Genomic DNA, 72,089 nt, shown 5'->3' on the forward strand with positions numbered 1-72,089 from the left:
GTACAAGAGATTAAAGTTGCTGTGAAAGCCTTAATGATGATGTTTAAAACCTCAGTCCTCAGATCCTATTGAAAGGATGCATTTAACTCCCCTCGTTCAACAAGCTACTTCAAAGCTATTCTTCTAGAATAGGAGTTGAAGACATTGTTTGTGAACAATCAGTGATAGGGGCATCCAGCTGACATATATTTGTCAGCTGAACCAACATCACCGAGCTTTGAGTGCTGATGAGGATTACGTAAGGCATTAATTTTATAAATACAGTCTTGACAGGCAGGCAGAATAAAGGAGTGGGTCTGTTGTACCACACCATTGCTGGAACATCAAAAGGTTGTGGCAATGTAGCTGTTCCACATAATTAATGCAAGCAAGCCCTTATAGCCAAGACATTTTACACCCTCAAGGACATGTTAAAGTCACTTAAGTAATTAATTTCTTATTTAGGTTCAGCCTCAGCAATGTAAAACTGTGGTTAATGCAAAATTGTTACAGGTGAGAAGTAATCTGACGGATAGCTTTTGTAGCTATGCTTACATTTTACATTTCACATACAAGTTTACATGCATTTGAACTTCAGTTTTTAAAGGGATTTTAAGTCATTACCTATGAATTTTTTGTCTATCAACTTATCATTCATTATTTTCTAGTCAGAAGACATGGTAACTGCAAAAATGTGAAAGGCAATGCAGTCTAGTATTAACCACAGAAGTCAGTCAGGATCAAAACAGCCACTCCACAGGCACACTCAATGGCCATCACCTGCTTGTTTGATGTTAAGAATGGCAAATCATGTATGCAGTGTTGGTTATTAACACATATTTTTGTCAACTTAAAAAAGATTTAAGATTCCAAAGAAGTCAAAAAATGATGTTTATGCCAGAGAGGTGTAAGCAGTTTGCTGGCTTGAAAAACAACTGTGGGAGTTAGTGGGAAACAAATACGCCTTCTGCAGGTTTTAGAAAAGGGAAACTCTGCTGTCAACATTCAGTCTGAGAAAGATGCTGCTATTTAGCCAGGAAAAAAAAAAAAAAGTTGTAGAAGAACTGGTGCCCAAGGGGAAATGTAAAACATGTATTAACAAGCCATATAGGCATAGTAGCTTACAGATCAACAACAACAAAAAACAAAAACAAAACAACAACAAAAAGAATTAGCTGCTTTTGCCCTATAAAACATGGTTAAATTACTTGCACTGAGAAATCAACTAGTTTTTCCACAGAATATGAGTTTTCACTGTTATGTCATGACTTCTGGTTCTCTACCCTGTTATTCTTTAGAATTGAGAACACGGTTAACAGGCAGTGAAACTCAGGAGCCACAGCTCAAGATTTTGCAAGTATGGATTTACTCCAAGATAATCAAATGCAGCGTTCCTCACGCAGCCAGAAAAGTATCAATACTGGGTCTGTCTGCCAGCAGAGACTTACTTAGAGCAGCTTATTTTGAGCATAATACCATATATCAAAACACCACACAATCATTAATATCCCATGAAGATGGTATTTCAGATAAAAACACTTTGGCTAACAATCCACCGCATATGTATAGAAGGTACCCAGGAGAACCATGAAATTCATTTAGTGATGCCACACAACTTTGAAAGTCCAGTATATTGAATAAAATAATTTTATTTTTATTTACTTGATTTTATTTTTTTAACAAAGTTTATGGAATCTGAAAGTAGACGATAAAAGGTAACTTTTAACTGAGATTTAATATGGGAATATTCTCTACCCAAAAATATGTCAGACATCAAGATCATAAAGAACTCCAAGGTTCTGTGCTATACTGTATGATATGTAAACAGATTTTGAAAATACTTTCCCATTATATATTTTGACACAGTATGCACAAATTTAAAAAAATAAAATAAAAATGAAGTTTAATTGCCTCAAGGGATTTCTTAGACATAAAGCCATTTGAAGAGCCATTTACAGTCTGTGGTTACAAGCATCTACATAATCAAAATATCCCCTTTTTCATAATGCAGAGTAACCTGCTGAAGATAATCCCCTATCAAAGTGATGCCAGCAACACAGATCTGATTGCATGACTCCAGCACTTAAAAGAGCACGTTGGTTATACATGGCTTTTAACCTTGGGCTACAATTATGCTACCAGAACTAAATTCAAGTGTAAATCAGTCATGTAGAGATGTCTGTGTCGTCTGAACACTGTTTAGAGTCCTTGTTTTCCAGATCTGGTGAAGATGGTGAAGGCGCTCTGAGGTTCTTGTGCTTACATTCAGGGCAGGATGAACTTTGCAGATGCCAGATTCTCCGATTAACGACAAACCACAGATCCCAAAGTAGGCATGTAAAGCATCTGAAAGGAGGACAGAATATGAAAAATAGAATTGTGTGTCTTTCAGTTGTAGCAGTCAAGTATTCTGGGTTTCAGCCCCCCTGAATAATCACAGCCAAGGAAAACACACAGCTGTTACATTTTAAATTTGATATTTTCCACAATAAAACAATTTCTGCTCAAACCTGCCAGCATGAACTGACGGTCTACAATCTCTAAGACTAGAATAATTTTTATTTTACAACAATTCTTGCCCATTACTATACTTCCGAGTGCTCAGGCCAAACAGCAAAGAGTTTCAGGAGCTGGAAATAATTTCCTTCAAGACAGCAAATGTTTTTTCCCCAAATATGAAGGATTTTTTTGGCTATGTGGTGGACTGATGACTAAAGAAATACTAATAGCTGACAGACAGCAAGACTTAGAAGTATAGACTTACCTATCTTCCCCGCTTCCTGAGCAAATACCCTAAGAACAGGAATTCATTAAGTGGCTTGATCAACTGTAACAGATGACTAACAGCTCTTATTTCCCCTGCCCCACTCTGCTCCTGATGCCTACCTTACACAGGGACTAAAGCTTGCTGAACCTCCATGACATACAGCAACTCAGGAAACATATAAGCAAGTGTAAACGGACAGTTTTCTGACATTTTAGTGAATGAAACTGCTTTGCAGAAGGTTTCAATATACACCAGTGTTAGTGCAAAAACAGGAAAGGAGAATGCACCTGTACTTGGGCCAGCTGGGAAGAAGAGAAGTGAACCTCCTCACCCTGTGCAACAGCAAGTCATTAGATTGGAATATCTGACCAAGAAATCACAGACTAAATTTGGAGAGTATTAACAAATTAATGTGTACATTACAAGTTCTCAACATGCAGTAATCTTTTACTAATGTGTAAGTGAAGTCGTATCTGACTAAAATGATAGGGGGACCTCTGAGAGAACAGATTTACGAAAAGGGGGAAAAAAACCTGAGCTGCCGCCCACCCGTGGGGCACCCGTGCTGGAGCAGTTTGCTCCTGGGGGATGGATGGATGGATGGATGGATGGACCCCATGGGATGGAGCCGTGTGGGAGCAGCGCTTGAAGAGCTTTGGGAAAAGCAGTTCAGGAAGGACAGCATCCCATGGGAGGGACCCAACGTAGAGCAGGGGCAGAGAGGGACTGTGAGGGAGCAGCAGAGATGAAGCGTCAGGGACTGACTGCAGGCCCCATTCCCTTGAGCTGCTCGGGGGAAGGTGATGGGAGAGGGTGGAAGGGGAGGGTGGTTTTAGTTTCTTTCCCTTTTTTCTCACTTCTCTAGATTGTTATCTATACGTAATAAATGTTATTAATCTCCCTATGCTGAATCTGTTTTGCCTGTGATGATCATTGTTGAGTGATCTTCCTGTCCTATTCTCAACCCCTAAGACCTTTGCATCGTATTTTCTTCCCCTCCCCCTTTGTGGAGGGGTAGTCAGATAGCAGTTGTGGTGGAGCTCAGCTGCCCAGCTGACTAAAAACACTGCAGTTAGGCAAGGTGAACTCAGCTTCAGGAGGTAATAAATGCACTAAAAATCATATACAAACCTAGTTACCTGTACATGGTGAGTTTAGCTATGAAGTTCAACTGTTCTGCAAACCCATACCAACTTAACACTCGCATTCTGGAAAAAACACATTTATGGAGTCTATGTACTACTCTGTTACAAGCTATAAAAGAACACATTTTTTCACTGCTGAAATACATTTGTCCAAATGTTTCATGAGCATCTCACAAGCACAGAAAACAACAAAGTGTATGCACTATAACAGCAAAAACTCACTTTAGTGTTTTACATTTAGTAATTGCACACATTTTCAACTTCTTGCTCTCTTTTTTTATTCATGTTAGATCTTTTCATCCTTCTCTTGCAGCATGTGTAATTCACACATGCTTCCATTCCTTTTCTACTGCCTATCATTTACAGGTAACAAACAAGATGCATAACAGTTGCTGCATGACTTCCTGGGGCATACAGCTGTGCATCTAGCAACTTAAAAAAAAGTTTATAAGTTTATTAAATCCAGTAGTGATTTATGCTCAAGTTAAAAAAATATATGTTTATGTATATGTTCTAGCAAAATGTTGCAGTTTAACCTGGGTAGGCAGCTAAGCATCGCATGGCTTCTCCCTCTCTTTCCCTCCTCCACCTCCAGCAGAATGGGGGAAGAGGAAAAGAAGAGCAAAAGTAAGAAAACTCCGTGGCTGATATAAAAATTTCAACTGGTAACGCAAAGGTGCGTGTGCCTGTAAAGCAAAACAAGGCACTCACTTAGTACTTCCCATCAGCAGGCAGGTGTTCAGCCACTTCAGGAAAACAAGGCTCATCACACGTAAGGGTTGCTTGGGAAAACGAACACCTTAAATGCCACAGTCTTCCCTTCCTCATTCCCCCAGCTTTTATTGCTGACTATGATGCCATATGGTACGGGATAGTGTGAGAAACAGAGAAGACCTTGTTGCTGCTGTGTAAACACAGTCTGGCAATATCTAAAACACTGACGTCTTATCAGCACTGTGTTGGTCACAAATCCAAAGCACAGCATCATATGGGCTACTGCTGAGAAAATTAACTTTATCACAGCCACCAGACCCAGTACAAAAAAGGAAAAGTTCTGTAGGACTGTAGGATTTGGGGGTTTAATGTTTGTTTCAAGTGGCATTAACCTCAGATAGCAAATCTAATTACTAAGAATGAAACTTTGAAAAAAGAAAATATCGCTTTCATCTGCCTCATACGGACATGTTCAAATAAGTTTATCAGACAGTTGTAAATAAAGAACTGAACAAATACAGTAGGTATGCAATTCTGTTTTGAAGTATGAATCTCTCTAGAAAGCTAGTGTCCATATCCCCTTTATACAACAGTAATAACGCTATTACAGTGATATCCAGAAGATTCATCAGATAAAAACCTTTCCTTGGCACATTCTTACATTCTTACTACTTACTTACTGAATGTTATATCACATCTGAGTTTTGTAACAAAAACAAATTGAAGCCACTATTATCAAATATTTAAAAACTCTAAATACTTCAAGGTGAGTGAATTATTTCATATTGACCCTCACCAGATGTGTTAACGTGTTTGCAAGATTACTCATACCATTCTCATTACCTTCTCATTTTGAATTTACATTAACTCAACATGAGTGTGTACACTTAACCACCAGCATGCTTTTGACAACAACAGAGCTGCACAGATGCTTCACGTTAGCAAAGTGTGAAATCTTAATTGTGGCAGACATACAACATTCAAAAAGACAGCTTCCCTTCCAGTTTCTAGACTGAACTTGTAGGAAACTTAACTGTGCACATATGACATTGAAATTACAGATCCATAGAAAAAAAATTTGCAATGCTGCATTTATAGTCATTCTTCAGATTAAAGATGCAGTTAACTTTTTTTTTTCTTTCCTTCAAAACTTGAACACAGACTTACAGTCACTAGTTGCCTGAGGAAAGAATCCTGTAATAAACCCACCTATCACAAAAGTACAAATCTTCCCCTGCCCCTGAAAAATTCCTACAGCACTTAAATTCAGTGGTACCAAACATAATACCACCCAAAAACAATCCAGGAAGATAGACAATTTTATAAGACATGTGTTGTATGAATTGTCAGAGCAAACTAGAAAAAAAATCTGGAATAGCAGCAAAGTTTCTGTATGTTCATAGAACAACCTAGTTAATCACTACTCTACTTTAACCCTTGTGTTGCATTTCTGTGACCAGCCAGGACATTCAAGTAGTAGCTTATTCAAAAGGACATTCAAAAGTAGCTTACTCTCATGAGAAAATGTAAAAGACAGCAAAAGCTTGCTATATAGGAAACAGCAGTGTTCAGGCAGGAACATCACACAAATCAAAGCAAAACAGCTTTGTAAGAAGTCTTGCCTTTTTCAGGTATCTCAATCACAGCTATGTTAAAAGCTGGGTTAAGGAACTTTGCACATGACTGGCATTTTAAGCAGGTACGTTCTTCTTAGCCTGCTAAGTACATGGTTCATCAACATAAACAGAAATATTTTCTCCAAGTGATACTGACTGGTTACCTACTGTAGGAAAAAAGATATTTAGTCCTCAGGAAACCTAAGCAGGTTTTCAGGGATACAGGGGGAACGTATCTATCACATACATTGTCTTGGTCTACCACAACAAATTCTCAACTGTTGCTCAGAGTGAAGTGAAGTGACGAAAGGATGAAATATCTGCACAGATTCAAAACGGTCTCATCCTTCATTACGTCTGCATTTTTCTCTTGTTTATTGAGTTTACAGGCTGTTTATCTTCCCTGTACAAAATGCCACTCAGCAACATTACTGGCCTGACTTTTACAACTTTGCAATACCTTTGTTGCACTCTAGCATCTTGCGAAATTATTTCAAATGAAAAGATTTTTTTATCTTTTCAAGCTTTTTGTTATTTCAAATTACACAATTGCAAGATGATAACAATAATTGACTTTCAGATATACTACTTCTTTCTGAGTCACTATAATATATAAATCATAACAATCTATGCTTCAAGTTGATTAAACACATCAATGACTTCTGCATAAGCTTAAAGGATTCCCTTATTAAGAAAGCGAATGGTCTGAAATATTTTAATCAAAACATTTATGAAGATACCCATTGTACAATGCATTCCTTAATTGGAACAGTTAAACACATTCAGAAAGGCTTGTCCAGCTCTGAACAGATAGTGATACTCTTTCAGTGTTAGTCTAAACAATAGCTCACTTGCTCAGTGGTTCAACAAGAAAAAAATACACCCCCTGTCTTTCTTTCAAATCATGAAAATTCCACTGTATATTTTTTTAATTTACTTTTTGAAAGAGACTGGGGAAGAAACTTCCCTTACACCTCTCAAATATCTGACTGCTGGAAACATACTTCTAGCTTTTAACACAATTGCATGATTTTGAAAAGTAAATGTACCTGGATGGCTATCTGGCCACTTGGCAAATCCACCAACAAGGCGATCTTGAGTTGACAGGATGTAATTTCGGTTTTTCTCAAAATTTGTGTATTGGAATACGTTCAACAGCTGAAAAGAAGAAGGTAGACTGTTACAGTAATATACTAAACCTTAGTGTATTTTTAATACTAAAATACAGTGCCTACCTATGTAGATAAGCAGTGCAATAGAGCACTAAGGCGGTAAACCTCCAAATCCTGCATTCTTGCATGATATAAAACCTTTACAGTTTTCTGTGCATATTTACATACTGATGCCAAAGATGTAACTCTTTGAAATGATATGATGTTTAAGGAAACCAAGACAAAACAGTAACTATCCTGTGGCTGTTTTGTACACTACCTTCAATGTGGCGCCCACCCAAAAGGAGTAGCAAGTATCTACGGGTTTGTTGGGTCGTCCATGGTAGCCATTCTGTTGTCTCATTATACACCACCTTCTTACTCTGTTCAGTTCTTTTTCTGAAAAAACTTCTTCCAATTTACCCATCAAACACAGAGATGCAATACCACAAAATGTAGAGCCACCTGTGAAGAAATGGTTGTTAATGGTTGTTGCACTTTTTCAGGGAAGCCTGTTCAGTCAGAACTTCAATTAGAGTAGTGACAATTTCATCAATAGATTTCTGCAAGTATGAAAGCATCTTTTACATCTAAAATCCAAATAAAAATACTTCAGTACATATATCAAGGAAACAAACAAACGAATAAACAATTCTTGCACAAATAAATCTGAATTCATTTTACTAAATTTGGAGGGCCTTTCAGTGCTGCATAATTTACATTACACAGCAGCCTGGGGATGAGTAAATGCAGCAGAAAACATTTCTTCATATTAAACTTACACAAGAAAACTATTGAGAAGCTAGCAACTGAACTGAAGCAGAGATGCCAAATGCAATTTCAGATACAATGCCCAAGAGAAGAAAACCAGAAGTGTCTGATGATCAGAAAGCCCCAGAAGTATTAGGAAAAAATTAAGACATGGTTAATGTGATGAAAAGACTGCTGGATTCTCATGGTTGTCACCAACACAAATTATGTTTCTACAAAATTTTTTGTTGTCAAGGAATCTGTAAGCAATTGGAAGAAAAATTCACGTTGTTTGTGCATCATTGCTATTACTTTTTAAAACCCACTAAAACTCATTCTGAGCCTATTATCTGCAATGATAAAGTTACAGCCCGGGGAAAGAACGTAGGAGAGATGTTGATATATGACTCAGGGCTCAAAGTTCTTTATACTACTCCGGTGCTAGAAGACCACAGGCAACTATAAGGTTATCTTCTTTCTGATGCTGAAATGCAGGAAGGGTAACTGAAATAATGCTGTGTGTTATCAGCATTCTACAGTAATTTAGTTAAGTATGTTGGGGTATAATTTAAGTTTTTCAACGTTTTCCTTCCTGCAGGAAGCAGACAGTTGGAATACTTCAGAATTTCGACTCCAAGGATAAAACTAACAAACATCTGAGAGATTTAGTATCAGTCACATAAAAGTAAGAACTTTCTTTGTCAGGAAGAGACCAACTACTTCATAGCATAGAAAAATACTTTGCTTAAAAATATTAGTCTCTTGGAAATTCCTATCTTCGAAGTTACTGTTTTTTTTTACAAAAGTATGTGTCTTCAAGATTTGAGCCTCCAACGGGTGGTGCAATCTGTCAGAGGAAATGCTTCTAGGTTTAACTAAAAGGTGCTGAAACTGGAGATTATCAGGTGCATTGCATAAAATCTCATGCAGATAAATCCACAGAGTAGCAATGGTACACGATGAAAAGGTTTGCCCTGTCATCAGGACATGAGAGCTAACACCTTTCAACAAAACATTCATGAGGTAAAAATATCGGAGCTGGTATATCAAGTGTCTATCTGGTCTGATATTAAGCAGAAACTAAGAGAAGTAGGAAGATAGTATGGTGAGGCATGTTTTAGATTTGTTCCTCCTCATCCCACTTCCTTAAAATTAGAAAAAGAAGGAAAGGCATGACATACCCTGAACTTGTTACAGCATTTCACAATTCCAGTCTTAAAAAGAGAGTATTTTAACATTCTTACCATGAGATTCCAGTCCAGCTCCCTGTGCCAAGCCATTATCATAGGACTGAATAAAAAAAATGTACAAACCAGTTACTTCAGAGCCAAATCACTTTTACAGACATTGCAATTTCTCAGTTTACTAGCAAAATTATCAGACTATAATGACCATTTAAAAATAGTTAAATTCTGAACCTATGCCTCAAGAAAATTCTTGGCACAATATTGTTAACTGATCAGCTTTGTTTCAGTACAATTAAAGTCAGCTTTTATGACTTTTTACCTCATTTTAGTTAAGTGTCTAGAAATAGGTAAATATTTCTTTGCCAAAAAGGGAAAGCATATGATGCAGATAGATATCCATTTTCCTTTTTTGTAATGAAAAAGCTTCATTTTTTCTTTAATGCTCATGTAATTCCAAACAAAATTAAACACATAAATGAAATCTGTCTCAAAACCTCATTAACATACTAAAAAACAAAATGCAGGTTAATACTGTATACACAACACTGAAGTATAAGAAATGTTTTAGTTAGGAGCAAGAACACCAGGCTTTAAATAAACTGAAGACTGAAGTGAGGGGAGACCAGAAGCAGCAACATAATAAGGCATGCTATTTTACCAAACTTAATCTATCCTGTAAAATATGATTGTTAAAAAATAATTCACAATGCTCTAAAATCACTTTGTTAAGTGAAAGAAGAATCAGGAGCTTCACTCTGACAAACAAAGCAGCAGAAATATTATAGTACAGATCTGTTATGAGCAAGAATCTAAGAATGGGTAATATTGTAAATGTAAGAATAACAATCTCTCTTCACTACAAATTCACTAAAGCATTCTGCATGATAAGGAACAAGAGAACACAGTAAGTTATTCATAAAATGGAACATGCTTATTTTACAAGTGTTTACTGAATACTTAATAACCAATACATTATCACTGGACAAATACCAAAGTGTTTAGTGGGAAGAAAAATAATTCAACCTTTTATGTTTAACTTTCAAAGTTAAATTACACAGATCCTACTCCTTCCGTATCAGCAGTTCAATTAATGATTGCTTCATGTTCTGATTAGATAGAGAACAATTATTTTTTTTTCTGGACTATGAATTTTTCATGTTTTCTTCAAAACATTTAATAGTGGCTAGAAGATACAGGACATCTTGAAACACCACCAATGACTCTCATAGTCCTAACCAAACAATGGCTAGGCTACAGCAGCTGTCACGTCCTTAGTTATTACCTAAGAATTATATTACTTTGTAGGTCTGTTTTTAAGGTTCACATTGGGGAGAAAGAAAAAGGAAACAAAAGCAGATGTGGAAGCAACACAAAAACTGTATTTTTCAGTTTTTGAGTTGTTGCTGCAAGTTGAAGCAACTAGAAGCAACAAAGTTCAAACTGCAGCTTGAACTTCCAAAGTACAAACCCACTTTAAGTAATGACCATCAACATCTGAATGTTAAAACACAGTGCAAATTTACTTTAAACTCTGCAGTACCTTTCGCAAAGGCAATCCAAATGTGCTACCTCACTCCATGGGCCCATTAATTGCTAAGCAAAGGCAAACTGATTAGCAAACCTAAACTGAGTAAGCTAATTTACTCTACAAACAGTAATTGTAAAAGGAGGTGGTTTACTTCATGTATGACAAAGTAATTAGCTCTGCAGAAAAGCTGTTAAGTAAGCATCCCAGACAGCTGTTGGGATGCACACTTACTGGGCTGTAGAATTAACTGGAAATTTTAATAGGTAATAGTGGACTTTTGGCTGATTGGTACCTATGTATTTACAGATGGCAGCTACTCTCTGGGGACTTGTGTGTGTTAAAGCACTACAGAAATACTTTTAGTTCTTTGTCCTTTTGAACAGGACTAGGAAAATAAATGCAAAAAAAGCCGAGGTTTCTACTACTTGAATGCTACATAATAAAATACTGTCCTCAGGAAATATGTAGATCCAGTTAGGACAATCTTTACTTCACACTCTAAACCTTCACTCCAGAAGTTTCACAACCAGCTACTATATCACAATTAATCAACAGACATATATACCTGCATTTAGAGAGTACTCCACTGTATTAGGAAAAACAGATGCTACACTTAAATTCTTGCAGTATATCTACTTAAGGCCACATTTGCGGTAAATCAAGAAACGGTGAAAACTGTAGCATTTAAGAATGCATGTTTGCTGAAGTCATTCAGAATTTCAGCATCTGAGTGTCTGCTCTTTTTAAATTAGTAATACATCTGACCTTTGAATATGTAAGCCGAAATCGACTCATACTGATAAAAACTGTGAGACTAGAACCTGACAATTCTGATAACAATAAAAATGATCTTTTTTATTTTTGTGATCTGTATAAAAACTGTATAAACAGTTTTTAGTCAATTGATAATAATCTTCTGTACAGAGGTTTCGTTCTTTTTGACAGTTACTTTCCAGAGTAAAGCAACACCATCATTTCATGTTACAGTTTGCTGCTCTACTTGATGCACCTATCTGTATGGATTCCCTGTCCTTTAGCTGTGTTATGTATGTCAGAATTCTGATACTGCACCACTAAAGAGGAATCCAGAAGGTTTTTTTTACAGTTCACTGTCTAAGCAGTGATGTTACTCTCCATACAAATTAGCAATAATTCACTTACATGCAAATTTGAATTACTGAAAAAAGTTTGTTAACTACACTTGTTTCATCTATTTGCCAATGACACAGGGTAGTCAAACAAAATCATACCTTTAGCAGCTTACTGGCAAGCAATGCACTCTCATTTTATGCACTTCTATTAATAATAGAAGCATCAAGACGAGGTAACATTGTAGGAAAACAGGAGTAAGTATTTTCAAGAAAGTCTGCAGTAATATAATAACTATACTATAGTAATATAGTAATAAGGAATAATAAATCTATCTGTTTTACACATTGTGATACTTGGCTCATATGATTGAATTGAATTTGAGCACATCTCAAGGCAGGTCATGGAAAGAGATGAGTGAGAGGAAGGAGGCACAACCACTGTAAAATGATTTTCACAAAGGGTTCCCTCTCAATACACCTGAGCGTTCTTTGGACACATCTTCAGCTCTGCCATGTGACCAAGCACGAAGCCAAGATTTTGTGTGTTTGCCTAGAAGCGCCTTGTCACCCAGTTAGTGCACTGAGATACATACTGGTATGGCCACTCAGCAGCACAGCCAGAAAACCCAAACAAAACTACTGTGCATGTGTATACCAACTCTACTGTACATTCACAATAAACCAACACTTTTAAAAAGTGTAAGTCCTACTGAACACAGAACACGGTCAATTTACCAGTTTACAGTAAACGTGGACAGAAATGCTTTATCTCCTGCTACACATTAGTATGCCCTGAGGAGACTGCTGCCTGACAAAATCTCCTGGGCTAAATCTCTCTTAGCTAGCCTTGAAAAGATCTAGTGTTTTCCACAGCATCTTCTGGAGTTTGACCATTTTTACTTTTTACCATTTTACCGTCCAGTTTTACTTCACTGGTTGACTGAAGTATTAATACGTGTGTTTCCAAGAGGAAAAGGTTTCTTGCTCTGTTCTGTTCAGGCTTCAATTTCTATATACATATACATATATATATATATACGTTAGTGGGTCGTTTTTCCCAGCAGAATCACAGAAGTTGGAATTCACAGGTTAAAGAATTAATGCCAAGAGTCTAGAAGCAGTCTGTCAACTCATTTCAAGATCATTGTAGACAGCAACCCTCCAGGTTTTTCCACGTGCCTGCTTTATCAGTAGCCCTATATGATACCCCCCAGTTCTCGTTTTAAAAACAAACAGTTGTTCTGTACTTACTTTGTTTTTCAGTGCCATTTTTTACTTTACATATTTCTGCCCAATTCTATGTAATCATCTCATTTCTGATGTGATGTACGGAGCAACATGGTAAAGATTTGCTCTGAAGTGTACTAGTTATATATACTAACATACTAACTCATGTAATAGTATATTAAATTCTCCCCACACTTCTCCCCACACAAAAGCCACTTCATACCTCTGACAATTCAACGAAGCTTTCTTTTCAAGAAACTAGAACTAGTTCTTCCTAGAACTGCCATATCCTTTGGGACCAAAATCACACTCAGGTGTAAAAGATAGATAGTAACTTACAACTGATGTGATGTACGGAGCAACATGGTGAAGATTTTGCTCTGAAGTGAGCACCCTGACTCGGCTGATCCCTCACGCTATCAAAGGAGATCAGGAAAACTGTTGTCCCTGGTGGGAAACCCACTGAGTGGAGTCTGCAGGGATATCCTCAACCTGGAAACCAGCGCTAAGCAGGGATTACATGGCTTCACATGGGATGCAGGGGAGGAGAACTCTGTGTCTGTATAAAACTTATTATGGGATGCTTTAATGAGCACACAGGGGTATGCAAACACGTTATGGGATGGTTAGGGAAAGGAACACAGCTGAGAAAAATCAAAGTGGATGAGAGAGGCAGTTTTCCACTTCTTTGAAAATCATTTATTCTCATCTTGGAAAATAAAATTAAACCAACAAAAACATTATTTAAAAATTATCTTTGCTCATTAACGGATATACCAAAAGTCTGCTGGATATATGTATTTAGAGGTATCATGTAATTTTAATATTTAAACTAAGTTACACAGTAATTTAGATGAACTAGCCATATATAGAGAATTAATGAATTTAAGCATTAGTTTACTGCCAAGTACCTTCAAAAGTTCCACCCTGTGTTCAAGGTTTTTTTCTTTCTCTTTACAATTCACACAGATCATGTCTCACATCATTTGTATGCTAAGAAAACACTAGTTCTTCAGCTTTTCTGCATGTGCAGCCTCTCATTATAATAGTCAACTCAGGCTACATGGTCTTTTAATACCTACTACCCAAACTGACAAGAAACGTAACTAAAAACTCTCTCACTCCAAACAAAAACAGCTTGCACAGACACAGAAAAAAAAGTCATATACTAGTATTTTCCTTCATTCCAAATGTCTAATAAATAATTAAAGAAAGTGCATGACTGGCAGCTTGAAGGGATGGCAATAATTAGTTTTTGCTTTGATTCTGTGTATCATTTAAAAAGCAGGACTACAGCTCATTTATATTTGAGGATTTTACTGATCTTTTATGCATTTTTTTGTCAGCTGTAGGAGCTTCAGACCCCCATTTTTAAAATCTTGCTTTCAACTTCAGAACAAGTTTTAAAGAGAAAAGGGGTCAGAGTTAATTTAATTTGAGGTGCTCATAAACAACAAATTATTTTTTTAAGTATACATATTACAATGAAAATAAAAATGCACAAAGGAAAGTACTTTTCCATTTTCATCTCACTGAAGTAGGAACAGAAAAGAAACACTAGCTTAATATTTCAATTTGGATGGACAGATTTTTAGTCATAACGAAATAGAACCAATAACTTTAAAGTGTAATAAGAAGTAACGCTTTTTGAATACTCACCATACTTCTTCTAATGTAGTCTATCGCTTTCTTCATATCCATGCCTGACCAGTTATCAAGCATGTAGCAGATGCAGGAAGCACAGTACACAAACCTCATATCATTCTCGCTTCCTTCCAGCACTGCACAGAAACTGAAAGAAAGGTTTCTCTCATTACATATCTTGTATAGCTTTTCATATTAGAAGTTGTGAGTTGACTTTTAAGGAATTGCATTTAAGGCCTTTCCTTTCAAAACAAGTTACCTACTTCTATTTACAGTATTCATACAACTATAATCCAAAGGTACACTAGATTTTCTTTTCAGAGGATGTTTCTAAGTCAAACAGAACGAACAGAACTATTAACAACTAGGGGCTTGCATAACTGTTTCCAGCAACATGCAGTGACTTTATTTATCAAAATGTCTTTATTTATCCAAAGATGTTAATGAATGCTTACATTCTTTCACCTATCACACGATATACTGACATATGAGTTACTATTGTAGCACTTGCTGTTCTTGGCAGATTTTTTTGCATTCCTAGAAATCTTCATAGCCTACATAGCTTTTCTGACTCTAACTTCAGGATCAGATTCCCACATATGTATAAATAGTACTCCCATCACTATTTCTAATACAAATATTGAAAATTACCTGCAATACAGGCCTTGATTTCTCATGGCTACATTCTTTCCAAAGAACATTTTGTTGCACCTATGCTATCCTGTGCTGTCCTGTATGATCCTGTGCTGAGATCCCTAAAAGGATGGATGCTGTGATTTGCTGTGTGACAAGTCTCTGTTTCACTCAAAGGGTTGGTTGGAATATTTTTTTTTAAGAATTAAACAGGTGCAAGAAGCCAGAACAATAAAAATAATATTTTGATCAGTCCTCCTGTCATTTCTCTTCTCAAAAACAAACAAACAAACAAAAACAACCAACCAAACAAAAACCACTTCTGACTTTAAAGACAGAAAGGTGAATTTCAAGTACCACCATTGCCACTATGACACTCCCACTTTGCCCCTGGGATTCCAGCATGTACCCTATTATCCTTTTGCATACAATAGCCTCCAATATCTACTGGGAGATATTTTCACGTCTCTTAACCCCAGTGATGCCAGGCCCTACTCTCTGCAGCTCAGATGGGGGATGAAAACCATCACTCTCTGGATATGGTGAAGGACATTCTGGAGACCAGGACACTTCTTGAGATGCGCCAGCATTGTGGTTTACAGCTTTTCTCCACCCCTAGGTGACAGCGCATCCAGATACTTAAATCACATTCAGCCAAGGTAAGGTAGAAACGCAAACACACACCTTTATTTAAATATTTACTCTAACACTTAAAACCCCGTTTTTTTAGTTAATAAAATACAAGAAACAAATCCAAAGACTAGAATACTTATACTAGGATAACACCAGGAAAATTTGTTTCCCTCATTTGGGTTATTTGATATTTCTACCTGGACAAGATGTAGCAAGTGCCTTCACACATCCTTTCATTTTGGTGCAGTAAAAGTGGTTTTTGTAGGTAGGAAAGTATGTCATACTAGAAGTTGACTCCTGCCCAACAATTCTACACCTGAGACAAGCAAAGCACTCTCCTACACCTCTAGGGTCTAGCTGGCTATCTTCAGCAGCAAATACAAAACACCGCATCAAATGTGAGTGCAAGTCTGCATATTAAAACCATTTGTGACACAAACACGTAAAAGAGGTTAACTGCATACTGCTCATTGCTGTGATCAGGCAAGACAGCAAGCAACTGCTTGAAGATGACAGCGTGTTGGGAGCACCTCATCCCCTTGTCAAGCTTTTGGATACTCCTTAACAACAAAAATAGTCCAGTATCTAATATGAATGCTTAGAGGAATTGAACAGGCACCTCCATGTGCTTGAAGAAACTGTAAACTAAGGCAGACTAACAAATATTTGCATGTACACATACATATATGCGTATCTGTATGTGTGTATATATATATATATATGTGTGTGTGTGTATCTCTACACATATACCTGCGGCCCATTAAAGTCAGTCTGCGGTTGCAAATAACAGGTTGTGGTGCATCATACAGCTCATATTCACCACTTACATTCCGAATATTTTGGAGACTTGTGCACACATTACACTACATTTTAATAGTTCCATTCCATTAAAGAAAAACTTTTAATTACAGAAAACATCTATACAATACAAAGTCTTTTGACCAGAACAACAGCTCCATAACGAGTAAATGACAGCAATTTCCTAGTGAAGTGAATTACTTCTTGAATTACTTCAAGACCAACAATTTCTGTAATTCTAAATTTCTTAGAGTATTTTTTCAAAAATTATTCAGTAAAATTTCAAAGCAGACAGATCATGGGCCCTAGCAGAAGCTTTCATTAGCTACCTGCTTCGGTTTGCATTAATGCCCACCACCACTCATGAAAAAGAACATGAAGTAGATCAAGTGGTATATACCTTCTATTAAACAATGTATGTAAATGAATCTCACAAGGAAGTTTAGTAATACCTTTATAATGTTCCTATTATAAGTAATATAGGTTAATTCATCCTGTATATAGATATCTTGAATCTGTGAAATCTGTGAAATCTTCATATCTGAATGGAGGTCTTTGTCCCACAAAACAGAGCAAACACTATCTTAAGAGTACTCCGGGGAATTACAAAAAAAAACAAAACAGAGAATATAAACACCTCACTTACCTGAATGACACAGCACAAAAAAAAATAAGATCAATCCATTAACTTTCCAATCATACGTGCCCACAGCTGTAAGCAAACATCATCATTATACATATGAAAAAAAAATAGACACAAAGTACTGTTTGGTCTTGTACACTAGCATGTGTTCTCTTACTAACACTTGCCAAAATATTTACTGACAGAAAGATGATATTGTAAGATTGTTTTCACAAGAACCATGTTTACTATGTTTCGTTCCACATCTGCGTTTTATATTAATCTTCCAAAGTGTTGTAAAATATAAAGTGTTTTTTACCTTCCATCCTCCAGCTGGAGAGCTCTCAGTCCTGCCAGTAAGGCATCTTTATTTACTCGACTTAAATCATCTCCAAGAATAACCAGACATGACAGACCCGTGTAAGTCATTGCTATGTGCCCACTATCGTAGGGATGAGATATACCCGGACCCTAGAAAAAAAAGGAGAAACAAAGCATTGATACACCATAAACCCTTATATTGCAGTCAGGCAATCAAATAAATACATAAATAAATAGGTAAACAAAGTTCATTTCTGTTGACTAATTATGGTTAAACTGAAAGCATGCTGCTCAGCTGTTCTGAATCAAACTAAGCTACTGCACAGTTTGCAACCGTTGTAAGCAGCTGGTCAATAGCAAGGTTTGGAATAAGGTTTTGCAAAGACCGGTATTTCTGCAAGCTTTCAGCACGTCATCTATACCAAAATTTGCTCTGGCACACTGGACATGAGCTTCCCGGGAGTTGAGGAAGCAGTCTAATAAACATCCAAGCCTCCAGAAGTCCTTTCCACAGACATTTTAGAATCTAATGATCTACAAGTAGAAAGCAGTGTGAGGGATTACTAGTAATCTCTCTTGTAAATGGAAGCAATAACAAATTAGCACCTCAGCTATTTTCATCTCTGCTTTAAAACAACAACCAGAGCTTAAACAAAGTATTAAGAAAGCAAATAAAGTCAAATGAGAAGCTTCAATTAGAGTTAAATGATGAGTAGTCACATGGTACAAATCACAAAATGGGTGTCAGGGGACATTAATGCAGCTGCACCAAATTTATTCTTTTTCCCTGCGGTGTAGGTACATCCTGGATTGTACACTGCATTACAACACAAAACACACATAACAGGATGGCTTTGAGTACTTGGGATGACCCAGTTTGTAGAAAAAGGAAGATGACTTTTTCTTTGTTTTTAAGCATGATAAAAGCTATTTCCATACTGAGCATCCGTGCCAAGCAAGCTTTTGAAACACACTTTACAAGGACTCTGTTAATTGCAATTTTTTTTATTTATTTTGCAATTCATCCTAAAAACACATGCAAAGAATGGTACAAAAACAAGTTAAATAAGATGGCGTTGCAGGTACATGGTATTTTTTAGGCCTAATCATGCTTATTTCCAAAGCCAGGAAGCTTTACTTCAAATAAAAGTTGGACTAGATGATCTCAAGAGAGGACTAGATGATCTTAAGACGTCTTTCCCAACCTAAATGACTATTATTCTACGAGACGAGAAGCTGGGAGAAAAATGCCTACTACCTACTAGACAGCAAGGGACTGTCCTCACACTAGGGAATCACGTACAGTTGGGAAAGGGAGGCACAAAGCAAAGTACAAGTGGCTGCAACAGCACCGAAAAAGCTCTGTCTAAGCAACAGAGAAGGGGAAGAAGGGAATGCCCAGCGCTGCATCTTTCACTCCCTGATTTCCAGACCTGGCATCTCTGTTGAAAGATGGGGCACGTCTCCTTTGCACCTGCCTTCACCTATGTGTGTATTTTGGTGAGACCCCCTTGAGCCTCTCCTTGCTGAACAGCCCCAGCTCTCCCAGCCTCTCCCCAGAAAAGATGCTCCAGTCCCAGACAGGCTTCCCCACAGAGCACTCCACGGGCGGTGGAGAGCCATGTGCTCAAACACCTGTAGTGGTCTGACAACTACTGTAGTCATCAAACTCATTTTTCTAGCTTCAGTGTATGACAGGACATAGTCCCAGAAAGAACAATTTGGCCTATCATACCAATTTAGGCATTATAAATCTAACAGAACTCCAAATCTGCTTCTCAGAATACCTTCCCCTTAAAAATCGTAATTATAACAGCTTAATGCTTGTGATGCACCAACGTATTTCAGCTGTAAAATTCTGCCCCAGAAACCTAGGCATATGGGGTGATACAAACTTGTTCTGACACACAAAAACTATTCATTTTAACGTAGCTGATAAATTTATTTTTGAGGAAAAGAAGTGTCTGTTCTGAAAACACAGACTTAAAGCAGTTCTGGCCCTGAAAAGATTCTCAGTGTTCCAGGCCTGTAGTTAAAACTGCTCACGTGCTTTGTCAAATGAAATGAAAGACACACATTAGCAGCTGAAAATATATTTGCAAAGATTTTTTGTTATTAGGACCGACCGCCTACAGAATGTCCCAGCAGGTCCAGTCAGCAGCTACGAACAAAGCTAAGATTCCAAATACCTGTAAAACTAAATTTGAACTGGAATAAGGGGAACAATTAATTTCTCCTTACTTGGAATAACCTGGAAACAGAAGATGCCTCTGTTGATTTCACACAACGGAGCACACAGAGCCTGCAAATCAATATTAACTGTGCACCACTACCCTGTTTACATGTTCTTATAGCTAGCCCATCTCCACAGCAATGTTGATGTCAGGAATAATTGAACAGTAGCAGATACAGTGAAACAGCTCAACTTTACTTCTGAAAACATTACTTCTAGAGGAATTCTACATTTACTAAACAAGTAAGTTTTACTCTAAGGACATTCAGATTTTTAAAACCGTATTTATGAAATTCTACCAAAATCTTCTAATACAAGTGTGCTTGGATATTCAGGAAATTTTATAAGGCATCTATAGTTACCAACACTCTCCTTTAAGTGGCAACTTTTCATACAGTATCTACATAAAGTAACTGAAAACTCCTGGTTCACAAGATTTTATTTTACTTTTCTATACACACGCTAGTTCCATATTGCCTGTAAAGCTCTGGTAACCTACAAACATGTTTAAATAACTGGATCCTTATTCTTTATTGAATACAGGTATTTCTAGTATCACTCACTGCAGTAAAAACAGGCTGCAGAAGAAGTGTTATAAGCATATATACTGTATGGTCAATAAATTAAGTAATAGCATCCTCCCCCCGAAACTGTATCAATCACTTCACCATCTGTATAATGTACAAATTTTCTCCCCACTTCCTTCTCCTTGCAAACATTTCAACATGTAGCAGTATCACGCTGCTTCTCCAAATACAGTGTTTTAGCAATGCCAGAGTTGTGTAACTTTTGCAGGTAAGGTAGTTTTAAAAAGGCGTAAAAATTATACTTGCCTGACACATATAAAACAAATAGTAGTCTGTCAGCTGTACATACAGTCATGAAGTTCACAGCTAAATTAGTCCTGCTACCCCCTTCTATCTTTGAAGATCATGCAAACACTTAGGTACAAGTAATACAGAAAAGATTGTTCAGGTGCATGATTTCCAAACATCATTATATAGGAAGGTGGTCTTGGCATTCAAGAATAGCTGCTAGCAAGTCACACAACTACCCTTACTACTAATAGCTCTCCTTTAGTAAAGGATTATCTTGTGGTAAATAAAACAATCCTTTACATAATAAGTTGGTACACTGATAGATATTTTGGTATGTAATTATTAAGAAAAAAAAACAACAGAAGTGATAGAGGGCCCAACAGCCAGTACTTGAAAACATTTGCCTGAGAGTCCCAAATCCCAATAAATATAGCCAGTATTATGATAGAATCAAAATAAACAGAAGAATAAGAAATCAAATATGAGATCATCCAGGAATCACTTACAAGGCATACTTGCAAAGGCCAAGATGAAGTTCTATACGTATAAATATGGTAGGATTTGGGGAGCTTTTGATGGAATAACAGATCTTTGTTTGCAACATGATTTGTTGTTATTGTTGTTTTTAATACAAATACAGATATGCACCAGAAGAGCAATAAATTTTGTTCTCTAGTCATAGTTATCCAACTTTTAAGTGTATTGGAATTCATTTTATCTTCAAGACTCCATATAATTATTTCAAGCTCACTGTGATATTACTCATCAGACTTTATTTTGTACGTATATACACCAATATACCATCATCAGTATGTTCACCTGCTAATGCAACAGACACGCCTCAGCCCAGATTACAGGATGCCTCTGAGGGGACACTACGGAGAAGAATTGGATGTTTCGTTGAAAACAAACAAACAAACCCACTAAACTAAACAAAACTATTTTTTCATATGAAGAGTCAAAATTTGAGAATTCATAGTAGTTGTAGAAATCAGCCCCATGACATCACAAAGCAGGACTGCAGCGGCTTCTCTAGGAGAAAATATGACAGCACGTCTCAAAGGTTTCAGGAGATAACTGCTAATACCTGTAAAATTTGGATGGCTAAGAGGAAGTGGTGTTATACTGTTTCTGCTGTAAAGGACAGTCAGACACTGTGCAAAAGCCTGTCCCAAGTTTAACAACGACACTATAGTCAATGCAATTGACTTTTAACAGGCACCTGTAGAGTTGGTAAAAAGAAGTTGTTTTTAAGTTCTATACTATGAATAAAGACTACTTTTAGTGCTAGAGAACTGTTTTGGCTCCCTGGACACTATAAACCAAAGCAACAGCAGCAACTATGCAAACTATCTGCCTAGGCACGAAAAGAACATTGCTGTCATCACCTGGAGCTGTGAGCTTCATGGGCCAAGAGACACAACATGGAGTTATTTTAAGAATGACAGCAGTTACCTGTCAAAAAAACTATCAACAAGAAAGCTGTTAAACTGTGGAACGATTGTGAAGCACAGCCTAAACAACTAGAAGAAACATATTTAATCCTCTAAGGTTATGTCTACACAAAGGAATAAATGCAGAGCAACACAGTGCTGGTGTCCCAGTGCCCACAACATGTGCACTGAGGAATTTGGGACAGCTGTGGTCCGTACCCTTGGTCCGTAGGCCCACTAATGGATAAGTGCACTTGGTGTGCTCCTTCCAGTTCAGTTTCATACATGAAATCCAGTTTGTGTGCCTCACTCTTGTGGTGCAAGCACATTTAAGTGCACTTACCAAGTTCTCTGATGATATGAACTAAAACACTGCTGAAGACATACTCTAAGACAGCACTGGGGATAATGACAAATAAAGAAAAAAGACCAGACCTTTAAAGTAACTCAAAGTCATTACAATGGATTTCCAAGTTGTTAACTTCCTCTGTCATTTCAGAACAGTTTATGTGAACAGTGCTGGAGGTCCTTTAAACCTCTGTATACCAAACAAATCAAGCAAATCTGTTCCCTTTAACATAGATGCAATGAAAAGTATAAGAAGGCTTGAATAAAAAGCACAACCATCTGCAAATGGTTTTCCAGATGTAATAAACAAACTTAACTAATTTCCACAGGTTACACGATTCCACTGCTGTGTTCCCTCTACAGACTGGCTAGCTCATTAAGAGATGCTGTTGGATTGCTGCGTTTACCACACTGCATGGCACTGACCCAAAACTCTGACAAAAGATGATGGAACATTTTTATTATCTCAGTTTGGCAAAGTTATGTCCTTATTCATTCTGTAATGCTTTTATTCCACAATGTTGTATGGCACTTACTGTCCTCAAGTACCCTTCTGGACAAAATGTCCATCGTATAGCTAGACAAGTATATAATAAGAAGGGTGAAAACTGGCTGGTGAGTTGGGCTCAGAAGATTAGACCACATGGGGTTACCCCAGGCTGGCAGCCAGTCACTTGTGGCATTCCCCAGGGCTCCATTCTAGGGACAGTTCTTGTCAATGGTTTCATAAATGATTTGGATGCAGGGCTTCAAGGTATACTAAGTAAGTTTGCAAACAGCTCTAAATTGGGAGGAGCTGCTGACACCCTTGAGAGCAAGAGGCCTTGCAGAGGGACCTTGGCAAACCAGAGGGTTGGGCAATCACCAATAATACGAAGTTTAAGAAGAACAAGTGACAGATTCTGCACCTGGGAAGGGGCAACCCTGGCTGTGTGTACAGACTGCAGGATGAGAGGCTGGAGAGCAGCCCTGCAGAGAGGGATCTGGGGGTTGTGGTTGACAGCAAGGTGAGTATGAGCCAGCAGTGTGCCATGGACACCAAAAGGACCAACCATAGCCTGGGGTGCATCAGGCCCAGCACTGCCAGCCAGCCAAGAGAAGGGATTGTCCTGCGCTGCTCTGTGCTGGTGCGGCCTCACCTCGAGCACTGTGTGCAAGTTTGGGCACCACAGATTAAGAAGGACATAAAACTATGAGAGGGTATTCAAAGGAGAGCTATGAAGATGGTCAAGGGCCTGGAGGGCAAGACGTGTGGGGATCAGCTTGAAGAAGCATCTGGATAATGTTCTCAGAAATAGGGTCTGACTTCTGGGTGGTCCTGTGTAGAGCCAGGAGTTGAACCTGATGATCCTTGTGGCTCCCTTCCTACTCGGGATGTTCCATGATTCTGTAAACTTATTTATGTGACTTATTAAAAAAGAAGACAACCAGTTTCCTTCTCACTAACCCCAGTCTTTGTTTTAATATATAACTATTGAAATGATTGTCTACGCTTTTGTTTTTAAGCTTTATTTTTAACGAAGTACCACAGTAAACCACCACTAGAGATCCCAAATTAGTTTAGCTTTTAAGCAGAAGTTTTGCTTCCTTCCTTCCTCCAAGCACAGTGGGTGGCAGGATTGCCACTGAGGTTAATTCCAATTAAAACACAGGATGAATTCATCTTACTACTACATTTGGAGCTCACTGCAGACACCATCTGTAGTGTAAAAAGGGATAAATACCAAAGCAAACCAAGAGACAGATGACTTTGCCCATCACATGCTGCTGTACTACCTGGTATAGAGATGTAGAAAAACCCTCCTCATATTTTTCCCTTGTTAGAAAGCATAACCTCTGAACATTATTGCCATGAGTACCGGGCTGACTCCCAGTGCCGAAAGTGGCTAAACAATTGCTAATCTAGTGTAGATTAATATTCCTACAAGCTACTCAGAAGCATAAAGTTATGCTGTTAAGAGTAAATAAAAACGAGGCCAAAGCATGCCTCACACTCAAGCTAGTCCAAACATTTTTAATCTCCACTACAATCATAAGTATATCATAAGTATGTTTGGTTTTGCTCTCAATTTTATATCGCAGGATTCATTCAGTCACATTTAAGAATTTTTATATGTCCTCCAGAAAAATTGAGTATTTATAATTTGGTATTCTTACAGATTTTTCATCCGCTCTTCAATGAGGTTTGACTCTTCATACTCAAGCACAACATAGAAAATACTCTGCTTCACAGTCCTTCCTGCACACTGGCATCTACATCCTTCTTACAACCGTATCAGACCTTCTGTATCATCTTTAGCAGCCTCTGCTTGCCTCTTTTTTACCGTGTACTGCTGGCACTTTCTATTTGTGTAGACTTACCTCTCTTGAACCTCAGTTCAATGGGCTATGAAGCATCCTTCTCTTATAGACACTGACAAACTGGAATGAGCAGAGCCTTGCCTATGTTTGAGTGGGTGCAATCAGATATCCACTTGCCATCATAGGAAGAGGAAAACTGAGGAAGGCACTTAATGCTGAGCTGTTCTGCCCTTCACTACCAAGTTTGCTGATAGTTCTTGAGGTACAGAAGGTTTCCTACTCATGCTCAGAAAAGCAGAGTACACTAAAACAAACCACAATCTGTATTTTACTTTCTTCACTGCTCCTGAAATACAAGCACCACCATTTTAGTAGTACTTTTAATTCCCAAAGGCTGTGCAAATGTTTCAATGCATTAACAGCACAAAAATCCCCATTTTCCAGACAATCCACGATTGTTTAGTTATTGTTATAAAAAAGACACAAGATCATCATTTACTACCTAATTGAAAAAGTTCCTCCCCACACTTGCATAACTGACCTTGGAGGGATTGAATGGCATTCCCAAATATGAAGAGCCTCTGAATCCACAGCGATCCAGGTTTGACCCTAGAAAAGATAGGAAAAAAAAAACAATTCAACTAATTTGCTTTTGCTGAAACAGTAATTATTAAGCATAAATCTCTAGTAAAATTCGAGACCTACTAATTCAACATCATTCTTGGGACTACCAGAATTTGCATGTGTCTTTCAGTATGTTCCCAACCTCAGATATCATTATCATTCTGATTAGTAAAAAAACAACCCAAAAACACCCACCACGAAACAAAAAACAAATGAACAAACAAACAAAAGAAAGTCACAGGCAAACTCAACTCCTGCTGTAATGAAAAAGAAAAGCAACAGATTATTATTTTTTCTTTAACTTTGTGGAACTACACTGTTCATATCAGCACAGAACTGTATTCCAAGCTCTTAAGAGTCATGGAAAAAAAACAAAAAAGGACAAAAAAAGAGGACGACAAAAAAAAAAAAAAGAAAAAGATTATTCCCCTGGAAAAGTGCATAGAGATAACAGATTGTTATCCCTTCTCTGGATTCCTGCCTGTTAATACCATCTGTTCCCAAGCAGAATTGTTTTTAATATACTTTGCAACATATACAAGGACAAACTGTTTGCAGTTTTCAGCTAGCACTGATTTAACTTGACATTGTCAGAGAGATACAGATAGATAACGTAAAAAGCAGTTTTTTAATTGAAACCATTCTTCTTTCTTACCTGAAGCACAGGTACAAGAATATTTTAACTATCAAACACCTTCATTCAGGTATGATTTCTTTTAGAAGTATCACAATACCTAAGCCTGTGGTATACAGAAGTGTTTACCATATACTGTTTAGAGCTAAGCACAGTTTTCAGGGCTCAAATCTGTTTCAACACAGCTGAAGCTCAATTGTTTACCTCTCATTCTCTGAATCCAGAAGCCTAGTGAGTTTCACAGCACTCAGGTGTCCTTAGGTTCTCTTCCCTTCCTTTTTTTCCCACAAATCATGGAGATTTTGGAAATTTGCAACAGATTAACTGAACAACAATAAAGCCTAAAGTCCTGAAACAATCACTATGCAATGTGGTCTACCAACTACAGCATAGTTTGACACATTCACTTCAAACTGTAAATGCCATAAATGTTTGTATGTAACATTTAAACGAGAAGCTTGTGTCAGTCTAAGTACTTCTATGCAGTATCTGAGTTCCTCTATGAGACCAGTAGGATTTAATTTATCTAATATTTGATCTTTTGATCTAATTTACATGGAATGAATTATGATTCAACAGGAAGAAAATACTTGCAATTCTCCAGTTCTTTCACCTTTCAACCATAAGTACTTTTTAATGATTCTGCAGGTGTAATGAAGCTGTAACGTCAGTTCAGCCTGCAATAAAAAATCCGTATGCTACAGTCCTTTGTTTTTTCTTAACAAAGAAAAAAAAGAGTATCTGTATCTGTAGAGAAAAAAACCACCACCAACAACAAAAAAAAACATAATCATTACATTTTGTTATCATCTGAATATTATCAGCTGGCAGTTTTCGCCTTTTAGTTCCTGGAGTCTAAGATTCATGTTTTGTGATGCAACAGGTTCCAGAAAGTACAATAAATATTACTCTGTAAGGCTAACCTATGGTCCTGTTACCCCAAAGGCATCACAGTTTTAAAAATGACACGGAAGGAATGAATCCATAAGAGAAATAGAATTCCTATTTCTTAAATAACAAACTTCCTAGATGGCATAGTAGAAACAATCACCAATCACTTGTCCCATTTTCATTAAAAAACAACCTGTGTTGAATGTGCTTAAGTAAACTACAAAACACACTTTGAAATGGTACAAATATGGAAACCCTTCTTCCAGAAGAGAGTTTTTAGCCTGCTGACACCACTAGCTAGTCTGACCTGCTGCAAAAAAAAAGTTGTGCTCCTAATAGGACAGCTTTGCAGTCAAACGGAATACAGTTTCTAGTTGCTGGATGGAAGGATTCAACCTGACAAGACAGATCCCCAACACAGAAATGGCAGCACGAACCCACGTACAGTGTGCTATTGGTGAGTTACCTCGACTTGCTTTTATATGACAGGCACTATGAAAAAGAAACCAAAAATGAACTACTTGAAGGAAATCAGAATCTATTATTCCCTTCAGCTGTTCTATTTTGGGGCAGTGTTTTAAAATTTTCTTACACCACTGAGCTGTTACCAACCAAAAACCAGCAAGGGTAGTTTTCAGATGCTGGATTTTTAACTGTATTGCTGTCATTGATTTAAAAATTTGACTACTCATTTCAGTGACTTCTGGTCTCCAGTCCCAGGCTTTACACACTGGCTTCTAGAAGAAACACAAGAACAGTTTGTGTTTACAGTGCTCCTACTACTGCATAATCTCCAAAATGAAGTTATATCTCCTCAAAAAAAAAAAAAATCATTAATATGGACATAACAGATTCTCCCAAGAGCTTCAGGGTTGTGAGGGAATTGCTAAAGTTTATGGTTGCAGTTCTTGAACTACAGTATCAGTGCTGAGCTGATAAAGGAAGCGTTAAACAGGAAGTGAAAACAGCCCATTTCTGAACAGATGACTGCCACACTGATGTCACGTCTCAACTTTTCTTCTCGTTTCCTGTTGCACATACGGGTTCTGAACTAAAGGGGAACAAGGGAAAAGACTCCGTCTTTCAGTTTAAGCTCATAATCTCACTTTCTGTGAAGCTGGTTTTACTACCTCACTGCAAGCTGCTCGTATTGCATCTTTCAAAACACCTTAGTAGTGCTAGTCAAACTCTTGCCTACTTTTCTGAACTGGAGACAGCCAGAATCAGATTTGAAAATTAAACATACCCTCTTTACAAGTGTATGAATCATAAATTGTGTCCCTTGTAAAAAATTGCTGGAGTGAGAAGTTCAAGCTCAGCCAGTTGAAGCACTGAGGAAAACTGCAGTTATGAAATGGTACCACCTAGTGTTCACTTTCAGAGTTAAGCATACTTTCTGAAATAGCCTGACAAAACCAAAAACTTTACAACAATCAGTGCATGCTTGTTGTAAGCTGATACAAAAAAAAAAAAAAAAAAAAAAAAAAGAAAACAAGAAAAAAAGAAAAAAAAAAAAGCCTAGAAAAATGATTCAGAAATAAACAAATTTGACCTTCTCCCCAAACCAAATAATTCCACACTTTAACGTCAAGAGCTGAGACTACCTTGAAGACCACGTCACTTAACTGTGCATAGGCCAGGAACTCCTTAGAGCATGTACCAGAGCTACAAGGGATAACCACAGGTGACTTATCCTAGAAGCTAGGAGATTTATGTTACAGAAGAGACATTTCTTATTCGTCTGTTTCCTCTATGATTAGCCTTGGGTAAGAACAGAGGTAACTTTTACCATTATTCCTTCCCATTTGCATTCTCTATGCATTTCTCTTGTTCTAAGGCTTTCTTTTCTCCTTTTGCTAAGCACAGTAGCAATCTGACACACTGTTAAATTCTTAAAATTAAAAACAAAAAAATTACAGCTGTAACACTGGCCAACAGTCAGCATACCTACAGAAAGGTAAACATAAGCAATTCTTACTGAACTAGATCTAAAAATAATTGTTCTTACAAATCAAAGCAATAGAATGTGTCATAAAATGCAAAGCTGCATTCTCTCCAATGTCAGTCCAATGATATATCCAGATAAATACTTCAAAAGTAACCATCAAATAGGGTTGTTTTGGAGGAGAATTCGTATTTCTACTCAGGAAACTCATGACCTGAAAAGCCTACATGTAACAATGATCTCAAAAATAGTCAGTGGCACTTTCCCAATTTTTTCAGTACTGATAAGACATGTAAGGAAGAAAGAAGCATTATTGTTAAACTAAATTCAGACCCTGATATAAGGAGCTTTTTAGGTTCCTGATATAGTGTAACAGTTTTCAGCCTGATTTCAGCCTGATAGACAAGATTTCAGCCTGATAACAGATTTCAGCCTGATAGACACGGATCCTGGGGGTTCAAAGCAGCAAATTAAAGATATTTCAGCTCTCCTTAGGGTGCAGTTTCTTAGGGCAGCAAAGCCAGTGACACATCCAGGTGTCAAAGCACACAATCTTGCTCCCTCTCCGCTGCTGGGCAGGCACTAGCACCCCCCGCCAACTAGGTTCACCAACACAACACAATAAATACATGCTTTTCTGCCACTTCAGCAAGCGAAACCAGCTCCCAGGCGGGCTCAAACAGATGTCTGTATTGCTATGGGGGAGGACGGTGGATGAGTATGGCCATGGAATGCTCCTCCACTGTCTGTCCATAATTAACACTTCTTGAGTCCACCCTGTCTTTCAAAAGTGCAATTTTAAATGTCATCTGCAATATAGTAGGTTACAGCTTTCTCACATTGCGAAGAGTTGCACTTTAAGATAGTCAAAATACATTCTAAACTTCGTCTAGGACCTGCTTTATGAGAGGGAAAACAGCAAAGTTTTGAAATGAAAAGAATCTAAAGGAAAAGCAGATGAAACAGGTCTTTTGTCAATCCTTTTCCAACTGTACTAAGACTGAAAAGTATGGCTTATACATCATTTCTAATAAGGCTTGTAAAGGAGCATCACCCCCTTACACTGCAAAAAGAAAAGTGAACACACAAACTGAACAAGCACACGTATTAGCCATGCATCTAAGCAGAGCACTTGCTAAATGCGAAGAAAAAGCAACAATGGCCAAAATCCACAGAAGACAAAATCAATCAGTTTTGCTAGAGTTACAGAAGACAGGGGCCCTTTAAGTAAGTAGAAGATAGCAAGGACAGCAAGCATTCAGCTATGTAAGTTTCTGTGTGAGGGGCAGCTATGATGTGTCAGATACCATTTTCTCCTCCTTATAACTGGCATTGTGTCTGTTTCTAAAACATCTGAGCTGAAATTAGTTATGGTACCTAAAAGGACATTATTTGTTTTAAACTCCTATGTTTCACAGTTACAGTAAAGCCACCGAAGAATATAACCTGTCCTGTTGGAATTTAATCTTTAGCTTTCTGTTGTGCATTTCAGTTTGGTTGACAAAGTCCGCATTTCACTTATTAGTCAGCAAGATTAAGGTCTCGCTACCTTGCACTAATGAGCTTTAGTTTTGTGTAAAATTTTCAAAGGCTACTACCCTGTGAAGTTTTCATTAGCCACCTGAAACATCACACACCAGTAAACAGAAACATACTACTCAGAACTTTCACAATATATTGTGAGACTTGAACTCAAGCCTTCCAGAACACCAAATGCTGAATCTTCTACCAAGTTCTGTAATACCTGGCTGTGGTGGATTGACCCTGCCCAGCAGCCAAGCACCCCCCCCAGACAGTCACACATTCCCCCTTTCTGTGTGGTGGGGAGAAAAAGGGAAGAAGGTGGGAAGACAAGTGGATGGAGGCAGAGACAGGTTATTAGGTGAAGCAAAAGCTGTGTGTGCAAGCAAAGCAAGCAAGGAATTTATCACTACTTCCCATCAGCAGGCAGATGTTTATCCACCTCATATAAACTAATGTGCACATGCAATTGGTACTCAGGAAAAGGCACAGCCACGCATTTATCATCATTTTTCTCCTAACTATGGTATAATTTAAATGTTTAAAAAACAATTTTCCCCAGAAAGAGAGATCTATCAGCATGCATGACTAAGAAGGTATCTCTTTAAAAGCAGAATAGAGACTTTCATTTTTTAACCTGGTAAGATTCTGATGCATTAAGCTAGCAATCTTGATTGAACTAGAGATAACTTTTATTTAACTAGAGATGTACAAACACTTTGAAACCAAAAACTTCAGTGCTGCAGCCTACCAGAGTTTAGCTACTTCTCCAAAGAAGCCAAAAGAGGGAGTCGGAGCTCTACTGCTGGAATGCTGCCCACTAACAAGTACTGCACACACCCAAGATTAAAAATAAAAAGTCAATACATTTTATGGAAAGTAGATTCTAAAGGAGGCTACACATTCCCTTCTAAACATTTAGTCGTCCAGTATGCGATTTGTTGCTCTTGACATCGTTTACATTTTACAGCATCTATTAGACAACACAGAAATGGAATAAAAATAATGCTGAAGTTTTAGAGGAGTCAAGCGAACACACAGAGTATTGTTGTTTGTAGACACAAGAGAATGTAAGAAGAACAGATTCTTTATAAAGTGATGCAAAGATAGATGACTTGAGGGAACTTTGGTCTTTTTTCTTAAGAAAGAGAGACATATTTAAAAGCACAGAATACTCTGCAAAAAGCATGCTCCCCAGAACTACTGTCCTGTAATTTTATGACGGGTAAGAAAAAAAAAAGGATGTCTTATCTATTTCCTGGATTGTTAGACTTTGCATCTGCATGTTGAGAGCTATACTGCCCTCCCTGCAAGGCTCCTGACAATGGGACTATCCCAAATATTGGCTAGGTATGGAAAAAAAATCACTGAGAATTACTGCATACTGTATCGAAGACAAATAAACAAAAAATGACTATTCTCTCCCCTCTCTATATCTCTCTATATCTCTTGCAAACTTGTAGACTTCACTTTTGTTTTAAAAATATACTCCTGAAGACTGGGATAGAGATCAAAAGTGTGCAACTCCCACAACAAAGCATGCAAACCCTGGAAAAAAAAATCTAACACTGAGGGGTAAGTACCTTCTCATGATTAAAAGCACCGTGGGGACAATTATGTGATCCAAAACTTTTTTTTTTTCTTTTTTTCCTAATTAGTCCTGAAATATAACACAAGAAAAAACAAATCTTTTAGAGCTAGTGCCTAGAGTGGATCTGGTGATTTCCAAGTTGCCAGAACAAGAAAAGGGACCTCTTTGTTACTGTAAAAATCAAGCATCAGCAAGCTTGACTTCCATATGCTCACTTCATAAAAATGCTTTTCATTCATGGAACAGCTTAGACAGGCATCTGTAATTACCTCTGCTCTAAGACCAGCCTGGAGCTATCCCCACTCCAGCACTGAACATGCCAACACCTATTGTCATAAAATAGCAGTGTCTTGCCTGCAGCTGTTCCTTGCTGTTCCCTCCACTGCTATTAGTCATTCACCTGCACTGCCACAGAAGAAATGTGCATACCAAGGAGCCCATGGAAACAGCACCTCCCTGTGCTTCTGCTTAGGCAGTCACCTGGAGAGAGCCAGGTCCAGTGTGGTCCCTCCCCTGCTTGATCTGTTGTACGCCACCCAGCCTGAGGACAGCTGGGTCACAGCAACAGCATTACTCCTAAAAATGTCAGGTTGTTGTGGTTTAACCCAGCTTGACCCCATAAGGTATGGAATACCCCTTTGGCCAGTTTGGGTCAGCTGTCCTGGGTCTGTCCCCTCCCAGCTCCTGCTGCACCCCCAGCCTGCCCGCTGGCAGGACACTGACAAGCTGAGATGTCCTTGGCTTGGTGTAAGCACTGCTCTGCAACAATTAAAACACCAGCATGTTATCAGCACTCTTCTCATCCTAGTCCAAAACATAGCCAGCTACTAGGAAGAAAATTATCTCTGTCCTCGCTGAAACCAGGACACAGGTAAATTAAAGTCACTGATCTGAAGAAAAGATTTTTCATTTTTAAGCTGTGTTTATCCTTTTCGTTTCTTAATCTTACACCTCCCTTTTCCAAAACCTGTTTTAAATAAACACACCTGTGCTTAGAGCTCCTGGCATAGCTACAATTTGTGGATGTCAACATAATCACTAATAGACCCATAAGGCTAATATAGCATGCATTTATTTTAGAAACAGGTCAAACATTTCTCTGAGATGCTTAAAGGTGCAACTTCATTATTATTTTATACTGTCTTATCTTCGTATTAATTTCATAGCTTTACCTTGAATACATTAAAAAAAAAGTTTAACTTTTACTTTCATTTCTGTAGAGGGAATTCCTATTCTATTTCTAGGAATTGATAGACATCACTACCTGAAATTATCAGGACAGCACTTCTGGAAGGTCAAGCTTGTATTTACAAAAGAACAAAAGCCATACACTATTCCCCCAGGTGAAAAGCAAAAGTAAAGAAGTTAATATCAATTAAAAAAAAAAACTAAAAACTCACTCACTGTCTTCTGTGGGAAGGACCTGAAGGGAATAAATCCATTCTATTATATCATCTTTGTTCACCACATCTAAGGAATCCAACATATCCAGACCAGAGAGTGCGAAAAATGCAATTGTCAACCTAAAAGAAAAAGATAAGACTTACACTTCCCACCATAAATATCATAGGGAGATTAACAAACGGTTGCAGAAACAGATTTATCTATGAATTCTCAGCCTTTTGAGAGCGGTGCAATGCATAGAGGCTAGCTCAGAAAGCATGAAATTTATCTACCAGACAAAATCGTGATTTTTGTGCTGTAATCATTTCACTGTCTCAAAAGAGTTTTTGTACAAGCCACCCCTCCTATTATACAGTAATGATATGACACTTTAGATGTTAACCTAAAGGCCTGCTTACCTGAGAAAGACTACCAAAGTAAAGTAAGTTATTAACTTTTGGAGCACTAGTTCTCTGTGATGAATTCTTACACAAACAATCCTACAAATATGCAGTAAACGCAAGGTAACCCTGAACTGAAGCGAGCTGATTCTCACCATGTCCTAAACCCACTTTCAGAAGCCAGCTGTCAAACAGCGAGGCTTCCTTTGTAACCCATCAACGTGCAAACAGGGAGACAGGATTAATTACCATGTAGAGGTATTTAATTCCTGTTCTTTGGTACAGAAGACCCTCGATGACTAACTTAATTGAGCATGTAAAATTAGGCATGCCAAATCCAAGTATCCAATGAAGTCTGGAGGAGTGAGCATGCTGAAGTTCTCTCTTGCCCACAGCTCATTTCCATCTGTAAACATGTGCTATCACAGCTGTTTTATAAGGCTACTCTGTTAACTGACAACTTATTTGGGGGGTTTGTTTTTGCCTCAAACCATTTGAGTGACCTAGAACAGCCCCTTGAACGTGAATCTGCATGAATTGCACTGACAGAGCACCAAGGGAACGGCACCGCGGTAGGAACTGAATCTTGTATATTGAGACAGAGAAAATGTTCACATGATGGTACCTGGAACGTCTGTTGTGCCATTCATGGTTGCACCTGCCTAAACTTCTGGAAATTCTCGCTCTCTTTTTACCAGATATGGTGATGGTTTGTGAAACAGCTGCTAAACAGACAGAAACTGCTGCTTAGTGTGGTAAGGAAAACCACCAGTTGCATGCTGGCTTTCCTTAGGAGACAAATTACAATTTGCAGTTACCTCGCAGGCTGCTGTGCCCCCTTGGCCACCAGTAGTGGGCACCTCTGAAGGTGAGGACAGATGTGAACAGAAGCCTTTACAGCCATTTAATTTCTGCCTGCGATTCTGCATGAGAACCAAACAGAAAGGCCAGAGAAAAAATGGTGATGTGAGTCAGCTCAAGGCACAGCTCAAAGGGAATTCTTCCAATTAAAACAGCAACCAAATGATGATGCAGCAGACACTCATCTCAACATAGTGGCACACCCTTGAAGGGTGACATTCCCGTCAGTGGGCTGACCTGCTGCTATGGTCATGGCGTGGCCATTCGCAAGTGCCATCATCTTCTGCTTCTAAACTGTTATCACCTAGGATTACACGTTACAAGTGGTGGACACAAGTTGTTTAAAGAATGGTGACTTGTTAAGCTAAGGTTGCATCATTTTACGCTTCGTTTTACTTCCACCCTGAGCTTTTGCATTGCTCTTCGATTCACTCTTGCTCGCAAAAGGCTTTAACCTGTCGTCTACTTGGTACTGAGCACTAACACTTCCTGTTCAGAAAATTCCCTCATGCAACACAAGGTCTTAATGAAAAATATCAAACACAGAATAACACACAGCCCCATTACTTCAAGTGTTCATGTCAGAAAGAAGTGTGTATTTACTTTGTAATCACTGTATCCTAAAACATGTCTCTTTACTATTATTACTACTGATAATGTTTTTTGGAGTACACAGAGACAAAAACACTATGTTGCACACGGTATTTCTACATGCAACAGACTTTTGTAGCCACATGATTGTTATGACATAGTCTTTCAAAGCACAAGATTAAAACTTCAAGGCTTGTATCAACTTTTGGCATTGATCAGATCTGTGTAACCCAAAATCTCACTCTGGCTAACCCACAACTTTGAACAAAACCACTATTAAAAACAAAAATAAAAGTAAAAATAAAAATAAAAAGACAGTTCAGCTACAGTATAGTACTTTTCTGAAACCCCGCACATGGTATTTTCTGATTTTCATAAACATTACGTTTGAAAATCTTCATCTGCAAATATTTAATGGCATTTTCATACTATGTTGCCCAACTTAGCTAAGCTAAGCTCCTCCCAGCAAAGCATGAGCCTGCCAACTCCAGGACTAGAAACTGCTGCAAACTAGTTTCAAAACCAGAAGGCTGTAAAGGACAAACCAATAAACCCTATCTGCACTAAGATATGAATGTGTCCAATAAATGAAGGTAACAAGTGGTTATAGACGTAGATACGTTTCATTTTATTTAATTAGAGCAGATTGTGTTAGCAGTACCACCGTCATTAAGGAGCAGTCTGTACGGGATGGCCAGGAGCAGCCGGCACCACTGGGTACAACGAGCTCCTGGCACGGCGATCTGGACACTACATCTGACTCTCCATCACCCTGCCTCACGGAGAATTAATGCACACGCATACACACTCTCTGAAACTAAGAGACAAAGGGTATCAGCTGACATAGCACGAAACCAAGTCATTTCACATACACCGCTTCACACAGAGGGCAGTCCTTTGGGAGACAATCCCCGGGTTTGGCATCACTTTTGCTGTATCTTTTCTTCTTGTCTTCTACCACTTCAGTTACTGTGTGTATATTAATTTAGAAAGTGAAACATCGAAGTTTGACAGCTGAAATGTATTTGTTAATTGACCTACTGAACGCTTATGAAACAGGTATCATGTGTATTAAGTTCCCATATCAGACAGACGAGTAAAGGTACTTCTGATGACAGATTCAGAGTTCTTGGTCTTCAGGCCTGGAGAAAAACTATTTTCTCAGTAGAATTCAAAAACAGTTTGAAGTGACTGATGTGAGAAACTGAATAAGCATGCTACAAAGAGCAACATAAAACATCATACTCTGAAAGACTTCAGAGACTAGTTTTTTGTTCTCCCACCAAACTTGATGGCACTGAGTGACCAAGTATGAGATTACTTAAAATCTACTGTTGTTGATGTTGCAAGCACTAAGTGAAGACAAAAATAATTATGAAGGCTTTGGGCCAGTAATTTCAGCAAGGAAGGTGAAATGAGATTTCTTTATAGCTTTGCCTACTCCCTTAACATGTGACAAACTACAGGGTTAAGTGCTAAAGACCAGTGCTGTGTGGAAAACTTCACCCTCTACCATCTTGCCTTTGGACGACAAATGCAGTTGCTCCCGCTGCAGTGACCGCAAACCAATCCCACTGATAAACACAAGGTTTTTCACCAGTTGCTCTTTAATATATTTGAAGTTCTCATTCTTGATCGCTATGGAACCACACAAATGCAGGAACAAAGGAGGCAAGGATAGGGTAGCAGCTGTTCGTCCAGCAGCAGGGCCAGTTCATCAGGTCTGGGGAACTCAGTGACCTTGAACTCATCAAAAAGGTGAACTTGGCACCTTCAAGGTCAAACCAGGGACCACATATTAATGGTTCAATCACTAACTTCAATTTTGCTCACAGATATCTCCAGAATAATGATCTAAGAATTGGTGTAGGAGAACTGAAAAATCTCTTCCTGCGTAAAAACTTCACAACTTAGGAAAAAAAAAAAAGCATGAGTTGAGATGAGTGATTTTTATTCCAATTGAAGGCTTGAACTTAAGAATGCTTATTAGCCAAAAATTAAGGTGTCATGAAATAGTTTCAAAATGACAGTCCCAATTTTCAAAAAAGAGCTATTTCTCAGTATTGCACAAGCATTCAAGATAAAAATTTGTAACATTCTTTTTAAATATCAAATCACATGTTATTATACATACAGCTCAACACTACATGCATACTAGTCCTCACAGGTGAAAAAATGCATGTTTTCGTGAAGTGTGCTCTGAACTGATGGAAAGCTTGAACTGACAAGGCTTGACCAAAGTCTTAGAGCTTTCCTGACAGCATGACTTCCAAGTAATTACAAAGTGAAAGATATTTTTATTGGTTAATAAGATATAAAATCTTCTACATGCCCCCAAGTTTTGTTTTTTTTTTTGACGAAGGACAGCTGGAAAATCAAATTAGTTATCCTCCTGTGCCTCAGAGACAACTTACTACCTTATGTAAAGAACTTAAGAATCACAGAATGATAGGACATCTTGGGTTGGAAGGGACCTTAAAGGTCATCCGGTTCCAACCCCTCTGCCACTGGGGGCACGTAGTGGATCCCACCCACTAGATCACCCTCTTGCCCAGGGCCTCGTCCAGCCTGGCCTTGAACACCTCCAGGGATGGGGCATCCACAGCTTCTCCAGACAACCTGTTCCAGTGCCTCACCACCCTCTGAGAAAAGAATTTCACCCTAACCTCTAAATCGCCCCTCTTTAATTCAAAACCATTCCCCTTTCTTGTATCACTCTCTGCCTGTGTAAAGTCAATCTCCATCTTTTTTATAAGCCCCCTTTAAGTACTAAAGAGCTGCAATGAGGTCGGCCTTGAGCATTCTCTTCTGAAAGCTGAGAGCTAGGGATATTCATCGTTTCTTCACAGAAGAGGTGCTCCAGCCCTCTGATTATCTTTGTGTCCTTCCCGTGGACCTGCTCTAACAGCCCCACATCCTTCTTGTGCTGGGGGCCCTGTACCTGGACGCAGCACTCCAGGTGGGGCCTCACAAGGGCAGAGCAGAGGGGGATCTCCCTACACCTGCTGCCCACCCCTCTGTTAATGCAGCCCAGGGCGCAGTTGGCCTGCTGGGCTGCAGGCACACCCTGCTGGCTCATGTTGAGCTTTTTGTCCACCAGAACCCCCCAACTCTCTCTCTGCTGGGCTGCTCTCAGTGAGTTCCTCCCCCAGCCTGTGCTGGTGCCTGGGGTTGCCACGACCCATGTGCAGCACCGTGCACTTGGCCTTGTGAAACAAATGCATTCCTGAGCCATGAATGGGGCTCTGCATTACAGCGAATAACATCTCTCAGTACTGCTTTATCATTTGTACTAGCTAATGCAGATTTAAACGATTCCTCTCACATTAACGAGAGCGCCCACTTGGAGCTACAGAAGGCTTAACTCATTTATTCCGAAATCGGCTTTCGGGGAAGGATTAAAGGAGCGAAGAACAAGCCTGAAAATAGATTAAAAAAGGATCAGCGCGCCTTCCCTCGCGGGCAGGGGGCGTTGGGGTGAGCAGGGCGCACACCTCCCAGGGCGACCCGTGCGGGTGGGTGGGCGACCCCCTGGGGACAGCCCCCGTGCTGCCGGGCACCCTGGGGCGGGGAGAGGCGGAGGGGCAGGGTCCGGGGCAGGGTCCGGGGCAGGGTCTGTGTGGCGGTGCGGCTACCTGCTGGTCTCCAGGGAGGAGTAGCGCTCGGGCAGGACCTGCAGGCAGCGCTGGAAGAAGCGCACATGCCGCTCCTTCAGGAAGTCCAGCCGCTCCGCCTCCGCCCAGGACGGCGACTCCGCCATCTTCACGGACACCGCCGCCTCCTCCTCTTCCTCCTCTTCCTCCTCCTCCGCTGCCGCTGCCGCTAAAGCTGCCGCCGGCGCGCCACGATCGCGTCACAGGGCGCGGCCGCGCGCGCGGGATCGGGGGGGGCGGGGGCGTGGCCTCGGTGGCGCCGGCGCGCCCGCTGGTGGCGCCGGCGCGCTACAGCCCCCGGCGCCAGGCGGGCACGGCCCTGCGGGGACGGGGAGCAGCGGGGAGGGCGCTCAGAGGGGATGTCCCCCGCCGGCTGCCCGCTGCCCGCTGCCCCCCTGCGTACCTCCGGGGCAGGTGGAGAGGCGGCGGCGCTGCGGGGCTGGGCGCCTTGCTGCGCTCCTCCCAGCCCCGCGTCGGCTGCAGCAGGCGGGACGGGTCCCTGGCCGCACGGACGTGGACCTAAGGGAGGGGAGAACACAGGCGGGGAGGGGGTGGGAAGAGAAAGGAAGGTGGGTTTGTGGCCCCCGAGGGGCCGCCCGTTCACAACTCGTTTGAATGAGCAAGCCGTGCCCACCCGAGATTGAAAAAAACAAAAAAAAAAACAAAAAACAAACAAACAAAAAAAAAACACCATACATTACCTTCTCTCTTAATTTCGCCAATCTTCGTTCTTTTTCTTGTTTCTCGGCTTCTTTGACTTGTTTTTGTTGAATCTTCAGCTGAAGTTTATGTAGATCCTGAAACGTGTAAAAGAGGAAAAGCCTGTTTTATTTCAACGTATTCTGAAATACTCTGAAATATGTAGGCATGCAGCAGTTTGTTTTTAATCCTTTTGCCATAGTGTAAAGTAACACTAGGTAGCTACTTGCTACAAGCTTCTCCTGTCCAAACTAAAATTACAAAAAACTGCAGTCATTCAACCTGTTCATTTCACCCCAAATTTAGTGTGAACACTGACAGTGATACTGGTTCTTGTGTTTATATTGAGATGGGACCTAGGTTGACCTTACACCTAATGAAGCCTGTAAGATCTTGAAAGAGCTTTTTTTCCCTTATACAATCATCACATCTCAGCTTTTTCTTTAGCAATGGTGAGCAACCCAGTCATGCTGTTTTTCCCAAATCATCTTCACATGGAAATAAGCAAAACCATCATATATTTACAAGGAAATACAGGCCTGAAGAATCCTTTAAATGTTGAGGAAAAGGAACATCATGCTTTGGAATAAAGTTTCATACTGTTTCTTGGGTGTAGACAGATGCTGTTACACACAGTGAATCAAAAACAGATTGAGTAGAAGTAGGATATCTAGATTTTTTTTTTTTTTAAGTGTTTAGCAGATTACAGAAGAAAGTAGGCAAATTTTAAAAAATCATATGGATGAGTAGAGAGGTATTTACATACTCGCTCTTGAAATTTTGTAATTTCTGCTGCAGCAGTTCTCTTCCTCTCCTCCTTTTCAGCTTCCTCTCTCTTCTCCTTTTCAAGCTTTTCAAGTTCCTCCTTTTCTTTCTTCTGCAAGGTATACCTTTCCAAGAGTAACTTCATGTGACATTGGCGCTGGCGTTCTTTTAGTTGCTTTTTCTCCTTCTCTTCTTCTAGTTTTAGTTGTGACGCTTGTTCCATCGCAAATGCTATTGCTTTCTGTTTTTTCCACGCTTCAATTGCTGCTTGTTGTCTTTTTCTTTCTTCCTCTGCTTTTTGCTTCTGAGCTTCTTCATGCTGAAGCCATTCTTTCTTGAGCATTCTTTCTGATTTCTCTTTCTTCTTCAAATTTCCTTCTTTCTCTTGCTGCTGCTTCTCCTTCCATTTCTTAATTGACTGCAAGAGAACAGCAGGAGATAAACAATGTCTTCATAAAAACTGTACACATTCCTGTTGATTGCATCTGATAAAGACATATGCTCTAAGAATACAAACTGAAGATAGGAACTGGAAATCTACTTAAGGTAAAACTTAAGGCAAAAGACCACTTGTCTGCTTTGTCATAATCAAATTTTCTATTTTATGCATCATACAGGCAGGTTTAAGATTCATGAGTTGAAACTTTTTAGGTTATGCCATATTATCTTAAAACAGTTAGGAATATTAGTGTAAAATGTTATTCTCAGTGAAAATGCTATTTTGAAGAAAAAACTAAGACCTGAAATACAATTCCACTCACTATTTTATACCCCAATTTTTGTGTCAGTACATCTTTTGCATGCAGGTGGATAGTTCTGGAAGGCATCAGTTCTCTACACGGAACCATAATTATCTACAGCAGAAATTGATAGGTGTATCACTTATACAGTGGGACAGACATTCTCCAGGATGTGTAGCAAAGAGTTGTGTTTTTCAAATAGGATCACTTACTGCTCTGGGATTGACATCTGACTTGCTGGACAACTTCCATTTATAAGCATTTGCAAAGTATGCTGACAATACACAGGCCACGTCAGTGTGTTGCTAGGTCTATGCTTACTGATAATTCATTTAAGACAAATATTTTGGTAAGGATGCTAAAGAAGACTTCAGTTACGTATCACCAACTGTAACAGAAATCTACATAGCATTATGACCAGACAGGCAAATACAAAAATAAGTGTGGGCTTTTTAAAAACATTTTTTTATGAAAGCTACAATAGTCCTAGAAGGGGGGTGTTTTTGTTCATTTTACCTCTTTTTTTCTTTCTTGTAAAATTAGATACTCTCGATACCATTTGTCATGTTGTTCAATTTCTTCTTTTGTTCTTCCACAGAGATACTCAAGGGCTTCATCCATGTAGGACAGCTTTCCTTTGTGCTTTGCCCATACTTTCAGAAAATTTTGATGATCATAATCATCCCAGCCTCCCTGCCTCCCCCCTGTTCGCTGCAGAAATCTTTCAAACTCTACTACTTCTTCAGGTAGATGATTTTCCAGTGTTTTATCAACTGAGATCCTAGCTGATGGCAACTTCAGAACTTTTTCTGTTGTTGAGCTGCTTAACACCCACAGTTCCACTTTTTTCTCAAAGACGCTGAGCTCATTAGCGGCAGTTTTTTCATCCTTCAAAAGCTGTTCATATCTAAAAAGGGAACAAACACTGGAGTGTACGAAAAGAGATCCAGCATTCATTGCTCAGTGAAAATGAATTTTGGAATTGTTCAATGCCACACAAAAGCCATTCTTAAAAGATTAAGAACTGAAATGGTAACTAACACAGATGACAGCATAGTTGTAATGATCCCATAATAAAGCACTACACAACTGGAATTAAGTTACCCTTTTAGTGGAAGCTCACATTTATGGCATGCAAACAATTAACTCAGTCCCCTCCTGACACCACTAGGGAGAAGAAAGAGGGAAAAAAAAAATCCACCCACTTAAAAAAAACTAAAAACATGAGAACAATATAATGTGTTCTGCAGCTTTTCTTGGAAAAGCCTCTTCATAGGCAAATAATTGTTACATTGAGTCAGTGAAGCAGCTATATAAACAGCCTCTCTAAAAAGTTGTATATCAAGATTAAAATCTTGATAGTTTGAGTTTTGATTGACATACAACAGGAATCATGGGCAGAAGAGAAAAATCAAGAGAATAGTTTACTTGATTGATGCAAAGTTGTCATTGTGTATTATGAAAGCACTTTTTTTTTTGTAGCTGAAGCATGTATAAACATACGTTTGCCTCTGTTCTTCTTTAAAAGCATTGATTGCATTTTCAATTTCTTCCATCATTTCCTTGAGCTTGTCAACAACTAAAAACGAAAAGAAGAACATATCACCTAAGAAGGTTAGAGTATTTACCAGTAAATCAGCACTATTCAGAAATGAAGCACTTGCAGAGAATTCTGGGATGCTTTTATTTCAGAGTACAAAAAAGGCTACATTTCCATCTCAAACACTCTTACAAGAAAGACTCATTTATTCAAAAGGTGTGATTTCACAGTGATTTAGCTAACTGGATGCAAATCCCAGTATAAATGTTTATTTCAATTGAACAAAAACTCTTATTCTGGTAATCTTTAACTGATTCACAGAATGAGACAGCCTTATCTTAAAGTAAAGGGCTTCCACTTTTGTCTCTCATAACAATGCAGTAAGTGACTTAAGAAGCACAATCAAATCTTTGTTTTTTACCAGGCCGCACTAGCCATATGTAGCCTACATCTCACTACTTTCTACAAAACTGGGCTTACAAAGAAACTTCAAAGTGAGACTTCATATCCTGCACTTCAAATGCTTTAATCCTCATTTGGAGAAAGAGAGAGAGAAAGACAGTTATTTTGCAATGGTAGAAAGACATTTTACAACCTGAGTGTTTTAAACCAGTACATCTCTATGGACACATACTGATCAACAGTTTAACTAACCTGGCTCTAAAAAAAATAATGAATTGATACCGTTGTATCATCTAAAACTTTTAGCTCAGCTTTCATGTCTTGCTCCTTTACCTTTGCTAACATTTTAAGAGAGATGATACGTTTACAGTTTAAGAAGATAATACATTTTTTATAGAATAGACACTGAATACGTGAAATGACATGCATTTTGTTTAGCATCATGAGGTCCTCGGCTAGAAGCAGACCTGAAGCCTGAGTTCCAGATGGTAGGTAGTACAGGAACCATTATTCTGTGACACTATTTCCCAAGAGGTTCAAAACAAGCAAGCTGAACAAGTTGTCTCAGCATCTTGCATGGAACATTCCAACTTACACTTCAACCTAGGTGACTTCTGGGTGACTAGGAAACAATTCCATGTAGACCATACTCTGTGACCGCTTACTGGATGAAAGGGAGCTGTATCTACATATTACACTACAATACTGACTTTGTTTTGCATAAGGTCAAGAGTTGCATGTAGAAAATACTGGACTCTCAACAGCCTGAACAAACAAACACACATCACTTCTAATAGAGAACAAGTTTATCCGTTCCCACAGAGAACTGCAAGAGGTTTTACCCTTATATTTCTCCCTTCTCACAATCCCCTTCCCAGATTCCTGGAAGGGCAGACAGACTACAGGAGTATCCCAAGTCTGCAGGAGAATCGCAAGTACAACTATCCAAGAAACCTGTCTATAAACAAAACTGTTTTAAAATCTGTCAGTGTGACTTACATTCTGATGTATGCTTCACATCTTTCAATTGTTGTTGAAGTTTCTTCACATTATTACGTATTTTTGATAGCTGCTGCAGGATTTTAGTTTCTGTTAAACAAAATAAGGTGATGATAGTTCTAACAGTGTCTTTGTGCATTTAATTCAATAGAAAACAACAAACAATGAAGTGTCTAAACTGGGGATTTCATCTAATAAGAAACAGAAAATCTGTTTAATCATATGAAACTGCTGTAATACAAAGTATCTTAACATATCTAACTGCATGAAGCTGAGTGCATGTGCTGTGTATCTTCCCACACACCATCAGAATTTAAAATTAGTGGTTCCATTTCAAAAGGTTTCAACAGTATAGTCACATTGAGATTAATTCAGTTTTCTCAAACCTTTTATGAGGTAACTGGAGTTTGGAGAACAATATTGCCAGTACAGGTAACAGCTCTAGAGTTTTGAAAGGGCTTTTACCTAAGCCTCAAAACACTCAGCAATGGAGAAAAAACAGACTTGAAAAGCATGTATGAATTTACTACTTCAACATGATTTATATATTTGTCACGTTAAGTGAAGTAGAATTAATGTTTTCAGGAACTCCAAGCATGCATATGCTTATTTGCTTTATTAACCAATTGATTCCTCACAACTTTACAAATAAAGTATTGATTTGAATGAAGTTCTGGGTACATCTAAGGTACTAGGGAGTCTGAAGACTGTCTTTTTAACAGGATTGGTTTAAAGAAGAAATAACAGAGACCACCACCTAAGTGTAACAAAACAGAGCCATGACATGGCCCTGTTAGTTCAAACTATAACTATTTATAATGCAAAAACTTACAGATTGTGCTCAAAGACCTCAACACAGCAGCACAGAAAATGAGACACGTGGGGGTTCTAGTACACATCCTTATACCTCTCCTCGTGTATTTTTTTTTTTTTAATCTAATAACAGTATATCCCAGCACATCCACCCATACATTTGTGCTCCCTCTGTACACTTGGAAAACTTTCTGGACTTTTTAGCTTAGTCATTCCACAGAAATATTTATATTTTTTAATGATTTTAAGATGTAAAAAATATCTTAGGATTCCTCACTTAAAAGACCCACATTAATACATAGACATTTCTAAGGTATTTTTAGTTGTCTCCCTGAGTCCTTTCCCCTTCCTTCAACTTAATTTTTTTCATCTTCTTTATCAGAAGGCATAGCATGATTTATTTTATTACTTCGGTACTGTGTCCAGGCAGTCACTTTTGTTCTGTTTAATTAGTCTGGCAGTAGAACCGATAATAGAGGACGGACTGTGTATCTCACTGCACCATTTGTACTACGAATATCCATTATCTCAGAAGTTGAAAAATGCAGGCACAGAACTGAAGAGTTCAAAAGCCTATTTACAGGCAGTAATCAGTGTGGAAAAAACTTATTTTATGCTAAGTACCTATTTATAGTACCTAGCTAGACGACATTACATTTTGCAGTACACATCCAAAATTGCTTCTAAGTTTCTAAAACACAAAATTTCCACCAAGTTTTTTTGTGAGTAGTACCTGATACATTCAAGATTGAAAGAAAACGATAACACAAGAGACCCAAAATGCTTATGCTTCTGAATTTTGCAAGTGAGTTGGGGAATTCTTCTTCATAAGCAGTACACATGGTGAAATACCACACTTTTATCAGAATCTACCTCCCATCCACACTAATCTCTCCATATTGCTGATTGATAAAACATTTAAGAAAACAACTGTAGAGTAAAAATAAGTAAACCAACAGGAGGAAAAAAAAAAAAAAAAAAAAGGAAAAAAGGAAAACCCACTTACTTTCAGTTTTCCTGTTGACAGTCATTTTATGTTCCAGTTCTTCTAGTATGCTGTATTCTACCCTGGAATCATTCCTCCTATTGTAAAGATGTCCATTTTTGTCCTTTTCAATATTTGCGAGCCTGGAAAACAAGGTTGCCACACTGAGCAAGCCGCAAATACTTATCAAAGCACAAGATTTTCCATGGTTAGTATCCAGCTGATGCTGTGTCAGCAGGACCATCTTAGATATTATCCAAGTCACTGGTTTGCTACTAGAGCTGATTTCAAGGAAAACCTTTCTGTAGTTACAAGACCATGCACCGAATTAACCCAAGAACTTGAGCAAGATACAGATGTTAAAGAAGGAATTATCTCACAGACAAGCAGTGTTTCACACACTGAAACAGCATGAAATTTTATCTGTATGATGCTCACTTACCAAGCAGCCTTATGAGAATTTTCATTGGAAAGCACTGAGGGGACACAGGCTGTATTACTGCTATTGCACACACAGATGGAGCCCCAGCACAGACAAATCAAGTACATTCTCTCAGGGTTACACTGATGGTAGTACTACTGCAACTGAATATTTGAATTCAAGTTCATTACTGTCAGCATATTTCAAGATGTTAACGTTGCTACCTTACTGACCATAGTTTATGTATAATACATGGATCTACAGGTCACTTTTGCTTCCTCACTAAGGTCAGAAGCCTTAGAATACAACTCACAGTAGGATTTGCTTTGCCTTGCTGCAGATAGGCAGTCTACTAGAGTTTGACCTAGAGAACCGTAGATGCAAAAGGACTACCAATAGTGCAGCCTTGAGCGTATCTGTGTAGGTCAGTGCCACCATGCTAAGAGATCAGAGCAGCACAATACTGGTGCCACCCAGAATGTGCTGATTCCCAATGTTAAGTATCACTACTGACAACCCATAATACTCTGTCTCTCAGTAGGAGGTTGGTTCTACAGTAGGCTATTGCTGCTATACAGTTCAATCCTCTACATGAAGATGCCTTCATAACTTAAATGCTTCGCTGTTCACTGGAGTGAACCAACCTGAGTAACAAAATTTCAGAGAGTGTACTAGAAGCCTTAAGAGCACAACTGCAGAAGGACAACTTGCCATAGTTAAATGGCATCCAAACTGCCTCATTTAAAGCTGCTCGGGAATCTCTACATTACTGAGCAGTCAACTTTTTGAGACATTACCCAGGATCCAGAACTAAGAGGATTCAGTCAGAGTAAAATGCTGCTATGAGACTTTAGTCTCACAGTTCATTCAGGATTCCTAACTACAAAACTGCCTCCTTGAGCCCACTGGCTAGGCCAGCTCTTCCTCAGAAAGCTCATTTGTGCATGCAGAAACCTCACTGTTCTTTCAACTACCTGTATAGTTATTAAAGTCATTACTCAAGATGTGGGGAAACACATTTAAATCACGTCTGTGCTTGAGCTGTCTTGAACTCCCATATTCCAAAGCAATGGCCTAGATAATCTAGAAGCGCTCTCAATCTTCTCTGAGGAAGCTGTCGTAGTGCTGCTACAATTTTCATTTTGTAGACATCTTTTATAGGCTTTAGTTCATTAGAAAGGTAAGCACAGCTGAGTAGGAAAACTAAGAACTCAAGAATGCCACATGCACTGCACAGCTGAGTAGGAAAGCTGGGAACTAAGTAACGCCATGGACACTTTCATTCTTGTGTTATCAACTGGTGCAACAGCAAACTACAGAAAATAACTGACTGAGGTCCCGGAAGTAATTAGAAAAACGGGTGATTTTGAAGCTCATGACTCTATCCTAAACAACTACAACTGTAATAATCTACCTGAAGTCCTGAAAAAAAAAGGAAACCTTTGCCTAAAATTTTATTACCATGAATTCTTACCTTAAACCTTGAGTTATATTATCTCCAGAACAGCATGAAAATACAGTTATGGTTGTCTTTTACTTACTGAGTTCTTAGCTTTTCTGCTGTTCTTATGAATTCTGCTTTCTTAGCTTGTTCAGCTTTCATCTTCCAATTCTGACACTGCTGACCAGAACCTGCAGTACTGAAACAGCTGTCATTCTGTACACAACAAAATGGAGTATTATTCACAAACAGTATTTTATTTTTAAATACTCAGGCTATTTTTAAGCGGACAACACCACAGTGCAGATAACAAAAGCACTACTTCTGTTTTTACACTACAGTAATTCAAATAATTTTAAGTCACATGGGTGTAAAATTGAAGTGATGATGAGTGTATACAAAAATATGTTCTTCAAAGGAAAAATGGAAAGAAGGCAACATCAACTTGCTTTAGCGGGTGCTGCTGATCACAGTATGCATCACACTAAATCAAAATAGCTGGTTTTTGGAGATTCGGAGGTAACTCGCTACCTGACTATATAATCTGATGTTATCTACATGTTAATCTGCATTAGGCGGACTACCCCCATTTCATCTCGCTCGAGGAAATCACTCGCTTAGCATGATGAAATCCGCTCAAGCCGCCCTGCAGACTGCTACCTCTTCCTGACAGCAACCCCAAGCATCCTGAAGACACCACACACTGGGACTGCTGACAGCCACGGGCTCTGTATGACACTGCCTGCTGCTGCTGCTGCTGCTGCTCTCTCTCTCTGCTGCTCCCTGCCACACCGCCAGCCTGGCGAGCCAGCGGCCCCTGCCTCAGCCCTCAGCCTTTACCTGCTGCTGCTGCTGCTGCTGCTGCTGCCCGCCGGCCGCCGCCGCCACGGCCGTTGCCAGCGCAGCCATGTTGGCTGTGGGCAGCCGCCGCCCGCCCCGCCCCGCCCGCCGGGAGATGGAGGCGGGCGGGGAGTCCCGCAGCCCCCGTGTCTGTCTTTGTGTCTGTCTGTCTGTCTGTCTGCCACGGTGTCTGGGTGTCTGTCCGGGCTCCGTGGGGGTAGGAGTGCCTGGCGTTGGTAGTTACCGTAGTAATAAAGGCTGGCCGCGGTAGGGCGTCCCTGGAGGCGTTTCTAGCCACGCTGCCTGAGGGGGCAGTGAAAGGCGTTAACAACAGCCACAACAGCAACAACAATAAATTGTAATACTTTGGAGCAGAACCCTGACTGTTTACGCGGTTCCACAGTGGCCATCTTTCGAGCTTGGCCAGCTCTCTGTGGCTTTATAAGAAGCGGTGTGACATGACGGGGGACTCAAGCGGTCCTGACACAGACCTGCTGGCTCCTTAGGGAGTGGTGGTCACCCAAAGCCCCAAAGCCTACAGGGATCTGAAAGGGAAATCTGACCTGAGGAAAGAGGCCTGAAATCCTGGGATTTCAAAAGAAGCAGGTGTGGGGGGGGATGTTTTTGAACCCGTTTTTGGCCGTCACCACCTTGTCAGCAGACAGTGACTACATTATGCTCCCAGCCACCCTTGCTTTGGGTGAGAAAGTTGTAATCCGAAGTGCCCATGACCTTCCAAGCCTTGCAGGCGTATACTCAAGCTGATGACAGTGTGGAAAAGACAACAGACTCCAAAGGCCCCAGACTATCTGACCAATGCCATTTAACTCCGCTGAGCTTGTTTGATGAGCTGAAGCTACAGACCTAATGTCACAAGCAGGAGTCTCTTCAGAGCAATGTACTCAACATCCAGTAGCCAAAGCTGACCTGAGGTGTGTACACATCTAGGGACATGTGTATGAAGATCCATCAAATGCAGAGCAGCAAGTGATGCTTGCTGTCTGGTGTCACCATATCCTGCTTTTCCCTCAAGGGCTGGTTTTAACTGGGACGAGCCATGTATGGTTGCAATTTGGCTACGACTGATTCACTGTCTTGGATGTTTGATTAAACACAGTCTCTTTCTTACTCTTTCAAACTCATGGAGCATGCTTATGACTGGCTCAGGTTTTATTTATGTCAGGATTTAGGGTTTTGTATTGATTACTTCCTTCAGGAAGACCAGACTACATCCTCATTATCCTGACAGGAAATAAAGAGCTTCATATTATTCAATGCATTTTTGAACTCTCAAGATTTTGTTTTTCACTCACATATACCAATCAAACTTTTAAGGAGTTGCTAATTAACATTTCTGCAGAATAGAAATAAGCTATTCATGCAGTGGCTTTGCTAGCTAAAAAGATTTTATGATCTGGTGTTTTCCCAGCTGTAGAACACAAAAGCATTCACAGATGCTAACCAAATGGCCTAAGCTGAAGACATTTTATTGCCTAATTGATGTTTTTAAAAGCACTTTCCTGATATATTTTTCCTTCTTATATTTTATGGCTGTACTTACATTTGATTTCTTTGTATTTGCTGAATAGAAATTAACAAGTAAAGTAGAACATTTCAAAACCTGAAAATATTCATCAGCATAAATTAAAGAGGATTGTTCTCACAGATTGCTACCTGAAATGGCTTATAGAAGTGTTCTTTCCATAGCAGTGTTTCAAACTCTTCTTTGTCTTCTCCTCCATTATCCAATGCAAGAGAAGGAAGCGTATCTTCTAGAACTTGTTTGTATTTGTTTTTCTTTGGTGAGCCCTATTAAAGTATCTGATACTAGGATCAGCAAACTGATAACTGCTTGGGATTATGCTACCATATTCTGCAAGCAGTTTTATCAAAATGGCTCTGCTCATAATGTAATTCAAACACTTCAGTAGTTCACCAGTTTCTGAAAGGTGAATCCATGTTATTATTGTTTGCCACACATACTACTCATGAGTAACTCAGAATCCTGAGGGCTTTGTAGGAGATGTCTGAAATCATGTGCAAAGGTATTTTAGGTGTCTGAACAGAGTTAGCCTTTGCTAGTTCTAAGCGTTGGGAGGGGTCAGGCCTCAAGCTGTGAAGCTGGTATAGGGCTAAACCCTGGCTTTCAGCTGAGCCAGGACCTTACATCATTCCTGTATGGGACAGGACTCATCCAAGTCAAAATGTGGCACAACAGAGGGTGACATCTGTGTACTTTTTGTTAACTATTAATCTGTATCCACAAGAAAACAGCTAGGCAATTACATGATATAATTATATTCTGTTCTCTTGCACATTCTCTATTTCTCCACTTAGTTTGGTGTTTGAACTACTATGGGAAACCCTTGATTTCTGTGACAGCTGTGCTTGATAAAAGCTTTCAAGATTTTGCCCCCCCTTCCCCTTTTTTGCCAAGAAGGAGGAGAATAGTTTTGTTTACTGCCTGCTATTAGTTATTAAGCAGGAAAAATACATGGAAGGAATAGTGCAGTTTCATGCTCTCTCTTAAGAGTGAGTGAGATGCAATACCTGCAAGTGGAGAAGAAGATTTGAGTGGTGGAGGTATACAGGCCAAAACTTTTGGATGTACAATGCTTCAGTGTTGTGGCTGCTGGCCTGAGATGTCTTTTCTGTACTTTTCCATGTGGTTAAGCAATTGTTTCTTTTGCTGAAATCCCACAAAGCTGAACATGCTCAGCACTTCTGAAGAGCTTTTGGCTGGCCTACACATGACAGAGGGTTAGGGTCTGGGCATGGCAATGGTTGGGTTCAGGGAATCCAAAACAAGCTGTGCATTGTCTCCGTCTCTTCCCAACTATGTCTGTGCCCAGCTAAACCTGATGGCAAGATCTGGTGAAGGGATATTTAGAAAAGTCAGGAACTGCTCAGGCAGGACCAGCAGCTGATTAAGGTAAAAATCTAGTAAAAATGAATAGAAAATGAAACTACTTTGAACGCAGACAATTCTCCTAGTAAAGGCATAGGAGTTAAACAGTACTGAAAACCATACTTCCTACCAGCAAGTGATAAATTGTGTTCAACCGAGTAGAATTCTCATGCAATTACAAGCTGCTTTGGTTAATCTGTCCAGCGCAGTTTCTGTCACTGATGCAACTGCTGTAGAGGCTGAAATGCAAGCGTAAACAGGGTTTATGCAGCTGCCAGTGTTTTAATGTGGTTATCTGAATCCTCTGTATATGCTGGAATGTACATCTCTTCGGGTGCACAGTATGATAGCATTTCACATCTCAGCAGAATAGGCCACATCCTGAGGTTTTTCACACAGCCTCTCTCTGGGCAAAATCTGATTGAAAACCACAAAACTGTTTCTGAATTTGGACATACGACATCCTGTTTGCAGAAAATGTTTGCATTGCTCTGGCAGCTGTGGATAGCAGTGACAGACCTCACTCTTGCATACAGAGAAGTCTGCAGAGAGAGCCTGAACACTGTCACTCTCATAACTGTAAGCAGAAGGCATCTGAACTGAGATTAGGACTTCAGAGAATTGGGTTTGCTTCTTCGCTTTGCCACATATTTCCTGTGTCAGTTTGGGCAGGCATGTTTGTTCTGAGAAAAAGAGAAAAAAAAAAAAAAGGCCATAAAAGCCCTTGCTACCTTGCCAGGAGAGGGCTGAAAAAATAACCACTTCAAAAAGTAGAGGTATCCTGGCCTGGATTTGTTCTGGAAAGGGCTGCAATCTTCCTTTTCACAGACAGACCCCACTTTACCCTCAGTTATTTCTGGCACTGGTGACAACTTTGATATCACTAACTACGTGGTCTCTTTGACGTTGGTGTCGTAAGACCTAAGAGCACCTGAGGGGAGGAAGTTTTAACCTGCTGTAGCCCCAAGAATGGACACTTGATGTAGTGAGGGAGGACATGGAAGTACACAGAGAAACAATAAAGCTGTTAAACGTTAAAGGAACGGGCTACACACAGAACAAAAAAGTCCAAACAACTGAAAAAAACACCCGTTCATCTGGAAGATGCAGTGCTGACCATGAAAGCATTGATCACGGCTCCAGTGCTGTATGGAAGGAGCCTCATCTCTTACAGTGTTAATTGACCAATATCTCCTATTTTCCTGAAATCCTTCAAGCCAAATAGAGAAAAAGGACAGTGCAGTAACACTGTATTGCCACCCATGGGATCCTTGGGGAAAACACCTCTCTTACCAGGAGACATCAACACACACGCACCTGGTGTGGACCCCCAGAAAAAAAGACTTGCCTGTGCAGATACTTCTTTCCAAGTGATCTCAGAGTGTTTTTTTTTTTTTTTTTTTTTTTTTTTTAATTGGTTCCCCCAGGTCATCAACAAGAATGCTGTAGTGCAGTTGTAAAGCACCAAGCAGAAAAGACAAGTTTTTTAGACAAGTAATACCAAAACTGGAAGTAATTTAAAAAGGAAAGTGTGCATTAATGATCAGAGAAAATGAAAGTCTCTAGCCTTGTGGATACAAATATCCACTTGTATAAGGGTCCATAAAATTGTCTAGGTATCCTGAACTAGAAAGGCACCAAGTCACTGGTAACAGCATGGGCTTTCCTTGTATTTTTATTCCTAAAAACAACATGTTCGTTCTAGCCTACTCTGATAGCATAGCCTCATACTCAGTGGTCAGAATTAAACCAATTCTGAGCATCAGACAGAATATGAAAAAAATGCAAATATGAAAAAAAAAATAAAGCAAAAAGAAATATCTGTGGCAGATACGGATATGATATGTGCATATTCGCTTGTTCTGAGGTGCTGCATCAGGATACCGAGGACACCAGCAGTAAGTGCAGCAGTGCAGATATCGGCTAGGATGCAGCTCTGCACAGCACAGTCTGCTTTCAGGCTGCCTTTCATCGCTTTCGCTTTTGTCCACCAGGTGTCATCTGAGAAGCACCTGATAGCTGCTGAAGGCATGGCCGTCATCTTTTCTTTCCAGCAACCAACAGCAACTCTGCAGTAACATAGCCTGTAAGTAACATGGACATAGTAACATAGCCCCGTGGCAGTCTGTATCCCTCTTTACAGAATGATCTGACCTGGCCCTGTACTGGAGCCATCTGCTCCCCTTCATCTGGTGGGCACAGAGCTGTCATCATCTCTCCTGTTGAGAGCTGTCCTGAAGGGCTAGCAGTGAGGTGGCCCAGGCACACAGGTGCTTGCTGCTCCGTAGCTGCAGCTCAGTGTCGCTGTCCTCCAGTACCGTAGAATCATAGACTCACAGCATGTCTTGTGGTGGAAAGGACCTTCAAGACATCAAATTCCAGCCCCCCTGCCACAGGCAGGGACACCTCCCACTAGACCAGGTTGCCCAAAGCCCCATGGCCTTCTCCAGCCAGAAGTGGAGGAGCTCCAGGCTAGACAGTTGTATAGATGTAGCTGTATAGAAGACCCCCTTTTTTGATCCTCAGACAAGTACCTGGTCTACTCATCCCAACTCATTTTTGTGTAAATGTGTGTTTTAGGTAGAAGAGACTTGAGTGGTAGCACAACGGTAGGCAGTGATAGCCTGGCTTTCACATTTCGTTCTGTGCAGAAGGACTCTCCAAAGAGAACAAGATGCAGAGAGAGGCCTGATCAATAGGTTAGCTTTAGTAAATGTCTCTAGATATGGAATACAGATGACAGTGATAAAGAAAAAAAAAAAAGAAAAGAAAAATGAAAGAAAAGATGAGAAAGATAAAAGAGCAGTCTTTATTTCATCCCCAGTAATATCTGCTTGTCTAAACTACTATTTCCGTTACCTTCTGTGAAATATAGACTTTATCTTTCAAGAAAATAAACCTTTACTTGAACCCTGATAATAGTCTAGACGTCATAGAAAAAAATGGAAGATCAAAAGGGAAATGAAAAAATGAACAAATAAACTTGGCAAATGCAAGGTTCCCAAATGAACTGAAGTACTGACCCCTTAATAATTCATCTTATTCTTTCCTTTTTTCCCCTCCAATTCTTTTATGTCCTCCCCTCCCTCCCCCCCATTCTTTAGAATTTACTCATGTATTTTCACATCTTCTCTTAGTTCCTGACTCTTCTATGATTCTTTCATTGTTCTTCTCCCTCAATTGTTATAAAAGGAAGAAGAAATGTTTCCCACAACCATACTTGAAGCAAACACACAACAAGAGGTAGCAGGCAGACCAGTAAAATGCAGCACTTCCTAATCTGTTTCTTCTGTCTCAAAGGCTTTTTAAAAACCTTTCTGAATGCAATTAAGGTGATAGTTCTAAGTTCAGCTCCATCTTCCAAAATATCTTCCATCCTAGATCTGGAAAGCAGAGGATAGAAGTGTGCTCTGCCAAAATTACAGACAGTTTTAGGCTTGGCCAAACCTCAACACAGCAATGTTGAGATTGAATGCTCTCCCTGGTACACATTTGTATATTCAATCAACAACCTTAGCAGCTGCTTGTATTTGAAACTGGCACACTGCATAGGTCACACTGCTGACAGCATCAGTCATGCTGGAGCTTCAAGACCTTGCTCAGCAGCTGTCTCTGCCACTTCTGTTTCATCGTGAGTTTTTAAATTATCAGCTCCTATGTTACTTTTCTGTAATTGGTTATTAATGCAGTCAATTGCAATGCAGTTTCTTAGGCATTCCCTTTCATTGGCCTTTTCTGCAGCTTCTGTGAAAAACTCTGCCCACTTTGACCTGTCAGGGGCTTTACTTCCTTCTGTCACGTAAAGGCTAAGCATCCACTAACTCCAGCCAGCGTCAGCAGCACTCCGAAAACCTCAGATAAGTCAGGCAGAAGGCAGTAACGTTATAATGAAGATTCTCTAGGGAAGTGTGCCCTGCAGAAATAGAAAGTTTCCTGAGTACATCAGGAAAATGTCTGGCTGGCAGAGCTGAGCTCAAATATCCTTGAGCAAGCGCGAGGATATTTGTGTACAAGAGCAAAACTGATGTTCCCCCATAAAGATAATCACTCACATAATGTCACAGATTTATGGCCTGACATAGATACAACAAAGTTTTTTAGAGTTTTGCACTAATTTCATAACGGACGCAATAAAGCTCTAAATTGTTATGTCTAACTTTTCTCGTTTCTAGTCCCTACAGCTTGCTGCGGTAGCTGTAGGTGTTCAGTGATTACAGCAGTAGAGACCAGAGTTAAAAAGCTACATTTCTAATATTTGTTTCATTTGTAATTTTCCATGCTTAAGCAGCTAGCTGGGCATGTGTGTCAACTGGGAATGTAACTACACAGACCAGTACAGCAACATGCACAGCCAATCCCAGCCACAACTTTTGCTTGAATGGGGACAACAGTTAATATAGCCATGCCCACCATAAAGCCATGCTAATCTCAAAGATTATTCCAAATTTCAGTAACACTGAGTTAAAACAGAAACACTGAGGGTTTCACAGATCTGCTCTTGCAATGAAAACAGGTGGTTTACTTGCAGGTTTTACTCACATTTAGTGAGTATTCTTTGATCTGTACTGATTTGTGAAAGAGAAACATTTTCCAGACGGTATTAAAAATTGTGTCTAGTTTCACACCTGGCCTCAGAACAGTTTACTCTAACACATGACAGGAGCTGCAAGAATGTACCTGTCTGTACCTATATCAGTTCAAATAAGTGGTCTGCCAAAATGAACAGTACGTTTTTGTGGGTGCAAGGTGTGATACTGATACAATTTTAGAGGAAAGGATATGGTGGAGATCCTCAACACATTGCCATGTTACCACTGATCTCTCCTACAACTTAGTACATTCCACATGAGATAACTAGTTGAAGTCACTGAACAAGTTGACACGAACACCATTTCTGTCTAACTTGATGCATTTTACTTAGGTTTTTGACAGGTTTTTCAGGATTGTAACACTACCTCTGGGCTTTAGGAGTACTTGTGGTCAGGTCTCAATCACAAATACTGGAGAAGCAGAATTCACAAGCCACAAGAAGAAAGAGAGAGTTCCGGAGGCTGCAAAGCCCTTAATTTACACAATTGTCCAGAGCCAGACATTTTTACACAATATTTACACAATTTACACAATACCTGGAGCCAGAAGAACCTCAGTGGAAAAACCTTACAAGCAGAAGCAGATGAGAAAATAGGGCGAGGAGATACTGCAGGTTGATATTCGCAGGGGCTGATCTGAGAGCCTACTTGGCATTCCAGCAAAGCTGTGCCTGTAGCAGTGCCTTTTGGCCTCCAAGACACTGGTCTTGTTGTTCCCAGCAGCTGAGGCTGTGATGAGAACCTGAAAAATACTCTGCACAGATGATTTGCAGGTCTGTTTGAAGACACTGACTTCCGTATTTGGCCAACAAGGAACATCAAGTGAGAAGATTATTTTTTTTTTTCTTAGATTGTTAACTACCTTAGAAGTATGAGCATGGGCATGATTGGTTTCTACATGCAGTAGAAAGAAAGTAGACAAAGTTTGGAAGTAGCTAAAAGTGAAACTGAATCCAAGGAATATTAGTAGTACTCTCCTGTCAGAAACCTTCATTGTGAGATAAATGTTGTGCTCACCAAAGTTGTGAAGGCCATATCAGCAAGTATCCCAGGGTCAAACTGAGATTGGTAATTTGTGGCGTTTGTTTTTTTCTTGCTTGCTTTTCCTGAGATATCAGTCTTGTCCCTTTCCAAGCAGAAAATTAATGCAGAGCACTTTTGATTAGTCCCTGCACGTTGGCAGAACAGTAAAATACCAAGCTGTTATTTTCAGCGAAATTGGATGGGCTATCAGGATGTATGAAACACAGTCACTTACATGAAGGTGCAGAATGTTTTAACATGCATAATGCGGTATCAAATATGCAAGGCACTGGAGGTGGCTGGACTGGAATAGCTCATGGTGGAGGCAGGGCAATGCAGCAGACATGGAACTACAGTGGAGCTTCGGAGGACGTCACTGCTGCCTCCAGCACAGCTGCCAATTTGCTGAGGGACCGGTGGCAGGTCACAAAGGCATCTCCCCTCCCTGCACTGGGAACACACACTCCTTGTGTGTGCGTAGTGCTTGGAGAGGTTGGGTGGGCAGTGCTGGGTAATTGCTGAGTGCCACAGGAGTGACAGACCTGAGAGTCAGCATTCTGCTAACCACTCACTTTGCAGCACGCAAGATCGAGTAAGTAGTCACATCTGTATTTGTGCCTGAACTGCTGTTAATCACACCTATAAAATATGTGATTTAGAAAAAAAAATACACAAACATATGTAGAGTTCATGTATAGTACCCTGTCCTTGCTAGGTAACAGACTGCAAGCCTGGAGGTCACAGCAGTCCTTAGTTAGCCAATTAGCAGAAATATGTTCTACCAAAAAACAAACAAAGTGGTGGGGCAGAACAGAGAAACTGAGGGGTTCTTAGCCCTCACAAACAGTATCTTGTACCAGGCTGAAGCACACTTTGGGCAATTGATAAGGAAACGCAGAAATCCATAAGGTGTTTTTTTTTTCCCTCAATGAAACATGTAAGGGTAACATTGTTAATTACATGTGTGACACAAATTAATCTGCCTTACATACTCTTGGTGAATGAGAGGTATGAGGAAGAGGAGAAGCCTGGTCATAACTTACAGAGCTCTCTGGCAGTCTGGGGACAAAACTACATTGAGCAGTAAACTGCAGTTTCAGAATAATACAAGCAGGTGGGACTGTTAATGGTGAAATTTGCAAGGATGATTCATCAGGAGACAGACCAGGATAATTACATATTTTTAACTGTGTATGAATACAGACCAAAATCTAAAGGTCAAGGCCATGTTACAAGTGGTTTAAATGTGGTGAGAGTAATATGCTCACAAAAGCAGCTGCCAAACAGATGTGTGACAGTGCAGGCTGCTCCGTAGCGCTGCTGCTGCTGCTAATAACAACCACAGCTTTCCACTTTTTTGGTGTATTTCCCATGGGTACCAGTCACAAGCAGCATCCACTTCACACGTAAATATTTACACGACACTTCTGAACTCCGTTCACATCAGCAATCCCCAGCGCTGAGGGAGCACTGAAGATTGCTTAAAGCTGTTCTTGCCCGTGCTGCTCTCCTCCATGCTTCCTGGCTGATCACTTCCATACCCACTGGAGAGGGAACCCACAGTGAGCTGCAGGACTCCAGGGGTTTGCTCTTGTCAGAAGGCACATGTCTGTATGGCAATACACACACACTGTCACTGTCCTGTAGATGAATGAATAGTAGTTATTACTCAAGCACAACAAAATGCAGATTGGCATCCTTTGCAGATGTTTTGCTGAATCTGTGTAGGGAGAGGCATTAAACCACAGAGGATGGAAAAGTCTATTTGATAACGTGTTCCAGATTGGCATATGGTAAGGCTGGAACACATCCCTCAAGATCAATATTCTCCTTGGAAATCATTTCACTGTGCAACTACACCGCTAAACAAACTGTTATATGCTCTGAGAGACCTTCTCAGGCAACCTTCTCCATTTCCAAGCTAAGGTATTTTTTTTCCTACTGTCATTTTGCTGTTTTATTGTAGAACTCCAATAGGACTGATATGCTCCCTCTGTTCCATCATCTTACTTCTGACATCTATCAAGAGCTATTCCCATTAATTATGTTTTCTTTCAAGAAGAGAAAATCTGGATCCTGACCATTCCTGTAGGTCAGATGCATCATACGATTTATTATGGTGTGCCACCCTACAGAGAACCTTTAGTATCCTAATTGTATCCTGAAGTGCTAATCACAGTTAATGTACATGACAGGGTACTAGGAGTTGTTTCATCCCCACCCTCATCCCCCTTTCTTATTTTTTTTAGATTATAGTCCCTCTATTAACTTTTTTTTTTTTTTTTTTTTTTTTTTTTGTGAGAGCAGTACAGTAAGCATTCAAATGAGTGCACCATTTGATAGAACCCAAAGATAACTCATGTGGCAAAAGAGCATGTCATTAGGCACATGTACTCTCTGACAATGCTTGTGTGAGGTAGTAGTAGTAGTTCACCCACCCGGAGAACACTACTGCCCAGAGATGCGTGGCTTCTCCATTATCTCTCTGTGGCTTGAGTGGCTCAAAGGACACACAGTGGGGCAGAAAGTCCCATTATTTTATGCTTATGTCTGATCTTATGTTGGAGGCACATTTTAACACATCTACGTGTACATATTAGTATATCAGTACCTCCTTTTATACAAAAGCAATCCTAACATTTTACTTTTTGTCTGCAGTGTTAGATCTTACCACGCATGAAGGTCACCTTGAGTCTTCTCCCAAAGCTGGCTAAAATTACCCTGAAGGATTTTCTCTATGCATCAGTGTCCCATCTGGCAAAGAGCTGACACCATGTCTCTTCCACATTTCCCAGCTGCGGGCGTAGGGCACGTGGCTGCAGGAGAAGGATGTTTGGAAGTGTCGGAGTCCACGCACCTGGGAGCAGCTGAGCTTGATGGGGATCTGGCTTGATGAGTTACCCCCTTGGGGAGCACGGCTTATCTACACCTCAGCATCTGTGGTTTTCCTTTCTATTCTGCCTTCAGTCCCCTTTTGGGTGCACCGAATGTGATATGACTGTCTAGATGCTTGGTTATTTTTCATGTGCCAATTGCTCCTGTCATGTTTACATGAACACAGATTTCTGTAGGCCTAAAGGGACAGGCAGAGTGCTGTGTCCACAGCCATGAAGTCAAAATGAAAAGCTAGGCCTTTCAAATCTGTCACCTCAGAAGTTAGTCTTAGAAATAACCAAATAAGAAGTGACCAAAATATACTTTAACCCTTTCATTTTGTACAGCTTTTACATTGTTTTGCTTTTATCAGATGAGATTTTACTTTGTAGATGAAGCAGCAGATGATAGTAATGTCCTGCCACTGCTGCTGGACCACTTGCGTGAGAAGAGCTGCTTGATGGCCACAGAGAGAGCCGTTCAGACTGAGCCTGTTCCTGTCTGCTGGATCGTGTCACATGCAATCTGTCTCAGATGTAAATCCTAGTCCAAGTGCCAAATTCCAAAACCAGTTACACACATAGGTAACTTGACAAGGTTGAGGACGTCCCCCGCAAAGCAAATATTTGTAGTCTTGGACTCCAAGATATTGAGGAGAATGTTACACAATCCCTATCCCAGGGCTGATAGCTATCCTCAAGACATATTCATTCAGAAACCTACTGATACATAAATATGGTTTCAAACACTCCTGAAAATAACTTTGCCTATCATTTGCTGTCTAACACCTCTATCTTATCTCTCTTTGTTGTGCAACATCAAAGTTCTTTCCTTCTATTGCTGTGTCTAGTGTGCAAGAATAAATTCAAGAAAGCTGTGGTCTACCTTTCCTTTCTTCTTACATACCTAACCTGCTACTGAACTTTGTGAGTCCAACCAGAAGGGAGAGTTATATTTGTATATTTATATTTAAAGAGTGATTAGACAATTTCAGTTTAATTTTTGTGTATCAGGAATATGAATTAGGAGTTCAGATATGCATTTTGTCTTCTTGCAGATTTAGATTTACTTTCTGCAGAAGGGAAAAATTGAAATCCTCTCAAAAATGATTCCAAAGAAGAAAGGGGAGAAAAAAAAAAAAAAAAAAGACATTTGCTTGGGTGATGATCGGCAAAGAGGAAAGAACAATGGTAAGGTAATCTACAGACGGTTGTGTGTCTCCCCAGTGCATCTCCTGAGTCACAATACAAAGGAACTCATAGTAATCCAAAACATGAACATCCAGTTCTCAATGCTTTTCATCCACAGCAACAAAATTATTAAAGTTTCACTCATAATGTGCTTCCCAGTGAACCAGATATCGTTCACAATACACAATTCTTCTGAACTAGCCTCCAGCTGACCCAAAAGGTGGTCTGCAAGTAAATGTGATGCAAAATTGTATTAGGTGACCTGTGTCATAGCTGCCTTACGTGACACTTGCAGTCACCTGAGCCCTCCTCCCACAGGGAAAGCTTTGTATGGGAACCTACAGAATGGAAGCAACATCTTTCCTTAGAAACCTGGGCGTGTGTTATACCCAGTGCATTTCAGTGTGTTACATAATTTTACAGAACTGGTCTGCTATGGGAAGCAAGAAATAATTAAATTAAAGTACCTTTTATTGTGTTTAAGTGGTATTTGGGAAATACAATTGTGGACTTTACGTCAAAAGAATTGTTGACTTTTTACTTGAAAACATAGACAACACCTACTGAGTCTCAGATGCCTATGCTAAGAGCATATGAGGATCATATTTTTTAATACCCATAACAAGTAGAAAAATACACTTTTAAGATGAGTTTGGGCATGTTATTGTGCACAAGACTTCTAAAGGGCTGTGTTCCTATTCCCATTCAAATCTGCACTGTGGGTGGTATAACCAACTTGGCCTCTTGTGCTCCAAATTCAATTGCTCCTTGCTTAAACTAAAAGAGATCTTCCCCTGATTACCAGGACTATTAACAGGAATAATTGTGTATTTCCCTACATCTGCACCACTACTAGTAGTGAATATAATTGAAAATTTGATTTTAAGCAATAATTGCTACATTTTAAATTGAAATGACTGAGCAAAACCCAGTTGTCGAAAAGCCAAGGATGGATCAGTATTACAGATTTTATGCATTGCTTGCAGAACTTCTCCAGAACACTGTGCACTCCAAAAATATTAATGACATAGCCATATCCCAGCTAGTCTAAATAAACCAGACTGAAAACACTTGGTGCATACAGAATTAGGGAGTTTTAACTGCTGTTATCATCATAATCGCCTAGATTATAAGCAGACTAGAGCATAACAGTATTTATGTTTTGAATAAAATACCATCCAATGTAAGGATCAATATAAAAAATTAAGGCTGCATAAACTTTAGTTCTCTTCTGGAAAATAGAAGTAAGGAATAATCTGATATTGATATAACATTCAATTAAATAATCTAATTTGACTTGGACTGATAGCTTGCACTTTTGCCTAATGAAATTTTTATGCCCAGTCCTGAAATGTACAGGCCTCTAAGTCTCACTGGTACCAGCAAAAGGTTGGTTTCTGTGTACTTTTTAAAGTTCTGGCTGTATAAAAGTAAGAATATAACACCTTAGATTAGTATTGATGTGATCAGGAAGAGGAAAATTAAAATCTTCAGTCCAAATAATCTGTTTCATTAGTCTTGGGGGCATTATCATTTTCTTGGCTTTTGTCGATATATTAAATGTCTTTCAGAACCTTTTATTAAAGAAGAATATTAGGATACTTAGGATGTTATTCCATGATAACTAAACAAAAGCAACGATATCTGCTCTAAAATACATCAAACATTACAATGCTTAAACAGCTGCTTACATTATCTAAATAAATACATGGGCCTTTTATTTCGTACTTTTTGTTTTTACTGCTGCAGTGTAAAAAGAAATAAATTTAAATATACACTAAAATAGTAAATGTGTTAAACTAGTCAATTACAGAAGTTATTGTCCCCATAAGATGATAATATTCATGTCATGTGAGACAGTTGTAGCAGACAAGACTCACCCTCTGCCCTTGCATGTTGCAAATCCTTTAGAGGTACTGACTGAGCTTCTGAAGGGAAAAGCAGAGAGGGAAATAGGAAGGGAAGGGTAGCTGGTAAAACACAGTCAGAGCTGACAGGAAAATGACCACCATACAGCACAGTGCCTGCCTTTGCCTGGAAGCTCACATCAGGACGAGAGCAAAGGAATGGACTGAAAACATGCTGAGTATACACGTGCCAGGTATCTTTTCCTTACCAGCCTGTACATCTAACAGATGCTTGCAGAAAAGGGCTCCACTCTTGTCTGCCCCATCATGTAACTTCTGCTATGAATAGAATCTGTTAATGTCACTTATTGATCTCTTTAACTGAAAACAAAAAAAAAAAAAAAAAAAAAAAAAGGCTTTTATTTTACCATCTGGAGCCCTTTAAGCTTTTTTCCTTCTGGGAGATATTTTTTTCCAAATGGGTAAACATGTCAATGCCCTCATATCCTTTCAGCATTTCATTTTCTGGGCACAAAATAATAAAAGTAGTCAGATGTGTAGTTATAATAGGCGTTCTTTAAACAAGACCCTATTCAAATTATCCTCAACTGTTCAGAGGATTTTTGCTGATGAGGTGTTGTCAGCCCTCTTCAGCTGGGCAAATGAAGGGAGAGACAAATGTCAGCAGTTTTAACTCCACGTTCTTCCTCTTGCTTTTGTCAGCACTGCAGCCATGAGCAGAGGCCCTGGCAAAGATCAGGGCCCTGTTTGTTAGAGCTGGTCTACACTGGAAGACTTGCCAGCAAAAGTATGCTTTTTCTGGCTGGGGCTCGTAGACCAGCAAACATTTGGATGGCAATGTTTCCTGAGAGAGATGAGGCACAGGCACGGACCAAGCGAGGGTACATTTTCAGCTTTCAGAGCTTAGGTCAAACATGAAATAAGCTGTAAGTTAGGACTGAGATAGGCACAATGAGTGGGTAGGGCTCTCAAGAAGCACAGCAGAAAGCCCAGGTAGATGTTCAGGCAGTTCTCACCCGACTCCAGCCCAGGCTGGAGTGTCCCACGGCGCTGTCTGGAGTCCTGTGTGCCGTGAGAGGTGGCCTTGCAGGCTCCATCCTGCATTCTTTAATGTCAGTAGTAAATCCATTAACTCCAATGAGGGTTGAATTGAGGTTGTAGATAACGCTCGCCAGTCCTTTACCATTAGGTCAATTAATCTGCAAAAGTTCCCCAAGGGAAACTGGAGCTCTGAAATTTTAAAGAGAGCAGAGCTTCCCAGAATAAACACTTTGGACTTGCAAGAATGCTTCTTTTGCCAGTGCTTCTTTGGGAAATGATTTTTTTTTTTTTTTTTTTTTTTTTTTAATATTTATCTTTCTCTACACCAAACAGCAAAGAATTTTTTATTCTCAGTTTCTGTAAGGATTTAATGAAGTGGCTAATAAGCAACTTGTTGCACCTCCATAGGAGCAAGAGGTCTGCTGCATTTCAAACAGTTGTAATGGCAGCAACAGGAACACTTCTTTCTCTTGTTCCTATCCAATTTACATTGTTTCCAAAGGAAAAATAAAAGCCTGAATCTGAAACAACATGTATGGTTTTTCAAATAGCTGGGGGAAAAGGAAAAGAGGGGACAGATATCCTGCCTTTTTTCTCTGAATAAATAAATAAATACATAAATAAATCAAGAAGCAATTCAATTTCTGAAGAAAAATGGCTGGGAAATGGATTTCTCTATCAAGGGGAACCTCTACAGAGAGGTTCTATTGACTGCTACAGGGAACAGCCCAAGACATCTCTTTAAGCTCAGAACTTGGGTGCCAGCAGAGCAAGAAGTTGGAGGCCAAACCTAGCTTTCCTTAGTAAAACAAAAAAATTACTTAGGATAAATACTTGAATATGGATTGTTTCAATTCCCTCAGAATTGAATGCAGTTTGTGGCATGCATATAATGATATGTTTCAGCTCAATTTTTCTGCTGCCTTAGGAGGCTGTAAATGTGCTGAGTATCTTCCTCTAGCTTGACTGAAGAACCGATAACAGAGTTTTAACTTTCAGGTATATTTGACACTTCCCTAGCCTCACAGCATGCATTTCCTGGGCACACAGTGGGCTTCTCTGATTTAATCAGCACCATCTCTTGGCTGTTATTATCCTGTTGACATCTACACAGTTGGTCTGGTTATCTCAATAGCTAGTGACTAAACAATTAAGGGCTCTGTTCTGCATGATAAGCCCTTGGGTACCGACAGCAGTGCAGCTGCAGCAGGATGTACCTGACATGCACAGATCTGCCAGAAATCCTATTTAAGTTGCTGAAACCTGAGGAGTCACACTAATTTCCCTGTGGTTAGTTAGAGCTGGTTTAATGTTAGCTGGGGGATTATGGACTGCAGCCACAAAGCGAGCTTGACACAGGCAGATGCAGTGTCAGTGAGAAAAAAAAATGAATAAATAAATAGCCATGTCTATTCAAGTGCTGCCTCAAATGTTGTGGCATCGGAGAAAGTATCAGGAGGGCCTGATCCAACACGCTCTGGGTGCAGCAATTCTCTTTTCATGGCTTTATTACAACATGTCCTTAGACTCAAGTAGTAGCTAGAAAGCATTCAAGGAATGTTACTTCAGCAAATAATAACAATCTCTACCTCTTCATAGCAGGCTTATAAAGTTGTGATATCAGTACCGAATAAAGATACCTGTCATTTTGCATCTCCTGTGCAAGTAAATTCACGGGACCTTACCAGAGTTACATACACAATCTTCAGACATGCTCACACAGAGACTTAGCCTGAGTAAAAGCTAGGACGGGTAAAGCAATTTGAAACTTGGAAATTGGAATGCATATTTTTATGGTAATGCCTTTCCTGATTTTGTATACATTTATTTTTTTTTTCTCATTAGAGAATTTCATTTATTCTCAAAAAGACAGTCTGTTTCTTAGGTTAAGATAACACAACATAAAAGTGAAGGTATTAATCCTTCAGATACTTGGACCTAAATGCAAAGCCTCATACTGTTCTGTCCTTCTCTTCCTAATGGAAAGACATTTCAAATGAATCTAAATATGTTCTCCAAGTAATCCACAATTGCTATGAGTATCATTGCATTGAGGCTTCAGTCTTGTAACATTTCTAAGGGCTGAATGTTGAGATCTCTTTAGAAAGGCATTTTCATGGTGTACCTTTCAAATTACACACAGCAGTTGTGCTATAGATGCCATTTCACCTGTTAAAGCTGCCTATGCAGCTCCAGACTGTGGGAAAAAGTCACTTTAATAATTCAGAGTGACAAATTCATGGCTTAAAAAAGGTCTACAAGTTTTGTTTCCCACATGCAATTTTGATAGTCTTTCCAACGTAAATAACGGGAAATCTCTGTCCACTGTGTCAAAAAGTCTCAGAGGAAGAAAGAAGTCATCAGTTCAGAAATTCCTTGTCTGTGGAGCTGTGAATACTTGCTGCCTGTTCACTCAGCCCAGTGGTTCCAACAGCATCACTGGCAGTGGTCTGGCAGCATGAAGCTTACCTCTGAGAGCCCTGTGGATGGTCCAGAAGATGATCATCACATGTTGGTAAAACCACCAGTACATATTGGTGGGTACTGACCTGCTATTTATAACCTATTTATATTCTGAAGATGCTTAGAGCTCCATAAATAATGTTTTAGGGGTCTGGCTGTGATGGTTACATATTTACTGATGACTAGGTGTATTTATTTTTATAGAAAAATGAAGGAATTAAACACTAATTTTCCAACAAAAGAAACATCCTCAGCTGATGGGGAAGCCATGAGGACCTGCCACAAGAAAAAACCTTAAGCATGTGTTTAGTGTTTAGTTTTAAGTATGTGTTTTCCTTTACATCCTTTCCATCCAAACAAAGGAGTTTTTTTCTAAAACAATGTAGAAGTTGCTGAATGTTGTTGTTCCATTTCAGAAGGCTGATGAGCTCCTCTGACAAAAAAAAAAAAAAAATAAAAAAAAAAATAAAAAGCTCTTTAGGAGAATCACAGGAAGAGCCTGCAGTAACCCATACACCACAGAGTTTTGGCTTTAAGTGGAAAAGAAATATGTAGAGTGTGCTAAAATAGACCAGCCAGGCAAAGCTAGCCTGGGGTGAATGTGTGTGTATATATGTATCACACATTTAGTCAGTGTCAGTTCCTTTTTCATGGGGAGACAGTTTTGTATTGATTTTTTCCAATGTCTGTTATTTATGTGGCATTACTATTATTATGTGGAATTATTATTATTAATTTTGTAACATTATCATTAATGTGGTATTATTATGGTATTGCTAGTGTTATTATTACAGGGTATTTTTCCAACATCTGATATTTAGTAAACCATAGGCGCATTTATGGTTTAAGATTGGCATGCATGTGGCTAATCCATCCCAGAAATAGACTCTATGTAGGCGGCACTGCTTGTGTGCTGCTCTCTGCAGACCTACTAGGCTGTTTTCTACTGGGAAACCAAAAGGAGGTCACCATTTGGTCTGAACGAAGATGCTCCTGATTTTGTTTACATCACAAATGCATTCCTTGTTGACACATATAAAAGGCAGGACAGAAGCAAGCCCTGTGCTTTTGAGGTGGGAAAATGAAGTACCATTCGGCTATGAAGCTCAGACTTGCAGAAAATGAACTTCGCACAAGTACAAGCGTACGTTTATCAGATGGAATGTGCATCAACAAGTGCCATTGCCCAACTCACTGTGCTTTGATCGCATCATGTCGTTTGTGAAGCTTATCTAGTGAGTGAAGCAAGCGGTTGACATAAAGTGCTGCCTGAACATAAAATGAACTTTGATCAGCTATAAGGGAACACAACCAGGTTACTGGACTTGTTCACATCATGAACCTTTTATTTTTTTCTGTGGGGATCTGACACATTTCAAATTAAACTTGAATTAAGAGTTAATATGCATATATATATATTTATATATTTACAAAGCATTACAAATGTACGTAAACCAAGAAGAAAGCAGAGACTTCAGAAGCATATACTGTAGTGACTGAGCAATCTGGATTTTGCCATTTCCATATCTGAAAAATCAAGAAACTTGAGTTTTGGAAACAAAGCTGTCTGTGTGAACTGAACAGGCCTGTATGGCTTTTTTGAGCAGTCAAAAGTAATGGTTCAGTTTGAATTTGAACCAGCAGTGACACTATCTAATTGGATTTGGTTCCATTTGATTTAGTTTTGTGTTTTATTCCTCTTCAACTGTTTTCCCTTAAAAATGGAAGATAGATTCATTCATAGAATACATGACTGGGGAACCCACTAGAACATGTAGTGTTTTTTGTTGTTGTTGTTTGGTTTAGTTCAAGCGTGAATGTTTACTTTCTTCCTGAGAGATTTAATTTCCATCCTGAGAGATTTAAAAGGCATCAGAAGAGAGGCTGGAAATCACTGTGACTGCTGCAGGACTGGGGCCATGGCCAGCCAGACCTCCTGAGAGTTTCGAGAGGGACCCCAGCTCCTCACGTTACTGCAGTCAGGACTTAGGCAATGGCCATCCTGACTTCCCCAAGGTCATGAGGCTCCTGTGTTTTTCGTGCTCTCCTAAGAAGGCCTGAGGGTTTGATATCTAGGATATATGCTGCAAAGATCAAGGTTCAAAGTTTTCTGGGCCACTTTTGCCATCTGCTCACTGTGGGGTAGGTCTCATCCCACCAAAATGTAGCTCGCACTTGGTATCTGTGCATTGTGGCTGCTATCAGGACCACCCGAGGACAATTTCATCAGTTCAAGAATTTCTGGGTGCAAAAGGGTCCCTTGGTTCTTGCCTCCCTCTCTGAAGTGAGCAAGAATGGAGAGGCAAAGGCAGTGCGAGGACTCCCTGCACATGAGGGGCCTCCCCAGAGCAGCATGTGGCTGCTGGCGAGCTGCGTGACATGGCTGAACGAGGATGGAGCAGCTGGCACACAGCAGAGAGTACACCTTGCATTTATTTAGTTTTCGTGATGGATTTGTTATCACGTATTAATAATTTTTCAATTATTTGGGCAGCAGGTACTTTTCAAAAAACCACAAAGGTCCTCATTTTCCCCAGAGTAGTGTGCCTGTTAACATTAGTACATCTGTCAGAGACTCCTGCTCAGCTTTTATGTCCTCTTTCACGTTCAGAGTGTGAGAAGCTTAGCAGATTTGAGAGGACACCAGCATAAAAAGCCTTCCTTGTTCATCAGTGGATATTCAGGAAATAAACGGGACACCGGTGCAGTAGGAGAACAAATGTTACAGCCACATGACTGCTCTGGCGAGCCCACATCCACTTCATCAGCCCAGCACAGCCTGCCCTCCTGCAGACCCCCCCAAAGCCTTGCATTTCTCTGTGGCGTCGGTGCTGTGGACACAAACAGGCTATGTGTCCCAGCCTCGCATTTCATTTAACACCAGCTTTGTGCAAATAGAAACTGATGACTCACAGGGATTGTTCTGGGCCTGGTTCATTAGAGTGTGGAGAAAATATCACAGTGGCTGTTCCTGAGAGGGCAAAACAAGGTACCCCGAGTAAACACACTGTACTGGCAGGGGAGCTGCCTGCAATGGCTTGGCTTTACTCCTCCACATGCATATCTCTCTCTGCCTGACTCCAAACCAAGCCTATTTATGTCAAGGCTACTTGTGAAAATGAAAATGCTGTTCATCCAAAGCAGTCAAAAAAATGCATTGAGCTTCTGGCTGGCACAAAACCAAGGCCTCAGTGCTTTGCACAAAGTGTCCCCGACTCGTGAGTAACACAGACAATATGACAGAAAGTAACAGCAGAGTTTGGCATCAGAAAGCTTTTACACAGTTTGGAGTCTTAATTATCAGAAATCCTCCCAAATGATGTATACACAGGTATATCTATGCTTGTGTTATGAATTTGTAGCATCAGTAGCATAAATAATTAACATTTGAAAACAAAGGTAAGGAGGACTAACGTAGCAATGGTAAACAGAGCAAAGAGGTGCCCTGAAGTGTTGCAGGGTAGCAGAGTGGAAAACATATGCTGTGAAACACATACAATGCTTGAAAACACCATATGTTGCTTTGCCAAGAACTCTAGCTGTGCCACTTAGCCATGCTGAGCGTTAGTCATGAAGCAAGTTGCTCTGCTGGGAGGGGATCGGAGTTAATGATCCTGCCTTTAAACAGCCTTCCCAACGCAGGAGCCCTCTCTAACCACAGACCTTCATTCTTCTAGCACAACGGGGGCTGTCATCCTTGTTAGGACTTCTTCTGTGATATAAATTATAAAAATAAGGTTTGTGAGCCTAGGTATGAAATGGTTCCTAGTACGTTTTGTAGAATATTACTGCTTTGAGAGTCATTGCGAGGCTTGATGCCTTTTGGTAAAAAGAGTTGTGCCCTAGTGCCAGCAGCAGTCCTGCTTGGAGCAGGAGGCTGGCCACCAAGGTCTCTCCCAGACCACATTCCTACTCCATGGGCAACAACACATCTGGGAATCCAGCTAGGAAGATTTGTTAGAGCCTCTCTCTACAGTGTCTTCATTGATGCTGCCCTTTGCCCCCTTTAGGCAGATACTGCTGTTGCCAAGTGGCTCCAAATCTGCCAGATTGCATCCCAAGAGTATCCTCCAGTGTGACTAAAATCCTTGTGCACAAGGGACATGCAGGCACCGCTGGTGGAGAGACCCTGGCAGAATGTCAGCAAAAACATTCATCACCAAGCATCAGCGATCACTGATGTGAAGAAGGAGATAACATATACCCCAGCACTTAAACAAAATCCTGCCACCTGTAACGGCATTTTGTCTTCAGAATTCAGTAATCAGTGCAGATCCTTGGCACCCCCAGCTCCCACATGTTCCCTTCTTTCCAAAGGAAGCTTGAAATGCAAAGAGATGGAGAAAAAGCTTTGTGGGCCTGAACTGGCAGTTGGAAGAGAAAATAAAAAAATTCAGAGAGCAGCACAAGAAAAATCAGTATCTTGCCAAGACTTGAACATAAATAATGACTTTCTGCTGTATTCTGCCTAAAATTCTCTTTGCAGATTCTGTCAGACAAGGTTTTAATACCTAATTCATTGTATTAATTTAGAGATTGAAGTGAGGAAGTTAATGATGAAGTGTGTCTCCTTTTGGCAACATGAAAAGGACTTGTAGAAGCTGAGGTGCATCCAGAGAAAATATCCACTTAGTTCTCAGCAATGGTAAAGCAGAGGTAGATCTGAGTTGTTCGGAAGAAGGTAAAGGACTAAAGAGGGAATGCCATCATGCCACTCTATGATGCATCTGCATCCTGAACAGTGCATTTGGGTAGAAACAGCTCAGAAAGACAGTCAATGAATTGAAAATTTACAGGGAAGACTGACAAGATTTTTGAAGCTAGAATACAACTTTTCTACAACAACAATTCAAACAACTTGGGAACCTTCAGCCTAGCAAGGAGCAAATTCAAGGGTCTGTAAAATCTTGAGTGACTTCAGGGAGCTGGACTTTATTCATGTTTTCTTCTGACACAAAACTCAGAGACGTTGACCAAAATAAACATAGGCAGGCTCCAATGAGCAAAAGGAAGTGGGCTTTTGCCAAATTAAAGAATCACAGAGTGCTTGAGGTTGGCAAGGACCTCTGAAGATCATCCAGTCCAACCCCCCTGCCACTTAGAGATCACACAGAGATCACATTGTGCAGGGTGGCATCCAGGCAGGCTTTGAATATCTCCAGAGAAGGAGACTCCACAGCCTCTCTGGGCAATCTGTTCTAGTGCTCCGTCACCCAAACCATAAAGCACAATGCACAATTAACTTGTATGACTTCTTGCTACAAGATTTTGTGAATGGTAAGTGCTGTTTGGGTTTCACAAAATAACTCAACAAATCCATAGGAAAAGTCCATCTAAAAAAAGTCTAACTAAAGTCTAACTAAACATAAAAATCACTACAAGTATTCACCAGGTTTTGCAATCCCTTCCATGCCTTTTCATCCAGACTAAAACAATTCTCATTAAAGGTTATCT

At 39.7% G+C, this 72,089-nt stretch overlaps 2 protein-coding genes across 4 annotated transcripts; both read right to left on the reverse strand.

Moving 5' to 3' along the window:
* Window positions 1–1,612: 1,612 nt before the first annotated feature.
* On the reverse strand, window positions 1,613–39,271 carry PGGT1B (protein geranylgeranyltransferase type I subunit beta). Its single transcript, XM_084305018.1, is given in 10 exon segments — window positions 1,613–2,191; window positions 2,194–2,325; window positions 7,271–7,379; window positions 7,653–7,837; window positions 9,367–9,412; window positions 14,815–14,947; window positions 17,805–17,956; window positions 25,481–25,548; window positions 33,550–33,668; window positions 39,017–39,271. Coding segments are annotated over 10 exon segments (1,116 nt in total). The 5' UTR covers window positions 39,142–39,271; the 3' UTR covers window positions 1,613–2,144.
* CCDC112 (coiled-coil domain containing 112) lies at window positions 39,233–48,788 on the reverse strand. Of its 3 annotated transcripts, XM_084305016.1 has the most exons (10): window positions 48,680–48,788; window positions 47,940–48,055; window positions 45,999–46,120; window positions 44,180–44,269; window positions 42,742–42,817; window positions 41,755–42,145; window positions 40,500–40,916; window positions 39,736–39,831; window positions 39,438–39,553; window positions 39,233–39,353 (listed from the first exon to the last, which is right to left on the reverse strand). In XM_084305016.1, the coding sequence occupies exons 1-10, from the start codon at window positions 48,746–48,748 to the stop codon at window positions 39,323–39,325; spliced, it is 1,524 nt and encodes a 507-aa protein (XP_084161142.1). In that variant the 5' UTR covers window positions 48,749–48,788; the 3' UTR covers window positions 39,233–39,322. The 3 variants fall into 3 exon arrangements, with proteins under 3 accessions (XP_084161142.1, XP_084161141.1, XP_084161143.1); XM_084305015.1 differs by having other exon boundaries at window positions 39,319–39,553; XM_084305017.1 differs by having other exon boundaries at window positions 39,319–39,553; window positions 47,940–48,030; window positions 48,680–48,748.
* Between the last annotated feature and the right edge of the window lie 23,301 nt (window positions 48,789–72,089).

This window comes from Netta rufina, assembly GCF_964035555.1.
Source record: "Netta rufina genome assembly, chromosome: Z".
NCBI classification, from domain to species: domain Eukaryota; kingdom Metazoa; phylum Chordata; class Aves; order Anseriformes; family Anatidae; genus Netta; species Netta rufina.

What these genes read in the sequence shown, in the direction of transcription:
- CCDC112 (XM_084305015.1), bottom strand. Translation starts at nt 48,748, where the DNA reads ATGGCTGCGCTGGCAACGGCCGTGGCGGCGGCGGCCGGCGGGCAGCAG. An exon ending in TGTGAAGCATACATCAGAAT is followed by an intron (nt 42,818 to 44,179) that starts GTAAGTCACACT and finishes TTTCGTTTTTAG; the next exon opens with TTGTTGACAAGCTCAAGGAA. An exon ending in TGGCGAAATTAAGAGAGAAG is followed by an intron (nt 39,554 to 39,735) that starts GTAATGTATGGT and finishes CCCCTCCCTTAG; the next exon opens with GTCCACGTCCGTGCGGCCAG.